We start from the raw sequence: 65,574 nt of genomic DNA on the forward strand, positions 1-65,574 counted from the left end.
GGCTTTTGAGTTCCTCTTCACTTTCTGCCATAAGGGTGGTGTCATCTGCATATCTGAGGTTATTGATATTTCTCCCGGCAATCTTGATTCCAGTTTGTGTTTCTTCCAGTCCAGCGTTTCTCATGATGTACTCTGCATATAAGTTAAATAAACAGGGTGACAATATACAGCCTTGACGTACTCCTTCTCCTATTTGGAACCAGTCTGTTGTTCCATGTCCAGTTCTAACTGTTGCTTCCTGACCTGCATACAAATTTCTCAAGAGGCAGATCAGGTGTTCTGGTATTCTCATCTCTTTCAGAATTGTCCACAGTTTATTGTGATCCACACAGTCAAAGGCTTGGGCATAGTCAATAAAGTAGAAATATATGTTTTTCTGGAACTCTCTTGCTTTTTCCATGATCCAGCAGATGTTGGCAATTTGATCTCTGGTTCCTCTGCCTTTTCTAAAACCAGCTTGAACATCAGGAAGTTCACGGTTCATGTATTGCTGAAGCCTGGCTTGGAGAATTTTGAGCATTACTTTACTAGTGTGTGAGATGAATGCAATTGTGCGGTAGTTTGAGTATTCTTTGCCATTGCCTTTCTTTGGGATTGGAATGAAAACTGTAAGGACAAGTTAATGTATTTACGTACATTATCTTTTGATCCTCATAACAACACTAGGAGATAAGTACTGTTATCTCTATTCTACCATTGAAGATACTGTAGTTTGGAGAGGTTGAATAATTTGCCCCAAGTCCACAACTAGTAAGTAATTGAGCAAAAAGCAAAGCAAAAGCAAAGTGTTAGTTGCTCAGTCATGTCTGACGCTTTGCGACCCCTGGACTGTAGCCCGCCAGGCTCCTCTGTCCATGGGATTTTCCAGACAAGAATACTAGAGTGGGTTGTCATTGCCTCCTCCAGGGGATCTTCCTTCCTCCAGTTTGATCTTCCAGGGATCGAACCCAGGTTTCTCTCATTCATTGCAGATGGATTCTTTACCCTCTAAGCCACCAGAGAAGCTCTTAGACCATGAGACTGTTTGCCAAAGAAAACTCTTCAGGGACTCCATGGTGGTCCAGTGGCTAAGACTCCACACTCCCAATGCAGTCTTCCAAGTTCTAGAGAAACCATCTTACAGTTTTTGCTCATCTGAACACTTACAAATCTGTAGGTCTTGGGCAAGCCATGGGAACAATCAGGGTTTCATCATTTCTCCTCTCGAGACTCTTTGGGGACCAATTTCCCCTGCAGCCCTCAGGACTTCATTTCAATGGTTTATCACCCTAATTATATATCAATACTTATTTTTATATTAAATTAAAATGTTTTAACTCAGAATATGATGTTTTAGAGTTGGAAAGGACCTCGGAGGTTATCCAGTTGGGCCTCACAAAGATTAGAGGACAGTTCTAGAGCAGCAGTCACAGAACTGGTGGCACAGAGCAAGGCCCCCGTTTCCAAGCCTGTGCTTTTGCCACCGTGCCACACAACCTGTCCATTTCCACCTCCGTGGCCTTCTTTCAGCTCCCTTATTTGCTTCTGTCTCTTTTGCTGTTTCTCTCTTGGAAAATAGAAACAAAACCCTGAAATCTTATCATTGTCTTGAACTCTTCTCACATGCTAAACTCTCCAAATCAAATTAGTAACTAAATCCTGTGAATTTCACCTTTTAAGTCAATTTTTTTTTCCCCACCAGCCCCCTAACTGATCCAGCTTCAGTTGTCTTCTCCAGTCCCTCCTCAAAACTTTGGGTGGATCAAAATTGCTTGGGATATTTATTAAATATCCCAATTCGGGTCTGGAGTGGAGTCATAAGCTACAGGTCTTATTTTGAGAAACATCTCTAACACAACTCTTTTTAAAAATAATTGTTTATTTTTGGCTGCACTGGGTCTTCATTGCTGTGTAGGCTTTCTCTAGTTGTGGAGAGTGGGGCTGCTCTTTAGTTGTGGTGCATGGGCTTCACGTGATGGTGGCCTCTCTTGTGGAGCACAGGTTCTGGGTGTGTGGGCTTCAGCTGTTGTGGCTTGTGGGCCCTAGAGCTCAGGCTCAGCTGTTGTGGCGCACAGGCTTAGTCACCTGCTCTGTGGCATGTGGAATCTTCCAGGACCAGGGATTGAATCTGTGTCCCCTGAATTGGCAGGCACTGTGTTATTCACCAGGGAAGTCCTAAACACAGTACTTAAGTACTGCCTCTTAATCTGCCTGAAATCCTTTGTTGGCTCAAACCAAAGTCTGAACTCTCCCTTCCTGTCTTCCTTGCAGTATAAGTTCCTGTCTCCTCCACACCACCCTTCACATCCCCCCAGGTTACAGCCAGCCCAACTACTCAAAGATCCAACCTCTTCTGAGCCCAGGGTCTTCACTCAGGCTGTTCCATGTTTCTTTATTCTTCGCCTCCACTGTAGCCAGGCAAAATCCTATCCAATCCATCCTTGAAGGCCACTCTAGAATTCTCCCAGGCAGAATTCATCTCTTCCTTCTTTATGCTCCCTCAGCAATCCAGTCCACACTTAAATTTATTGTAGAACATATTTTAGTTGGTTTGTGACAGTGGTTGTCAGAGTATGGTCCCTAGACCAGCAGGATCAGTGTAACAAGTGTAGGAACTTGTTAGAAATGCAACTTCTGAGGCCCCACCCCAGAGCTACTAAATAAAAAATGGGATAGATCCCAGCAATTTAACAAGGTACTAAAATCTCCAATTGGTTTGGTATCTCCTTTGCTAAATCTTATTCCTTGAAGGCAGAGAGAGGTAAGTCTTGAGCGCCTGGCCTGGCCCAAGCAGTTGGTGTGTGGTCAGTAGTGAATGAATGAAGGCAGAGCACTTTGGGAATCTTTAACACCTTGCAGATCATACCACGGACCCTGCATTTTCACTGGATACATATCCATGGCTCCTTTTCATTTTGATGTTGCATAGCCTTAGACCTGGGCTGACAGTTGTTCCTCTCCTCCTTCATCCTGTCTGCCTCACTCCAAGCCATGTAGAGACCTCTGTCCTCAGTTATATTACAAATGTTACCAGTGACTAGATGTGTGATGGCTGGCATGCTTGTCTCTGTCTCTACACGTCTGTAAGTTTCATGAAGCACTTGGCACAACAATGGCTGTCCATCTCCCTACAGTCTAGTCATTTGGCAGCTGAAATTTCTGGCAGATATATGGAAAATACCTTGTCATCCCCAAAGTGATGGTGAAGTGATGGGTGGATAAAGGAGAGAGAGGAACAAAAGATTTCTAAGCAGCCTGATGCAATGAGGTAACATAACAGTATAAAGATGATAGGATTTGGATTTGGGCAACTTGAGTCCAAATCCCAGCTCTTCCAACATGTAAATGGGGACAAAATATTTAACCCTATCTGCAGAAAGTTTTCCTCAACTACAAAAATGGGGATAATATTGTCCTGCCTTACAAGTAGTGAGAATTAAATTAGGAAGACACACACACAAAATGCTTCTCATGATGCTAGCATAAAAGCCTGCATACCAGTTAAGTTTTTGTGAGGATTATACTGGGGTGGCTATAGCACTTATCACCCACCCTAAACAAAGTTATGGTTTTTCTAGTAGTCACGAATGGATGGACTGTAAAGAAAACTAAGCACCAAAGATTTGATGCTTTTGAACTATGGTGCTGGAGAAGACTCTTGAAGAGTCCCTGGGACTGCAAGGAGATCAAGCCAGTCAATCCTAAAGAAAATCAGTCCTGAATATTCATTGGAAGGACTGATGCTGAAGCTCCAATACTTTGGCCACCTGATGCAAAGGTGTGCTGGGAAAGATTGAAGGCAGGAGGAGAAAGGGACGATAGAGGATGAGATGATTGGATGGCATCACTGACTTGATGGACCTGAGTTTGAGCAAGCTCTGGGAGTTGGTGATGGACAGGGAGACCTGGCGTGCTGCAGTCCAGACACGACTAAGCGACTGAACTGACTGACTGACTGAATTGGTATCCAGATGAGAGATTTTTTAAATATGATTTTATTTTTAGTTTTGGTTGTAGTGCGTCTTCCTTGCTGCATGGGTGTTTGCTCTAGTTGTGGAGCACAGTTCTCAGTGTAGTGTTCTCTTGTAGAACATGGGCTCTAGGGCACACAGGCTCCAACAGTTGCAGTACGTGGGCTGAGTAGTTCCAGCTCCTGTGCTTTGGAGCACAGCCTCGATAGTCGTGTGCACAGGCTTAGCTGCTCCGAGTATGTGAGGTCTTCCCGGACAGGGATTGAACCCGTGTTTCCTGTGTTAGCAGGTGGATTGTTTACCACTGAGCCACCAGAGAAGCCCCAGACAAATGAATTTAGAATTGCCAAATGGGGGACTTCCTGGTGGTCCAGTGAAGACTCTGAGCTCCTAATGCAGGGGGACCTGGGTTCAATCCCAGGAACTAGATCCCACATGCTCCGACTAAGACCTGGCAAAACCAAAAAAAGAAAAGAAAAAGTGCCAAATCCCAAAGTGGTATGTGTTGTTAGATTTGCTGTGTTGTTCAGGACTGTAGGCCTGAACAGAATGAGATGAAAATGGCAAGGGCAGTTTTTCGTGAATTTTTCAAGGGGTAGGGGCAATACCACCAAAGCTGAGTTGATCCAGGGCAGAGGGCAGAGAAGAGGCAGAAAGGCTAGGAGCCAGACGTTACTCAAGGAAATACTGATCTGGATCAGATGGGCTGACAGCACTCAGACTTATAAACCACAGCCAATGGTCTCTAAGGTCTTTGCAGAGAAGCTACACAAAATACTATGATTTTATTAGCAATCACAGGTATCATTTTCCACAATATTTTACACTTTCCTGTTTCACATGAGGGAAGACTCATTCTAATGAATTACCAAGCATAGATCTTAAATAATATTTTACCCCCCAGATTAAGTTAAAATGCACCACATAACAGTGCAGACACAAAGTGCAGCTGGCGATTTAATACATGAAATGATGCTGAGTCACTAGTGTTGGGGAACCTATTTGGCTTTCCAGAAGGTGATACACTTTGCTCATCTTTGGTCAGTCCCAGAGCAGTATGCAAGCTGAATAGCAGATATGAACTAAAAAGGCTAAAACAGACCAAATATGACCAATCTAGAGTCAGTTTTACAAAGAAATGCTCAGCCCGCTCTCCATCGCCAGTGATCAGCCACAGTTCCCACCCCTGCTGTAGTACTATCATGAGGTCAGACCTCCTCCCCCAAGCAGCCTCCAGGACTCATGGAGCACAACCTTGAACACCTTGAACACATTTCCTTCTTGGGAGCTGGCAGGTGCACAGAGGAAAGGTTACTTGCCAGGGGACATGGTACCAGATGGTGGTTGTCTTTGTAAACCAGCTCCAAAACTAAAAGACCATCACCTGGGCCATGACTACCTCCTCAGGGACAGAATTCAGTTCTTACCTCTACGTGAAAAAGGGCTCATATTAGAATCAACCATGGGGATTGCCTGGCAGTCCAGTGGTTAAGATGTGGCACTTTCACCACTATAGGCCTGGATTCAATCCCTGGTCAGGGAACTAAGATCTCACAAGCTTTATGGCACCACCAAACAAAACAAAACAAAACAAAACAAACCAATTGTGGTTAATACCCTTAGAAATACTGTTCTCGGATACTTCCACTCCCAGTTTTAGAGGAAGCTATGGAACAGACATGGCCTCCCCTGATCCTGGGCTCAGGAAGACAGAGCCATTGGTATTCACAAAAGGAATTTAAATTCTGACCCAGGACTCTCACAAACCTGCTTCAAGTGAAGGAAAATGACTCCTCAAGTTAAATCTCTTCCAGGACCAACAACTCACTCACCACTGTGAAGAGAATGCTTACAGCAACCTGGATTTTCTAAAACTCAGGTGTGGCATGGTGAAGGTATACCCACGACTGACTTCTTTTCCACAGGCTCAAGTACATGTGCTCATATGTACACACACACCAGGGCTGAACCTTTTAACAAGAGGGTCTCCAGCATATCTTTCTGAGATGCTAAGTTGATGGGGAAAAGACTTTGTATTATCTTGCTGATGAAAATGTCTTTAGCCCCTCCTCCTAATTCTTGCTTTTACTCTTGAAGACGAGTATCTATCTGAGCCACCCACTGAGCTAGGTGCTGGTCTGGGGCCAGGGCACTCTCATCAAAAGGCGTCTTTGATGTTCTTGAGCTGGCGCACAGCCAGGTCTACAGGGAGGCTGAACTTGAGGCTGCTGAGGCGGCTGAGCAGGTTGAGGGCGCTCTCAAAGCCTGTGTGTGCCATGTAGCTCCAGGGCTGGTAGTGGGGCTCGATGAGCGACCCCGACTTGCAGATGAGGTTCATCCAGGACACGAGACGCTGCTCGTTCAGCGCCATGCACACCAAGGCTTTCAGCTCCGAGTCTGCACTGCGCTTGAAAGGGTCGTGCTCTGTCAGCACCATGTGGATGGCTGTCAGCAGGCTCTGCTTGGGCGTTACCACAGTGCCTCCTGTGACAGGCAGGGCAAAAGACTGCGAGAGCTTTCGGGCTGGGGATTCCACGAACGCGCGGCCGTTCTTAGCGTGGTAGTACTTTACAAAGAGCTCCCAAGGGTGCATGGCCTCAGGGGCCGAGGAGAAGGCAGGCAGAAGACAGGCGATGGGGGCCATGACAAGGCTCATCCCCGGTGAGGGGGCGTACAGTCCGTGGGCCAGCAGGTCCCTCACAGCCACTGTCAGCTCCTTCCGCACAGCCACAGTCAGCTCATCCTTGCCTCCCAGAGAGAGGTCCTGGAGGCTGGCGGAGCTGATGACGTGGTCGTGCGCCTGGTGCCTCAGGGCAAGCAGCTTCACTCTGTCGACTGACACCTCCAGCCTCTTTAGCAAGGGAGAGTAGTCCCTGTCGCCGTGGCCCCTCGGCCACAGGGGCTGTGGGATCTGGCCCGTGGCACACCCGAACTGGCTGACGGCAAAGATCTGCAGCACTGCCAGCGCTCGCCGCATCAGGTGCAGCCCTGTTTCCCGAACTCTCTTCACATCTTCTGCCTTGGCTGTGTAGGAAACACAGTAACTCAACAGTGAGAGGCTGTAGTGGTCAGAGGCACCACCTATAGCTTAGAAGCTGAGATTCAGTCTGGCTTCTGACCTACAGTACAGGTCCTGCATGAAGCCAAGAGCCACCCAGGATGGCACCAGACTTACTTATTTTGGTTAATAACAACTATTTTGAGATATAACTCACATAACATTCAATGACCCATTAAAAGTGTATGATTCAGTTTTGTTTTTTTTTTTTAATATTCAGAGTTGTGCAGCCATCCTCTCCCAAAGAAACCGTGTAGCACTGGCATTTTCCATTCCCCATTTCTCCCCAATCCCCAGACCTAGGCAACTGCTAGTCCACTTTCTGTCTCTCTAGATTTGTCCATTTTGGAACCTGTACTTACTTTTGCTGTTTCCTGGAGGCAGTCTGCTGCTGCCAGTTCTGCTGGAGTCACTTCCTGTCTTCCCACTGGCCTTGCACTCACAGTGTCCACTCCCTGTCTGTAATGGGCTTCCTACTTCATCTGCAATCAGAGTTTATGAAGAGAAGACCCTTGTTTAGCCTCACTTTGGCAGGTTTTTAAAGGAGAAATACTATTTACTAGTGCCTACCATGTGACAAGACTTTTACAGATAGTATTTCATTCTGTGGAACAGTGACTAGCAATATACTAGCTGGCTCAATACCTATTTGCTGAGTGCAGGAAGCATGAATCATAATTTTATGGAGGAGGAGAGCCAGACTAAAGAGGTTAGGAAACTGCCTACCCTCTTTAGTCCATGAAGGTGGTGAACAACAGGGCTGAGATTTTAACTCTATGGTTCTAAAATCCATGTCCTTTCCACACCACTGTGTTGGCTCCCTTACCAAATGATCAAACCTCTTTAACAGTTCATCAAGGACTGACCCTATTATGTTAGTACTCAAAAATACATATAATTATGATGACGTCCATCCATCTGCTCTGACCTTGGATGAAGCTGATGAACATCTCGAGGTCTCGGATCTGAGTTTTCAGCTGCTCAACCAGCTGTTCTTTCACTCGGGCTGGGTTGACGATTTGAGCCACAGCGGCATCCACACGCTGCCGAAGCTCCTCAGTGGACAGTGAGCTGAGGTCTTCATTCAGATTCATGTCCAGTTTCTTTATTAACTCATCAATGATCACCTACCAAGACCAAAGCCATGAGTACACCCTTTGGAATTTTCAGGGAGAGGGTTAGGGAGAAGGAGAATCTTGACTAGTTGCCCCCCTCCTACCTTTAAATGGAAATCAAATTTGTGGAAAAAACGGTGCAACTGCTGATTAAGGTGAGGGCACAGGCCCTTTACTTCTCTTATAGACATAAGGACACTTGGTTCCAACAGAATGGCTCTTCTTGCTGCAAACTGTCTACCTGGCCAGGTAACCTTCACTCAGGAGAACAACAGTGTGAATGATCCAAAGTGGCTGATGATTCCAAAAGCCCCATAAGTAGATTCCCTCATGGCCTCCAAGAGAATAAATACTGATTTCCCCTAGTCTCTAGTCCTCATCCCCCACTGCGCTATTCTAGGCAACTAAAGGAAAAGCTCTGCAAAATACTCAGGCATGTTACAGCCAAAATATCCCAGTGACAATATGAGGAACAATGTGAAAACCATATAACTCTAGCTGTGCCAGAAAAACAGCCACATCACAGCTCCAGGAAGACAAACACAGGGGAGGCTGTTTTCCGACCAGGAGATTTACCTGTCTGCCCAGGTGTTGCTTTAATATATGCAGCATTAAAATCAGGAGTCCTGGAATATTTCTTACCGGGTGCTGGGGGAAAACTAGTTTATAAAACTATGATGAAGTGCCCAAGTAGAATGGTTTTAATGATCAAATGAAAGAAATTATTGTTATTATTATATGACTATTAATAATAACCACCACCACTTAAAAAAAAAAGGCTCCATCATCATATTAGAAAGCTTTGGCACTTGTGTTTCCACGAGTGAATGAAGACTGGTCCCAGGTAGTAGCAACACTTCCCTTTGATTTGGGCCAGTGGTGAGGCCGAGGGTGAGCAAGCTGGGAAGGGCTATCCTGTGAATGCTGGAAGGGACAAAGGAACCCGAGGCAGTAAAGGAGGAACCTCAGGGTCTGCTCACCCGCTGTCTTTCCAAGACCACGGACTGTGGAAGGGAATCATAACTGCCCTCTTGATAGGCAAACGTTTCCAGGTCATCGAGCTGGGTTTTGAGCTGCAGGATCAGTTCCTTTTGCTTCTCCCTTTGGGTTTCCAGACGTTCCCGTTTCTCCTGCTCACTCTAAGAAAGGAAAAGATTTAGGTCGATTTCACAGGAAAAGAAAAAGTCAGGACATATTAAGAATCCTCTTAAGCCAATAATGACTAGTAAAATGTAAAATGCTCCCAGGTAACCCAAATGAAATACAGAATTCATGAGACAGACTCAAAAAGAATTATTTCATCCGGGAGAATATATTAAATGTGTGTTTTCTTTAAGAATTTCTCCTTCACTGGAAATAGGATATGAATACAGTGGGGCCTTTTGTTAACACTGCTTCCCCCTCCCACCCCACAAAATTCTAGTTAAGATTGACACAATTTATTTCATCCAGGAAGCCTTCCAGGAATTAAACATGCCATCCTCCATAGCCAATTCTCCTGAACAGTTGTGGCAGCCAAATTGTACAAGAGAATCTGGAGGTAAGGGTGTAGAGAAAGGCTTGGTAACTCATAACTAGTTTTTTAAGGTCAAAGCTCCTCCAATATATTGCAAAATCAAATGAATAAATGCAAGTGCCTAAGGCAGCGAAAAAAAATCTAAAGCCAAATAATAGGAATGGGAAGGTAATAAGTTTTCTTAAAAAAAAAAAAAAAAAAGGCTGGTAAGGTTCCCTAAACAGTGACTCCTTTTCTCATTTCTGCATTTAAATGCTTGAAAATCCTTTGGAGAGGTTCTTCCCTGGTGGTCCAGTAGTTAGGAATCTGTGCTTCCACTGCAGGGGATGTGGGTTCAATCTCTGGTGGGAGAACTATGATCCCAGATGCAGTACTGTATAGCAAGAAAATAAAAACTCTTTAGAGGGATAAAGTCTTGCCAATATGTTCTCAAAAACTGGTCTTCCTCGCCTTACTTTTTTTTTTGGCTGCACTGAGCAGCGTGAGGGATCCCTAGTTCCTGGACCAGGGATTGAACCCACACTCCCTGCAATGGCATTGCAGTGTCCCAGTCACTGGACTGCCCAGGAAGCCCCTCCCTTGTCTTTCTTGAGTATAAAAAGCAAAAGCAGCAAATTATTTGCAGGTGTAACCCTGCATTTTAAACTACATATTAAATTTAATCTTAAAATGGTACTTACCAAGGCCTCCAGAAGTAAGGTATGAGAGAGAACAAATGAAAAATAACATTAACTTTTGTTTAGCTACTTTAAAAAGCAAGCCTCTTGCTTTAGTTTTGTCCAATAGAAAAGCCAGCCTTTTCTTGGGGGATACCGCTCTCCAATCCTTTCCCAAAGTCGTAGTTTTTTCCTTAGAATCCTGTTCTCTCCCACTGAGTGAAGGCCTATATCCTCTAAGAGGTTTCCTCGATTTCCCCAGGCAGAACCAAACACATCCTCTGTATTTTATACACACTTTTACACTAGCTCATGTTACATTATAAAGATCCGTGTAGGAGTCTGTCTCCCCAGTTCTATGAACCCCTTAAGGGCAAAGGCCTTGATTGTACCCCCAGGGCCAAGCTCAGTGTCTGGCACAGGGTAAGTTCTCAGTATACATTTGCTGTGTGTTACTGAACTCAATCATGTTCAGAAGGACACATAACTAAATACTGAACTCTTATGGTGAAAGTTGTTTAACTGGCCCAAAGGGAAAGAAGTAGCGAAATTTTGTTTTCATTGTAAGCCTTCCCAAGCTATAAAACCCAGGAAGAAAGAAACCAGTCATAGATACTGGTTCCACCTGTATGAGTGTACCAGCTGAACGCTTCACCAGCAACGGTAATTACTGAGTACGCTATCAATGGGAGTACGGGCAAACAAGTTTACTAGGTGAGGACAATGAGCTCTGGTGCAAGACAGGAAGTTAACAAATAATTTCCAGTATGAAGTGAGATAAAATACTGGTTAAAAAACCTGAAAAACTGAAACCGACACATACTAAATCATTTGGTTCAAACACATCCCCACTTTGGTGCCACTCGTTCACGTGTCAACACATGCACACAAGACTGCAGCTGCACACCAGCTGTTTTGATCTCAAAACTTTTGTTTTCAGTTTTACTGTGTCTCCAAAAGTAAAAATGAACAGCCAAACATCCACAGAAAACCTCTGGTGCTCCTCACTCCTGAACAGAGCCCAACCACAGTAATTCTATCCTATTTGCTCCTTAAAAGCCTGGCAATTTGGGGACTTGTGCAAGGAGCTGCGGGTATGTGGAGAGAAGGGTGGTACAGAAAACACAGGATTGTACTGGAAACATTCAGATTAAACTAAGCAAGTCAATATCTGCTACTGATAAGTCTTCTTGGCTAAAACCAATTTTAGTGGGAAGAAAGCCACATGTGGATTGTAACCTAAACAATAAAAAGGTGGGGAAAAGAGAGCCCAACAAGCTACAAGCTATCTACAATTATGCACTTACAGAGGTTCAAAAACTGTAAAGAAATGTTGGCTGTGGATGTCATAACAAATTCTCAGTACTTAGTGTCAGCTAACTGAATGAATCGTCACAGCTGCCAAAGGTGCTTCCTTCAGAATATCTAGTTATTAAGTAGGATGGGAAGGAGTTGTAAAATACCAGCATTAGTAAATTTGTATAATCAGGAGTTGTGTTTCTTTCAATTACTGAGAACTTACTGTTTACCAAAACTCTCATACAGGAGAATCTAAAGATAAAAGACATTCTCTAGATTCTAGGAAAGAACAGATAAGGAGTCGATCTAAATTTCCATGGATTTTAATTCGCTTGCTCTTCGCTAACCAATTTTCTCAATCCCCGGGGTCGGGGTACTCTTATCAGCAAACGTGCTCAAGACTTAGATACTGCAAACGATGACAAGGTGAGTGGGAGCAGTATTGTTTCAGCTGGTTGTTCTACTGTCTGAATACTCTCCTCATTCATCCCTCTTTTGCTTTTTATGTCACCACATCTGCATCTCTTTCCACACCTTTGGTGAACACCTCTCATCATCAGCTTCCCAGGCCTCTCAGTCTGGTCTCTTCTGGGACACACATACCCACCTAGACGAGCCGGTTCCTCACCAGTGCTACCTGCTTTCGAGTTACCATCCCTACCCACCCAGCCTTCTATTTCCATATCCCCCGGGGCCCGGCCCCAGCTGTTCACCTGGTCCTCGCCCCGTAACTGTGGTCGGTCCCCCGGCAGCCCGTCGCCATCATCGCTGGCGCGGTCCTCCAAGCCCCCGTAACCCAGGACGTGAGGGCAGCCGCGGAAGGCGAAGTCCTCGAGCTCGCGCAGGAGGCGCTGCTGCTCCGCCGGCGCCCCGCGCACCACCTGCCGCAAGCGGAACTGCACCTGCGCGAAATGCGAGGACAGCGCAAGCAGCGCTGAATCCAGCCGCCGCCTCTCGGCCCGCAGCCGCCTCAGCGTCCGGCCGGGGGAGTCCGGCGGGGAGCCGGGGACCACTCCGGGCTCCTCGGCCGCCGCCTCTTCGGAGAACGCCGCCGCCCCGGGCCCGGCCTCCGCCACGGCCCCCACTGGCGCCCAGCGCACTGCCTCGCACGGCGGCAGCGACTCCTCTTCCTCCTCCTCTTCGTCCTTCGCCTTTGGTCCAGAGCCCGCCAGCCCCGTTACCGGCTCCGCAGCCGCTTCGACAGCCGCCATGTTTCAGGAAACGCCGCCGCACGTCAGCCGCGCCCCCCTGCTGCCATGGCAACGGCGCGCCAGCTGGGAAACCCGGGGAGCTGGTGGGCGGGGCTCAGAGGTCACCGAGTTCAGACGTCACCCGGGGCCCGACTTCCCTCGGTATTTAATTCTGCCCAATAGTTTTTTAAATTGAGTGCCTGGTTTGTGTCGGGCACTGAGTATACTGAGCATTGGAGAAACAGGTGAATGAAGCCAGGACAAGTCCTTCCGTGTGTATCGACCTCTAGCCCTTCCTCTGGTTCCGGCTGGCGGGTCGTCTGTTCCTAACGTGTATATTTCTGGAGACCCCGGAGATGTGAAGGTCTGCAGGGACTGTGCTGTCCCAGAGACCCTTTAGAATGCGAATCCCTTGGCTTAGGCCACGTTTCCCGTTCCTCTAAATCCTTTCCCCGACCATATAAGGAGAGGCAGCTGCTGGGGGCGTCCCTAGGATCTAAAGATAGCAGCCCCTGTCTCGGACTCCAAACGCCACAGGGCAGCGGGAGCAGCCATGGCACGGTAAGTGCTTCTGGCCGCCTCTTTCACTAGAGAGTCGCTTCTCTGTTTTCTGGGCGCTCCAGGTTCTGTGAGGTCCCAAGGGAGCCCTGGACTTCAGGTCTGTACCCTTGGGGTGGTGAAGAGAAATGTGACCTGAATATTCTCCATGTCTCCCTTACCTCTCTACTCTCTCACTTCTCCACTTCTTCTCAGGTTCCCCCTCACCGCACACCCCAATCCTGTCAGCCCCGCTTCCACTCCCTTCAGCCTCATTTGGCCCCGCTTTGACCGTGCTGTAGCATAAAACGTCACTGTGTTTTCCCTCCACCTTTCCCAAATTCCCTGTCTTCCCTCTCACACGGCTATGAAGCCCCACCTCAACTCCTCTTCAGGCAGCATGCCCGGACCCTGTGGTACGACAGGCCCAAGTATGTGTTCATGGAGTTTTGTGTTGAGGACAGCACGGATGTCCACGTGCTCATCGAAGACCACCGCATTGTGTTCAGGTAACCCCCACCCCCCACCCCCTCCCACTTCCTGCGAATCTTTCCTTTCTCTGCTGCCCCCCACTCTCAGCCTTCCTCATCTCTTTAGCAGTATTGTCTCCTCAGCTGCAAGAATCCTGATGGAGTGGAGTTTTACAATGAGATTGAGTTCTATGCCAAGGTGAACTGCAAGGTAAGGGTGGGGTGGAACAGTAAGGACTGGATGGGAAAGCTGTTTGGGAAATTGGAGATTCATTCTAAACCACGGACCCTAAAAGTGAGGCTCTTTACCTGGCAGGACTCCCAAGATAAGCGCTCTGGCCGCTCCATTACTTGCTTTGTGAGGAAATGGAAGGAGAAGGTGGCCTGGCCCAGGCTCACCAAGGAGGATATCAAGGTGGGTGTGTGGGAAGTGGCTGCTTTTTCTCCTATGTGCTCTGTGTACCCAGGTACCCAAGTTAGGTCTGGGAATCAGCCTTGGCTACTTTCCCACAAACATTCTGTTACTCACCAGGTCTTGCCTATTTGACCTCCTACATAATGCATTAAAAAATTATTTGTCTGCATCAGGTCTTACTTGCTGCAGGCAGGATCTTTCATTGGGGTGCATGAACTCTAGTTATGCAAGGGCTTAGTTGCTCTGAAGCATGTGTGATCTTAGTTCCACAACCAAAGATGGAACCCAGGTCTTCTGCATTGCAAGTCAGATTCTTAACCACTAGATCCCCAGGGAAGTCCTCTCCTAAATAGTCTTGAATCCATGATTTCACGTCTTCCTAATTCAGGCCCTATCCATTACTGGGTGAGGTTTGTTGCATATTTTCAGCCCCTCTGCATTCAACATGGTCTGTCCAAAACACACATTTGACCCTGTCACTCTTCCTCTTAAGACCCTCCAGTGGCTTCTTTTTCCCTAAAAGTTGAAAATTGGCTGCCTGCTGGCTAGATCTGGCTCTCAGATTTGTTTTAGCCGTCTTCTCAGTGTTGAAAATTATTTTGAAGGGTTACTTACATTTAAAAATGTGGAGATTTCACCTCTTGGTCAGAACCACCATCTTCCAGTAATTCACCAAAAAGACCAACAGGGAAAGAGGAGGGGCACCCACTACATGTTTCTAGGCCTTTTAGAAAACATGGAGTTGTTCCTTTGGCCACATTCATGTGAATCTACAAGAAAGGTGATGTTGTAGATATAAAGGGAAGGGGCACTGTTCAAAAATGAATACCCCACAAATGTTATAATTAGAACATAGCAACACTGGAAGAGTCTACAGTGTTACCCAGCATGCTGTTGGCATCTTTGTAAACAAACAAGTTAAGGGCAGGATTCTTGCCAAAAACATATTAAGCATTCTAAGAGCTGAGGTAGCTTCCTGAAATGTGTGAAGAAATATGGAAGGAAGCCAGAAAAAGAAAGGAAGCCAAAGAGAAACATCCTTGAGTTCAGCTGAAGGACCCACCTGCCCTGCCTAGAGAAGGACACTTCATGAGAACCAATGGAAGGGAGCCTGAACTGTTGCAACCTATCAAGTTAGGTGTAAAGAAAATAAAAGACCTGGATTTTTTTTTTTAAGTAGAGATTATGAAAAAAAGAGATTTCACCTAAAAATCCAGATTCTCAACTTCTCTCGGAAACTGAAGACTCTGACCACATTGGTCTAAATTCTCAAATGCCTAGAGTTTGAGCTTTAAATAGGGCATGTGCTCCACTTCACTCCTTTTCATTGTCTCTCTGACATGCTTAGGCATTTGAATGTGTAGCTTCTGCCGTTTGGGTTGAAGTCTCAGCACCACAGCGCAGTGTGATATATAAGCTTGTGATTTTGCTATTCCTGCCTTCTGCAGCCTCACACCACTTTACTCTCTGCCTTGGACTTCACATTTCAGCCACAGCAAACTGTTTGCAACTCTTTTTCATGCACCAGGCTATTGTTTACCTCTTACTGTGCCTTCTTCCTGGAAACTCTCCATTATCACTACCTTTGCCCACCTAACCCCTGCTCATCCTTCAAGGCAGAGCCCTGAAACCCCAAGAAGCCTGGTTTCCCATGCTAACCCCTACCTAAGCCACTGTCACTCTTTCCACACTGTATTATAATTTATTTACATTTCTCTTCCCTACTTCTTTTTATAAGTTTATTTTTCTTATTTATTTGGCTGTGTTGGATCTAGTTGTGGCATGTGGGATCTTCATTGTGGCATCATGCAGGATCTTTGGTTGTGGTGCCTGGACACTCTAGTTGAGGCGGGTGGGCTCCAGAGCATTCAGGATTCAGTAGTTGTAGCTGGTGGGCTTAGTTGCTCCGTGGCATGTGGGATCTCAGTTCCTCAGTCAGAGATCAAATCTGCATCCCTTGCATTGCAAGGTGGATTCTTAACCACTGGACTACCAGGGAAGTCCCCTTACTTGTTTCTTGATGGCTGGGACTCAGTATTAAATGTTTTAATAATCCTAGTGCCAACCTCAGAATCACATAGTATGTGTTCAGTAAACACCTGTTAAATGAATGAGTGAACAACTTCTTTCCCTGTCTAAGCATGGGAACTTAGAATATTGGTGTCCAAGAGTTGTCTCTGATTCCAGGGAATGCAGCTTTGTTGACTCCTAGGATGCTTTATGATACAGCTATTTTTCTAGATGTGTTATCTCTCTAGTCAGTCTGCTCCTGGAGGGCAGAGTTTATGCTTTTCCATCCTCTACAGTGCCTGGCATTGTGCTTGGCACTTAATAAGTTCTTGGTCAACCTTTGCTGTAGCTGCTGCTGACGTGGCAGCCCAGAGTGGGGGTTAGTCAAAGGGGAAAGATGATACCCCCAATGACTCTTTCCCCCAAACATGCTCCCACACACATCTCCACACTCATCTATGCGCCTCTGCTGCTGCCTTCCTGACCTGGGGCTCTGTGTGCTTTTCTTCTGCAGCCAGTGTGGTTGTCTGTGGACTTTGATAACTGGAGAGACTGGGAAGGGGAAGAAGAAGTGGAGCTGGCTCAGGTGGAGCATTATGCAGAGGTAATTCCATTTTCTGCCCATCTCAGTCATTTCTGGTGGCCCTCTGCACACACTCAAGGATTGTCATCAACTGTGCTGTGCTCTGCTTAGTCACTCAGTCGTGTCTGACTCTTTGCAGCCCTGTAGACGATCCCATAGACTGTAACCTGCCAGGCTCCTCTCTCCATGGGGATTTTCCAAGAATACTGGAGTGGGTTGTCATGCCCTCCTCCAGGGTCATCAGGCTAGGCAGAAGTATGTGAGCTCCCCGGCAGGCTGCTTATTGGTGTGGTAGTCTTTATATGTTTTGTGCATTGTTTAGTAGGGATGCAAGAAATAAATATTCTGTCCATGAAACTATAAACAGATTCATTCACTGTTTAGAGTAGAGCCTGTATTCTGAAGAAGTTTGGCAAAACCTTTTCCTACTTTTCTGTAATTCTTGTTCTCTCTCTCTTCTGTTTTCTTTACATACGTGTGTGTGTTTTTCATGACCCAGACAGCTTCAGGGGAAACTCAAACTATGCAATCTAAAAATTCACATCACAGAATGAATCACTGTTTCCCAATAAATTGTACCTTGCATAAGATATTTGGTTTTGGAATTTCAGCTACTATTTATTCAAGTTGCAAAAACACTAATAGACACTAACCCAGATTTGTTAGGGTGTGTGTGTGTGTTTAAATTTCCTTTTAAAAAGGGGCTCAATGTACTTTTCTCCAGTTATTCCAGTGTTATATTAGGGGCTTTAAAACTGGGGCAACTGTTTGCCTGGGACCATTTTCCGGTGGTTCATCGATATGCAGGTTGCTCTTCCCTCATTCCTCTTATCTTTTGTGACTCCTCTTCTCTTCTACCAGCTTTTGAAAAAGGTCAGCACCAAAGGACCACCTCCTGCAATGGATGATTTGGATGTAAGTAAAGCCTGTTCCTTAACCCTTCACTTTCCTTTCTGTCCTTAAAAATAAAGATACTAGAAAGGTCCCAGTCTCTAGCAGATCATGCTTCTCAGTGCACATTAGCCAAATCTGAATTTGACACAGGAGGTCAAATGTCCTTCTTTAATGCTTTAGAAAACCCCAGAAAGCCCTTCCTCCTTTCCATCTCTTCCCTTCTGCTTCTCCATTTTAGAGCAGGCCTGACCATGTTTATTATCTTTACAGCTGTAAGGACCAGTATAGCATTTGTTGAAATTCTCACATTAAATGATTCATGGCACAGTGTTGTTTATTGAGTACCAGTGGCTTATTTTATCATCCAAAATTTAAATCCTTCTGTGTTAGGCTCCCTAGAAGTTGTGTGATTTAGAAAATCACCAAAGAAGACTTTGGAGGGAGTTAGAGGGAGTGAGCAGCTTTCGTGAACACAGATGTCCACTGCAGACTGTACAGGTGTTTCTGTCTTCTTTTTTCTCTAGGACGATTCTGACAGTGCCGATGCAACAAGTAATTAACTTTCTGTGACAGCAGAGCTGAAGAGGAAGCTGCGGCTATCGTCTAGTCACTCTAACAAGCCAGGACCTGCGTCTTTGTCAGCTCCTTGATGGTGCACCAGCGTCCTCTGAGATCTCTGAACTTTCCTAGAAGCTTTTTATTAAGGGTCTTCATGTTTTTTAAAAAAGTTTCTTCCATTGCTTTCATTTTATTTATTATTATTATTTGCCGTGCTGTGCAGCATGTAGGGTCCTAGTTCCTTGACCAGAAATTGAACCTGCACCCCCTGCGTTGGAAGTGCACAGTCTTAACCACTGGACTGCCAGGGAATTCCCTCCTTCATGTTTTTGTTTTTGTTTTTTTTCCTTAGGCACTTGATATGGCTGCTGTATCAGATGGCAGGATAGGAGAGGAGCAGACAGATGGGGCCTTTGACTTCCTATGGATTGGCCATAATCTTTATATTTGTACTCATCAAGGCTTTCTTGAGTATTTGAGCCTGTGTGTGTGTATGTTTTAAAGCAAAACCCACAGAAGCAACATATAGATTATAATAAATCTCTAGGAAGTGTTCTCTGTCTCTTTCTTTCTGGTACTTCTTCCTCCTGGAGGCAAGCCTCTTCCCCCTCTATAGCTCCTTTGCAGTGGAGAGGTGGGTGTCAGATATCCTGGCCCTTACTGTCGAGATGTCAAGAAGAAAGATGTTGGGAACAGACTTGTAACCAAGCTGAGAAACTTTTCCATGCCCAGACCTATGCTCTGATCTTCAGAGCAGGATCCAGTCTTTCATTGTATGGCTAACACTGCCACCTCTAGCATCAGCCAGAAACCCACTTCAGCTTCCTGCATACTCCAGAAATTTTACACTTTTAAAGGTAATTGTTACATTAGTTAATGCCTATGTCTCTTTACTCCTCCATTCATCAGCTACCTCATTCATCCATAAACATTTTTTGATTGCCTAATGTGTATTTAAACTGTGACTTAAACAAAATTCAATACCCAGACCTTGCCCTTGAACTCAGGGTAAAGGACTGAGATTTGTTTAAAGAAACTCTAAAATTTATATCAGTAATTTATGGACATAGTTTAAAAAATTAAATGTATAGAAAGGTGTACAGTGTAAAGTAGGATTTGTATTCTCTTAATAGCTGTAACCACTGTTAATAGTTTCCTCAATAAACATATATCCATATACAATATTATAAATTATATAATACCTATAATTTATATAATTATATATATAAAACAATATACAACATATCTGGAACATAAACATATACAGTATCCTGTATTGTGTATATACAGTACAATATATATTAAAATTTAACACATGCATGGGCAAATGCAGTTGTGTGCATGTGTAGTGGGACTCACACTATTATATACATCTTGCACCCTGCTTTTTTTCACTTAATATATATTGGAGTTCTTTCCAAGTCAGTGTACATAGATCTGACTCTTCTTTATGGCTCCATGTTATTCAGTTGAACATATTTTCCATAATTTAACTGGTTCCTTATCAATTTGGTCTTTTTCAGTTTTCACGAAGGTGAAAATTGAAATTTCCTTGCATTAAAAAGTACATCTTTACATGTTTGGCAAGAACACTTGTAGGGTAAATCCACACCACCCTTCACCTCTACCCCCTGCCAGAACCAGGTGGGATCCTGTTTCTCCCACCAGGAATTGAACCTGGGCCCTGGCAGTGGAACCACTGAGTCCTAACTACTGGACCGCCAAGGAGTACATATAGTGTAAATTCCAGAAGTGAAATTGCTAGGTCAAAGAACAGATACATGTAAATATTTTGAAAGCTGTTGCTAAGTTGTTCTTAGATGAAATACTGATTTTCACTTCCATCACCAAGAGTGCTCCATTCTCCAAACCCTTTTAGGTATTTGCCAAGATAAAATTATACTTGGCTTGATTTGCTTGATTTATTTATTTCCAGCTGTCCTGCAAGGCTTGCAGGATCTTAGTACCTGGACCAGGGATTGAACCCAGGCCTTCAGCAATGAAAGTGCAGTATCCTAACCACTGGACCACCAGGGAATTCCCTGGTTTCATTTGCTTTAAATTATGAGATGGCTTATTGTTCTTCAGTGACTAATGTTTCTTTTTAGAACCTCCCTCAGTAAAGAATTTGCCTGCAATTCATGAGACCTGGCTTCGATTCCTGGGTTGGGAAGATCCACTGGAGAAGGAGATGGCAACCCACTCCAGTATTCTTGCTTCGGAAATCCCATGGACAGAGGAGCCTAGCACGCTACAGTCCATGGGGTTGCAAGAGTTAGACACAACTGAGTGACTCAGCACAAGTATTTATATATTATCTAAGTAAACTTTATGTCTTATTTGAACTTCATATCAACCTTATAAAATAATTAAGTCTTTTCTTAATAGTGCTCAAACAGGTTACAGTAAGTGGCAAAGCTGGGACCTGAACTTGTATAGCATCTCTCTCTTCGCCTACAATTCTGAAAACTGAAAAGTTCTAAAATATGAGTTTAAAAAAATTAACAACAAAACTCATCTGGCATCAAAACATGACCTAAAATGATGTTAGGATATTTATGCTCCTGCTGCTAAGTTGCTTCAGTCGTGTCCAACTTCAGTCGTGTCCGACTCTGTGCGACCCCATAGACGGCAGCCCACCAGGCTCTCCTGTCCCTGGGATTCTCCAGGCAAGAACACTGGAGTAGGTTGCCATTTCCTTCTCCAATGCATGAAAGTAAAAAGTGAAAGTGAAGTTGCTCTTTATAGTCTTTGTTTATTCGGTTTAGTGCATTTATTTCTCAGCATAAATATATTCATACATTTGATCACAGGGGGTTGCTCCAGAGTTCCAAATGGAACACATTAAGTAACATATAGGTATGGTCTGCATTACTGCCTAAAATCAGGAAAATCCTAAATTCTGAAGCATCTGGAGACTTCAAGCTTTTTATTAGTTAATTTAAAAGAACAGAACCTGGAGGAGGAAATGGCAATCCACTCCAGTATTCCTGCCTGGAAAAATCCCATGGACAGAGGAGCCTGGTGGGCTACAGTCCATGGGGTTCTAGAGTGCGACACGATTGAGCACTTAGCAGCAAAATAGCAGAAAGAAAGTTAATCTAAACTTTTAACTCGTTTAACGTTTTAAGACACTGATTGCAGTTTAGCTTATTTTAATCTTTTTATTTGCACTGTCCAATCAGGTAGCAATGGTCACACATGGTTACTGAGTACTTGAAATATTGATAGCCCCAACTGAGAAGTGCTGTAAGTGTAAAATACACATCACGTTTCGAAAATTTTGTACGGGGTGGGGGAGAAACTCTTATTTTAAAATAACTCATTACATGATGAAAAAATTTAGATATGGTCATTTAAATAAAAATATTATGAACATATGTGGCTTGCATTATAATTCCATTGGGCGGCGCTGCTGTGTATTCTCAAACCAGTACCATCCACGTTTCTGTCGATCGGGCTTCTGCGGGTCCGAATTATGTCCCTCCCTGAGGTCCAAAGGGGCCAAACGAAGTGCTTCGACAAGTTCATACCGCAGTTTTGTCTTTTTTTTTTTCTGGTCCTTTTCACAAACAGTCGCCAAACAATTCCGAGCGCCTGTAAGTCGCGTTTTGAATAAATTTGACCAAACCGCATCCCGTTCTTTGCCCTGCTGCGCCTGCGCAGAGACGCTGCCGGAGTGAAGATTGTCCCGCTTTGCTCTCCGTCCGCCGCCGGGTGTTTCAGTGAGCGCGCATCCCCGCGGCCTGGGAGACAGCAGCGATGGCGTTTCGGTGTCAGCGGGACAGCTACGCCAGAGAGGTGCGGCCAGCGGGGCGGGGAACTTGCTGCTCCGAGCGGGTGCGGGGCGAGGGGGCGCCGCGTGGAAGGGGCACCGAGCTGGATTCAGTCAGGTGCGCTGAGGGTTGGGGTCGGGGCTTACTTTGGCATCCCTCTCCACCCAGTTCACCACCACCGTGGTCTCCTGCCGTCCCGCGGAGCTGCACACCGGAGAAAGCAACGGCAAGAAGGAAGTGCTGAGCGGTTTCCAAGTGGTACTGGAAGACACGCTGCTTTTCCCCGAGGGCGGGGGACAGGTACCAGGCCCATCTCGCTCCCCTCCCCTCCCTTCCCTTCCCAGGAAGCCCTCAATTCCTTTCTCACCCAGTGGGAAGTGTCTTTTTTCTCTCAGTCTCAGCTGTAATGAATACAGTTGGAAATTAGCTCAGTGCAGCTCATTTGTTCACTCAACAGATACTTACCAACAGATACTTACCCAGCCCTAACATATCCTCTTTGGTACTGTTCCAGGCTCTGAGGATAAAGGTTGAACGAGCAAGTGTCTCTGCCTACATAGTGTATTTGTTGGAGGAAACAGACAAAACGGTTACTAGATAAATAGTATACCAGCTCGGATAAGTTCTATGAAGAAAACTAAAGTTTGAGGGAAAGAGAGTGATGGGATGATCTCCTAGGTAGGGGACAAGTTATTTTAGTCAAGAACTAAGGGAAGTGGGGGGTAAGCCGTTCCTGTCATCTGGTGGTGCTGGTGGGGCAGGGGAAGTATTTCCAGGGAGGGAGAGTTAAGTGCAAAGGACCTGAGGTCGGAATTCCATTAGCATGTTTAGCACAGAGGAAAAAGTTTCCTCTGAAGAAGCACAAGAGAGGTCAGGCTTATCAGTACTGTGATGGGGTAGGGACAAGATCCACTGAGAACTTGAGAAAGGAGGATACTCACCTCAAAGGTGGGCATTGTGGGAGAGGCTTTCCCAGCAGAGAGAGTAGCACAGTGGAAGGCAGGGAAGCCTGAAAGAATCTGACAAGTCTGATTAACTTCAAATAGTCCCATATAGTTGGAGCTTATGATACGTGTTGATGACAGGCTGGAGATAGCTTTGGAAAGCTAAGTGAGGGCCATTTCAGAGGGCCTTGAAGAATGTGTTAAGGTGTGTGGACTTCATTCAGGAAGCTGTGGTGAGCTATGGAAGTACTTAGGCAAATAAATTATGTGAGAGAATGTACTCAGTAAACTGCCCAGCGTAGAGGTTTTCTGATCTGCTGAAGGAAAACCTGTGACATCCGGTATCCATAGTGGGTCTCATTTTATATACCACCTCTTCCAGGAAGTCTTCCCTGATTTCCCAAGATTGTTAGGTCCTTTTCCTTTGAGCTTCCCTAGAGCAATGTACTTTTTTGAACTATAGCAGGCTGTAGGTCCGGAGAAGGCAATGGCACCCCACTCCAGTACTCTTGCCTGGAAAATCCCATGGACGGGGGAGCCTGGTGGGCTGTAGTCCATGGGGTCGCTAAGAGTCCGACACGACTGAGCGACTTCACTCTCACTTTTCACTTTTATGCATTGGAGAAGGAAACGGCAACCCACTCCAGTGTTCTTGCCTGGAGAATCCCAGGGACGGGGAGCCTGGTGGGCTGCCGTCTATGGGGTCGCACAGAGTCGGACACGACTGAAGTGACTTAGCAGCAGCAGTAGCAGCAGGCTGTAGGTCATTTTGCAGTTGTCTGTTGGCATGTCTGTCTTTTCCAGACTTCATTTGCATGAGGGACCATGTCTTATTTACATTGTATTTTTGGGCAGGCACAGTGTCTTGTAAGCAGTTGTATTTTGTAATACTTCATATTTTTATAGTTTAATTTTAGTAGCAGTGAAGAAGATAGAATGGAAGGAAAGAAAAAAATTCTGATCATTTTAGAAACTATTGAAAGAGAAGAATCTAAGCCAAACAGTGAAAGTGAGGATTAAGTTCTTTGGGTTTTACTAAAAGTTTCCTTGCTATAGTTACAGTGTTTAATTCTGTTATTCTGTTCTGAAGACCAAAATATACAGGTGTTCAGAGTGAAGAGGACAGAGACAGTCCCCTCCTGGAACAAAATGGACCACCTCACTTCGCGTTGCCTTTCTCCCTTAGGGAATCTCAAGTTCTGGGTGTGTTTCTCACGTACTTGCCCTGGAGAGTCTTTGATTCCAGGAGTTAGGTGAGCCCTGCCTGCCACCACTGATTATCTTTACTTCTTTACTCAGCCTGATGACCGTGGTACAATCAATGACATCTCTGTGCTGAGAGTGACTCGCCGGGGCACCCAGGCTGATCATTTCACCCAGACGCCCCTGACCCCTGGGACTGAGGTTCAAGTCCGGGTGGACTGGGAACGGAGGTTTGACCACATGCAGCAGCATTCAGGTAGATGGGCGGGATGGGACACCTCTAGCAGGGGCAGTTGCTGTTTGGGAATGTCAAGATGATTGAGATATGGTGTGGGTTCTCCAGGAGTTCACCTTTTAGAAGAGACAGACATATTCAGAACCAGGATTCTGGCAAGATGTGATAAATGTTATAAACGCAAAATGAGCAGGACTTCCCTCGTGGTTCCGTAGTTAAGAGTGCCTGACAGTGTGGGGGAAATAGGTTCAATCCTTGGTCCGGGAAGATTCCACATGCGCCACAGCTACTGAGCCCATGAGCTGCAACTGCTGAAGCTCACATACGTTAGATCCTATGCTCTGCAACAGGAGAAGCTGTCGCAGTGAATAAGCCTGGGCACCACAACGGGGAAGTGGCCCCTGCTCATGACAACTAGAGAAAGCACACACAGAGCAACGAAAACCCAGCACACCAAAGAAAAGAAACCTCCAAAATGAGCAGTTAAAGTATTAGAATAACTGCTGGATTTAAGTTACTAACTCCCGCTGGATATTTTCATCTGGATATGTCTCATAGCCTCCTTATACTCAAAATGTCCAAAATGGAATTAAAAAGCCACCCCCTCCCCCACATCTGGTTTTTCGTTTGCCTTCTCTGTTCAGTGCATAGCATCAGCATCTACCCAGCTGCTTGAATCCTCGGAGTCTGCTCGGACCCCTCTTTAGGGACAGCCAGTCAGTCTGCGTCCTGTCGCTTTACTTTCTCAATACTTCTCTGCCCACTTCCACTGGCAACGCCGTTGTCCTTGTCCCACCTCTCGCCATCTCTCCCCCGCCCTCTGTAATAGCCACTTGGCTGCTCTCCCCACATTCAGTCTTGCTACTTTGCAGCCCATTCTCCATAGAGCAGCCAGAATAATCTAAAACTGAAAATCCAATCGAGCCGCTTCCAGCTCTCAAGCTTTTCAAAGGCTGCCTGTAGCTCATGCTAAAGCCAGACATCTTGTCATGGGCTGTAAGACCAGCCTGGGCTGGTGCTTATCTACTCCAGCCTCATCCAGTACCCCTGTTTCCCGCTCTCTGCATCCTGGCCTTCTCTTGATTTCTTCAATATACCCGGCTTGTTTCCTCCTTCATAGCCTTTGGCTGTCTTGTTCCCTTTGCTTTCACAGTTGGCCCTCCTCTTCCTCTTGCTTTTTTTCCTCCTCCTCACTGTCATCGATCCGGGATAGCACCATATCTCTAGTACCAAGCCCTGTTCCTTGTATGTGTAGGCACTTGATAAGTTTCTGTCAAATGAGTTCCCTGGTGGCCTACTGGTGAGGGTTCCAGGTTTACGGCTGTGACCCAGGTTCAGTTCCTGGTTGGGGAACTGAGAGGTCTTGTAAGTTGTGCGGTGAGGCCAGGAAAAAACAAAAATTCAAAACAAAAAAAATGCCTAAAAAATTTTCTTTTTGTCAAATGAATGGATGTGGCTCAATGAGAACTTGAGTTCAAATCCTGCCTCTGACGAAGTACATTGCCTTGGCAAGTCATGTATTTGATCTCTCTAGGCCTCGATTTCCTCATTTATGAAATGGCGTCATAAAGCTTGCAGAATTCTCCTGAGGATTTTCAGTAAAGTATCTCTCGAGAGTATTACCTAATGTCCAGCAGGTCTTCAGCAGAATTTCTGGGATGACATTGACATGGGGATTGTGTGACTGCCTGGGCTCCTTACTCTTCTCCTGTCTCCACTCTCTGTTCAGGGCAGCATCTCATCACCGCAGTTGCTGATGATCTTTTTGGGCTGAAGACAACATCATGGTGAGCAGGGGACTGTCCAGCATGGGTTCCTGACTGCCAGCTCCTCATGGGTTGGGGCAGGAAGATAAAATCTGCTGTGCTCACCTGGTCCCCGTGAAGATGGGGTGGTGGATGACTTTGTATTTTCCCCTGAGAAACATCTGCCTTTGCTTAGGGGTGAACATAGAATTTGGAGCCCAGTGACCTAGAGGGTGAATCCCAGCTGCATGACCTTGATCATGTTCCTTAATATTAACCCCCTCACCTGTAAAATGGAAGTGACAGTCCCTGCCTTGCGACATTTTTGTGAGGATTCAATAACAGCATTTATATGAACATGCTCTGTAAACGATAACCTTCCTTACACTGTTCGTCGTCCCCATCAGCATCCTGTGACTACTCTACTTCTGGCAGGGAGTTGGGGCGACTCCGGAGTGTCATTGAGCTGGACAGCCCCACTGTGACTGCAGAGCAAGTAGCTGCCATCGAGCGGAGTGTCAATGAGAAAATCCGAGACCGGCTGCCAGTGAATGTGCGAGAACTGAGCCTGGATGATCCAGAGGTGGAGCAGGTGAGGGGGTAGCCAGCGGGATGGCTTCTGGAGAGTGCCCACCCAAGGGCTCCTCATCAAAATTCAGACAGCCTTCCTCCTCTCCTCGCGTTCCAGGTGAGGGGCCGGGGTTTGCCGGATGATCACGCTGGGCCTATTCGAGTTGTTACCATCCAGAGCGTTGATTCCAACATGTGTTGCGGGACCCATGTGAGCAATCTCAGTGACCTTCAGGTAGGTGAGAAAGGGCTCTTGAATGGATGGGAGAGAGGGTGTCAGGGGTGGGGGATCACAGCAGGGCTGGGAGTGATGGAGGGGATACCCGAGGGGTCCTGAGTGAAGTCACTCCATTATTACTCCTGAGCTGTTTGGGGAGATCTTGGTCTCTTTTATCCTTAGGTCCAGCACCTGCTGTGGCTTATCCATGTATATGTGTGTATGTTAACGTTCTTGCCTCATGTAGGTCATTAAAATTCTGGGCACTGAGAAGGGGAAAAAGAACAAAACCAACCTGATCTTCCTGGCTGGGAACCGGGTGCTGAAGTGGATGGAGAGGAGTCATGGCATTGAGAAGGCGCTCACAGCTCTGCTGAAGTACGTACGCCCCCTTCCCAGGCTCGACTCTCAGCTCCTGGGCAGCCAGAGTGTAGCCTGCCCACCCATACGGGAGACAGAATACTCTTATCTCTGGGAGGTGAGATGCAGTCATAAATGCTGCAGCGCTTTGGGTAGTTAGCCGGATGCACACAGAATGGTTTCTTCTTTTATATCCTCTCCCCCCAACCTCCTGAGGCCCCCTCGAAATGTCCCCGGGTCCCATCTGGAGGGAGACATACCATCAAGAGGGGCATTGTTGATTTATGCCCAACACCAGAAGCAGTTGGGAAATTGGGGAGGCCTCCATTAACCTTTCTCTTGCAGGTGTGGAGCAGAGGACCACGTGGAAGCAGTGAAGAAGCTGCAGAACTCCAGCAAGCTCCTGCAGAAGGTGATTTATCCATGGAGGGTGGAAAGGGCGTGGGCTCTGCCTGAACAGGCTCCCAGACTCAGCCCCTCACCTGACCGGATGTGCAGTGTGTCAGCAGTGAGGGGCAGGGGGAGGAGACAGTGCTCCCTCTGGTTACCCCTTCCCCGCCAGATGACTGAGTGACAGCATCCATTTCAGAACAACCTGAATCTGCTCAGAGACCTGGCTGTGCACATTGCCCACAGCCTTAGGAACAGCCCGGACTGGGGAGGTGTGATCACATTACACAGGTGAGACAGGCCGGGGGTGCTGGGCTTTGGGCTCAGCCTCTTCCCTGCATGGAGTGAGGAGTGGGAGGCGGGTCACCCCCATGGTATTCTCAAGACTGAGAAAACCCTAAGTAATGTGTTACCTTCCAGGTTTCCTGGGTTTGATACAAACATCTTCACTGTAACTTTCTTAGCACTTTGCCTCAGGTCCTTCACCATCTAACAATTCTCCGCTTACCCGGGAGAATCCTGTTTAAAGGAAGTAGAAACAACGTAAAGCAAAGCTTATTGTAACCTGCTCAGACCAAGAAGGACCTCGGGCTGGCCCTCCGTTTGCCCTCTTTCTTTGGCACTTTGCAGGAAAGGCGGCGGGGAGGCCAGTTGGAGGAGCTGGGCTGCCTGCAATTTCCCAGCCCCATTTGCAGCCTGGTCTCAGGTCTGTGCCCTTTGTTTTAGGAAGGACGGCGATTCTGAGTTCATGAATATCATCGCCAATGAGATTGGGTCAGAGGTAAGAGGAGTGTGAGGTTCTGTGTCCACCCTAGTTGGAGACCTTACAAGGTGTTCTCCTCATGAACATGTGAAGAATAGGAAACAAATTCATTCAGTGACATTTTCTCAACACTGACCGTGAGCCAGGCTCTGTTTTAGGTGTCAGACTTGGTCAGTAGTATTGACCTTTCTGGGACTGTGACATTTACCAGCTTCGGAGCTCCTTTTATCAGAACTGTAATTCCTCCTTACCACACAGATTTATGTGTGCCAAGGGCCTGATTTCAGAAATATGGGGCTTGGCTTGGTCCTTAGAAGGCCATCCCTTCTGTTTACCTTTGCCTCAGGCAGGCGTTCCTCCCGGTCCTGACTGTCTAGAGTTTAGTGGTTTCCAGGTCTCTCTTTTGCCTTTACTCCAAAAATACTCTTTGAAATATTCACTCTTGGCCAAGCAGTGTGTACATCTCTCTTCATAATTCTGTGTAGAGAGTAAAGATTCTCAAGGAGCTCACTTTTATTTGGGAAGATAGCTATGTATGCTGATCTTTGTAATTTAGGGTGGTCGATGCTTGAGTGAGAGGAGTGCATTCTCTCTCGGGCTGAGGAGGCTTCAGGGCAGGAGCCTAGAAGACTGCTTAGGAGTCGGCAGACACAGGAGCCAGGGTGGCCAGGCTGAGGGAAACATGGAGGTTTAGGCAGTGGCAGGCACAGTGTAGGAGGGCAGTGGGGTGGCCAGGCTCCAGAGGTTGGCAGGAGTCAGATCATGAAAGGCATTTTATCCTTGATCATAGTCAGCAGCCTTCTGCCCCCTACTTAATGTTCAACCTGAGTTCCTAAAGCCACTGTCAAAAGTTTCTTGTCCCTTATGGGCCCCAGAATGAAGGGGCTGTCTTATCATTCATCAGGAACATCACTTGTGGTTTAGGGGGAAAAGCTGTTTTTCTTTAAAGTACAATCAACATATCACATTGTCTAAGATGTCCAGTGTGTTAATATATATATTGCAGTATGATAAAAATGTGTTTATGAGGCTGAAAAGAGGGCAGTTTAGAGGTGGTTGACTGCGTGTCTTTAAGTATCAGGGCTGATCTTCTTGTCTTGCGTCCTAGGAGACCCTCCTCTTCTTAACTGTGGGCGATGAGAAAGGTGCGGGACTCTTCTTACTGGCAGGACCAGCTGAGGCCGTGGAGACCCTGGGGCCCAGGTAGTTTTCTCTGGACAGCTGTGTGCGGGTGGGAGAGCCTGTACGCCTAACCTGCTAACACAGCCCTTGGTGAACGCAAAGGGCCACTGCATCTTATGTTGGTCACATCACAGCCGTGTGAGGCTGGCTGAGCAGAAATAACAATCACCACCATCATTCCCACTTTTCCGTATGAGGGACCACACGTCCTGTGCCTCAGGTCTCACTGTTAAAGTGAGAGAACTGAGGCTCAAGCCCAGGACTTTTTGTCTCCAAATCTAATGTACTTTGTGTTTTTTCTTTTAGAAATTGAGATTCGTAAGTGATGCGTGAATATAGGTTTTGGATTCTCCAAAACCTATATTTGTGGTGTTTAAGGCATCCACAAAATAGAGCCACAGACAAACTTGGGGGAAAAAATTAGGATTTTGACACTGAATCAAAAAAGGCATTGATGTAGTTATTATAGAAAAATTAGAATTGTGTTGGACTTTCACTTTTTGTATTTTCTTATTTTAAATTAGCTATGGAGGTGGAGTACGTCATATTCCTTGTGGCATTTAGGGTTTTTGAAGTCCTTGATTGGCTCTGATGAGTACATGTTCATTGTAAAACATTAAAGGAAAACAGAAGTATTTAGAGCAGAGGTTCCTGACAGATGGCCAGATGAGGCCTGTCTGTCTCCTGACAGTTAGCCAGATGAGGCTTATCAGATAGACTGCTTTAGCCTGTGTACTCTTTTAAATTTTCAAAATTAGTTGCTACCTTTTAAAATTAGATTTTTACTTAAAAACGTATAGAGTTCTAGCTTTTTTCAAAAATGGTGGGGTGGGAAAAGGCATGCTCTGGCATTTCTGTGTCCACATGCCTGCGGGTAGCGTCTGTGAGGAAGTAGGCGCCGGCCGCCTCTTCAGACACCATAGGCTCGGCCAGTGCCGCGGGCCCTCCCTTCTCACCCAGCCCCAGTTGCTTCACTCACTGCTGTTCCCACAGGCCTTTGTGTCTACAGCTCTTTACCCCTAATTATACTCGCCGTGCTCCCTGGAGGTTGCCATAATTTAGTCCATTTCTAGGCACTTCCATTGTTTCTAGTTATTCACTCTTGAAATCAACACGGTACGTATATCTTTGTGCCCACGTACAACTATTTCCAGGAGCCTACTTTTTCTCTCCCTCCCCCCTCAGCCCATGAGGAAAGCTTCAGGGCTGGCCTTGTTTTTCCTGTGACTTTTCCCTAAGAGACACCCCTCCCTGACCGTCTCTCTGCTCCCCAGAGTGTCTGAGGTGCTGGAAGGCAAGGGAGCTGGGAAGAAAGGCCGCTTTCAGGGCAAGGCCACCAAGATGAGCCGGCGGGCAGAGGTGCAGGCGCTTCTCCAGGACTACATCAGCACGCAGAGCGCAGAGGAGTGAGGACTCGGGTGCCTCGCTGGTCCTCCGTTGACAACGGGCCTCCTGAGACCACGGAAGGAGTCTCTTGGACAATAAAATAGTTTGACTTGAAACGATGGTGGTACCATGTATATTTATATGACAAGTGCCGAGTTTATGCAGTGTGTTCCAGTGTGCTTATGCAGTCAGTATCTTTGTGAATAAACAGCTTTCTTCCTTTTTTAAAAAAATTTTATTCAAGTATAGTTGATTTTCAGTGTTGTGTTAATTTCTGCTATATAGCAGAGTGATCAGTTATACAAACTATACATTCTTTTTCATAGTCTTTTCCATTATGGTTTGTCACAGAACAGAGAATATAGTTCTCTATGCTACACAGTAGGACCTTGCTCTTTATCAGTTCTATATATAATAGTTTGCATCTGCTAATCCCAACCTCCCAATCCTCCGCCTCCCTCCACCCCCGTGGCAACCACAAGTCTGTTAAGTCTGTGAGTCTTAAACAGCTTTTTTATTCGGCTCCTGTTAGGCATACCCTACCCATGAATGTTATGTAGATGAACTGTATGAATTTATCTAAACCCAGCTGCAGTCTTTCCTTGTATAGAAATGCAGCTGCCCAAAGAGATATGAGTCAGGCTGGAGGTTTGGCTTAAGGACTTAGACTCACATCTCCTTGTTTTCTCTTACTTTTTTCCTAGTCTTTTGTTTCAGAATTAAAAACTATCAATGACTGTAAATAGGTTAAGAATCCACAAAAATATTTGTAGATGTTCTAAGTCTGCTACTGAGGCAGGAAAAGGATAGAAAGAGATACCAGGCAAAACTAACCAGGAGAAAGCTGGGGTCATTGTTAATATGAGACAAATGAGACTTTAAGGCTCTAAGACTTTAAGGATCATTATTGAAGCATTATCTTGAGGTTAAGAGCATAGACTTTGGATTTGCACAGACCTGAGTAGAAATGCTAGGTTTGTGCAGCTGCTGCTGCTGCTAAGTCACTTCAGTCGTGTCCGACTCTGTGCGACCCCATAGACGGCAGCCCACCAGGCTCCCCCGTCCCTGGGATTCTCCAGGCAAGAACACTGGAGTGAGTTGCCATTTCCTTCTCCAGTGCATGAAAGTGAAAAGTGAAAGTGAAGTCACTCAGTTGTGTCCAACTCTTAGCGACCTCGTGGACTGCAGCCTACCAGGCTCCTATACGTGGTTAAATTATAAAGAAAAGCAAGGAAAATGACAGTCGGGACAGCATTTACCTCTGGGGAGGGAGTGAAGCAGGACGGAGCAGAGACCCAAGGCGGGGGTGGGTGGGAGAGTGGTTTCTTGAATGCTGGCAACATTCTGTTTTTTGACTTGGGTGACATTTACATAGGCTTTTGCTTATTAATGGTGGCTCAGCTGGTAAAGAATCTGCCTGCAATGCAGAAGACCTGGGTTCAGTCCCTGAATTGGGAAGACCCCCGGAGACAGGAAAGGCTACCCACTGCAGTATTCTGGCCTGGAGAATTCCATGGACAATACATTCACAGAGTCAGACTTGACTGAGCAATTTACACTTCACTTGCTTAATAATTTTGCATTGTGGGCTGCCTTTATGTTTTATTCCATGGGGTTATTTCACAATTTAAGAATACAACTTAAAAAATCTGATTCTGTCATTTACTCACTTAGGAAAGTTACCTTGCCTTTTCAACCTTCACTTTCCTCATCGGTAACATGGCCGTACGTGCTCAAGAAAGCACTTTGTGGGACTTCCCTGGTGGTCCAGTGGTTAAGAATCCACCTGCCAATGCACGGCACATGGCTTTGATCCCTGGTTCGGGAAGATTCTACATGGCGAGGGGCAACTAAGCCCATGAGCACAACTTCTCAGCCATGCACTTGAGCCCATGCTCTGCAATAAGAGAAGCCAATACAGTGAGAAGCCCACTTACTGCGACTAGAGAAAGCCTGAGTGTAGCAATGAAGATCCAGCATAGCCAAAAATGTTTTTAAAACACTTTATGGATTCCCAGAGATGATCTAGCAACAGGTCATTTTTGATCACCTAATGTTCTGTTCCTCTTTACCTGCAAATTGAGAATTGATTGTAACAGTAGGAGCAGTTGGCCTTCTGCCACCCCCAGGTGAGCCGCATTCCTGGGTGGGGCTGCTGTGGATGGATTTGGATGCAGGCACCTCATGTGCTTCCCTAGTTATATCAGAGCTATGATTGAGCCCAAGGGAAGCTTCCTCTGAACCCAGCGTGCATGTGTGCATGCTAAGTCGCTTCAGTCATGTCCAACTCTTTGCCACCATGGACTGTAGCCCACCAGGCTCCTCTGTCTTTGGGAATTCTCTAGGCAAGAATACTGGAGTGGATTGCCATGCTCTCCTCCAGGGGATCTTCCCTCGAACCCAGCAACTATCAGCAAATAGCTTTAGATTAGATGTCCATCTTCTTGTTCACACCAGGAGTTTATTCAGGTGAAATTCCCACATGAAGAAGTTCTGCTACTGTTTTGCTAGAGATACGGAGGCAAGGAGCACAGCGTCATCAAATTTGGCTGGAAGGAACTGAGTGGTTGCCTGGTGCAGTGGCTTCTAGACTTTTGTCTTTAGTTTAAATGAAGCTTTTCTTCATGAGCCTTACATATAGAAGCCCAGTTCAGAAATGGACGAAAGCTGTATTGATCTGGTTGGAAGTGGAGGCATGGAGTTTTGAAGGCACTCAGGAGGTCCCTGAGGGGTTCCTATGGAGCCACGGCACCATTTGGAAACTATTAATTGAGTGTGCATGCTACGTCGCTTCAGTCCTGTCTGACTCTTCGGGACCCTATGGACTGTAACCTGCCAGGTTCCTCTGTCCATGGGAATTCTTCAGGCAAGAATACTTCCTCTAGGGGATCTTCCTGACTCAGGGATCAAACGTGCATCTCCTGTGGCTCTTACATTGCAGGTGGATTCTTTACCACTGAGCTTAGTTCCCTAACTAGGGATCAAACCTGTGCTTCCTGCCTTGGAAGTACAAGAGTTTTATCCACGGGACCGCTAAGGAAGTCCAACAATAAAGTTTTTGATGTGCCATTCCGTTTCAAAGCGTAAACAAATCCCTCCCCCCACCACCTGTGTTTTTCCATCACAGGCACTCAGTTATGGTATCTGTGCTGGTCCTTCAAATCAACTTATGATTCAATCCTGAGTCTCCTGATGAGGTTCTGTGCTTACATGTGTGTGTGATAACACCTCTAGAAAGTTCAGGGTAGATTCAGCTCTGGTGGGGAATAACATTTTCCCATGTTTTAAGATCCCCTAAGTAGAGGACGATATCCAGTTAGTTTTCTCCCCAAACGAAAGAAGTTAAAACAGTTTGGTAAGACTGAAAGCCTCAAGGCAGCCTACTTGTCAGGGACCAGAGTCTGGAGCCTGAGACTTCAGCCGGAGCCAGGAGGCAGAGGAGTGGGAGAGGTAGGCTGCAGGGAGGTGGCCAGAAGAAAGAGGAGTTTGATTCCTGAGGCAAAATCTGGGCATTGATGTTACATCAGTAGGCTGCTGAGGGGCATGAAAGGCATTAAAAAAACTTCTTTTTCACTTCACTGTGTATCATGTGGGGTCTTAGTTCCCTGACCAGGGGTTGAACCCATGTACCCTGCATGGGAAATGCAGAGCCTTAACCACTGGATCACGAGGAAAGCCCTCAAAATGTATTTTTAAAAAGTCTTTTTCCAACCCTGCCCCTGCCCAATTTTCCATGCTAGAGACAACCATTAATTTCTTATCTATCATCTGGTAGTATTTTTTTAATAGATGGATATAAATCTTCCTTTTTTTGAAACAGACTGTACACCCCTCTGCATCTTGCTTTTCTCAGCTAAATGAGTGTCATGTTAAAAAAAAAAAAGTAGTGTTAAAGTTATGCAGTACAAAATGGAATCTTTGATGAGAGATGGGGGAATATTATTTGCTTCACAGAAGGCTCCTTACTTTTAGAAGGACTCAGGCAGGATTCCCTTGAGCAGAGACCCAAGTGGAACCATTTTGTCTTATTTTGCTTGGCTCTGTGGATTGTTGGAATCCTAGTTCCCTGACCAGGGATCGAACCCAGGGCCCCTGCAATGGAAGTGCAGAGTCCTCACCATTGCACCACAGGGAATTCCCAAGTGAATTCATTTTCTTGTGTGTGTCATCTCCCTCCACCCCTTTATATTTCTCTTTCCTCGGGGCATACTAAAAAGAGCAGTGGACTGGGACTACCTCTGCCTGCCACCACTCAGGTGAGTTCTGATCATGTAGACTAGACCATATCATTGACTATCCATATTTTAAGGAATTTTTAAAAATTATTTATTTATTTGACTGTGCTGGGCCTTGGTTGTGTCATGGGGCCTCTTTAGTTTTGGCATTCGAACCCTTAGTTGCCACATGTGGGATCTAGTTCCCTGACCAGGGATTGAACCTGGGCCCCCTTCACTGGGAGCACAGAGCCTTAGCCACTGGACCACCAGGAAAGTCCCCAAACTTTCGTATTTCTAAGAGTGAAAGTGTTGCTCTACACATCTCTCCAGAGCCACAGTCACCAAGCAGGATACGTGTCTGCATGCTAAGTCACTAAGTTATTTGTAACCCCATGAACCGTAATTTGCCAATCTCCTCTGCCCATGGGATTCTACAGGCATGAATACTGGAGCGGGTTGCCATTTCCTACTCCAGGGGATCTCCCCAACCCAGGGATCAAACCCGCATCTCTGGCATCTCCTGCATTGGCAGGTGGGTTCTTTACCACTAGTGCCACCTGGGAAGCCCCCACAAACCAGGGTGGTCTCCAGCAAAACCCAGCATGTCTGGTTTCCCTGCTGAGACTCTCTTTGACCTTCAATTTCTTGACCTGCAAGTGGGGATATAAACACTATGTCCTCAGAAAGAAATAACTCAATTAGGAAAGTGCATCAACATTTGAGCAAATGAAAACACTAACTAGTTGTATGAAGGAAGGGAAAATAAAGCAGCAGTTTTGGAACCAGTGATGTCATTCATGCCTGTCAGAGGGGCCCTAATCCAACGCCCCAGGGAGAGGAACAGTTTGTATTCAAGGGAAGGGATGGATTATCTTTTGTGAGGTTCACCAGAAAATCAAGCAGAGTGAGTTTAAACATTTATTAGAGTAACATTAAAAGAGGACCAAGAGAATAATAGGTATTAATTAGCATAAAATATGGTAGAGTTTTAGGTACCCATACATACACATAGATCGTATATTCTGGAACATTGTTAGAATCCACTTTTTTTTTTTTCCATGTGGACCATTTTTAAAGTCTTATTAAATTCATTACAATATTGTTTCTGTTCTATGTTTTGTTTTTTTTGGCCATGAGGCCCGTGGAATTAGCTCCCTGACCAGGGATCGAACCCAATCTGCACCCCCTGCATTGGAAGGCGAAGTCTTAACCACTGGACCATCAGGGAAGTCCCTAGAATCCACTTTTACAGCATAGAAATAGTGAGAAGGGGCTCTGGGCTCAGAAGGTTTTATGACTCAAGTACCCATAAATTGCTGAAGACACAGATGTTGTAGCTCACACCCAGGTGAGGGTCGCCTTTGTAATTCTGTGTGCCTGTTTAGGTGCTGGATCAGATTTTAGTATGAAAGACAAAAGACATCAGATGAAAGCCAGACATGGAGCAGGAGACAGCCTAAATGTCCTATAGCTGCACCCCACCCTTTAGTCTTGAGTGGAAACCAGAGAGTCGGCCAAGCTATGCTAGAATGCCAGGTCTTTCCCTTCATAAGAACTTAAATAAACTTCAAGGCCCTGCTGGGAAACAGGCAGCTCAACATACCCTAATGAAACACTCATGCAGAAACCTTCTATGTCGCCCATTCTTTTCCTGAATTGGATCCAAGCTATGACTAAAGAGCCCTTGATGGAGGGCAACTAGGGTTATTTGGGAACGAGTGATAGAGACATTTTCTTCTTCTTCTTTTTTTTTTCCCAGAAAGGACTGTACCTTCTGTGCAGACTACTGCTGGCAGAGCGCCTGGCTCTCAAGGTCAAGGAACAAGAGCGGATCTTGGTAAACTGACCTGAGCCTGGGTCCAGGGCAGAAGAGGCACTAACAGTGAGAGCCTTCTCTGTCTTCTGCTGAGCCCTTCCATGAACTCCCTGCAGAAGCGACCTGCAGCCAAGACCTCCTGTAAACATTCCTGCTCATCCTCAAACACCAACCTCAAAGCCAAGTGTTTCAGAATCAAACCTTCCCTCTGAGAAAATAAAATTCCCTCTTTCTTCCATGTCGCCTGACTTGTTTTTGTTGTTGTTGTTTGAAAGTGAAAGTCGCTCAGTCATGTCCGACTCTTTGCAACCCCATGGATTATACAGTCCGTGAAATTCTCCAGGCCAAAATACTGGAGTGGGTAAGCCATTCCCTTCTTCAGGGGATTTTCCCAACCCAGTAATCAAAACCGGGGTCCCGCATTGCAGGATTCTTTACCAACTGAGTCACCAGGGAAGCCCAAGAATACTGGAGTTGGTAGCCTATCCCCTCTCCAGGGGATCTTCCCAACCCAGGAATCCAACTGGGTTCTCCTTCATTGAAGGCAGATTCTTTACCAGCTGAGCTACCAGGGAAGCCCAAATCATTTTTTTTTGTTGTTGCTTAATATTTATTTATTTGGTCATGCTGGGTCCTAGTTGTGGCACTCAGGATCTTTGACCTTCATTGCAGCATCTAGGATCTTTCACTTGTGACATGAGAGCTCTTGGTTGCAGCATGCGGATCTAGTTCCCTGACCAGGGGTCGAACCCAGGCCCCCTGTATTGGGAGCATGGAATCCTAGCTACTGGACCCCCAAGAAAGTTCCTTGTTGTTATTGTTAGTTTGGACAGATAATAAACAATCCCAGAATTCATTTGTTCAGGTATTCAATAGATACTTACTGAGAGTGTAGCGAGTGCCAGACACTGCTAAGAACTGGGCCACACTAGTGGATAATACAGCTGTGATCACTGTTCTCAATGGCGTTTTAAAGGAGAGAAGCAAATAAATGTAAAATTATACATTCTATTAAGACAAAGAGGAAAAGAGTAGGGTGAAGAAGAGAGAAAAGTGGTGGGGAGGGAAGCCAGGAGGGCTGTAGCAGTGAAAACAGAGGCTGGGGGGAGAATGGAGTCTCTCCTGGGCACCAGCATCCTGGCCATTTCAACACAGCAGAGCGCTTAGTAGGCAAAGAAAACTAGTTTCTTTTGGTTTTGGGGGGGCTGTGCTGTGTGTTTTGTGGGATCTTAGTTCCCTGACCAGGGATTGAACCCAGGCCCTTGGCAGTGAAAGCACCTGAGCCCTAACCACTAGACCACCAGGGAATTCCCCAAGCTGGTTTGTTCTAAGACAACTCAGCTGGTTTCCCTTGCAACCAGATGGTCACTGCTAAGCTCCTTCTTTATATGAAATTCTGGACTTCAAACTGTCCTCAGCCCCAGAAGACCAGGGTCTTAAAGAGGCTGATGGATTCATCAGAGTCACACATACTTTGGTACCTTTTTTGTGGCTGTTACAAGAAGGAGGCAAAGAATAAGACATGAAGCTTGTGTTGCTCTTCATCCAAATGAGTCTCTCTCATCACTTCTAGGCCTCTTCTGGTCCCCAGAGGCTCCCCTCCCTCCCCACTAACAGAAGGTAAATGCTTTGTTACACCCCAGCAAAAAGACAGTGATAAAAACATAGTCTGAAAAAGATCTCATGAATACAAGGAATTTACACTTGATAAAACCCCCTGCTAATTGCAATTCCAAATAGTGAAAGGCCAGGGACTTCCTGGTGGTCCAGTAACTAAGACTCAGTGCTCTCAAGGGAGTGGTCTGGGGTTCAATTCCTGGTCAGGGAACTAGATCCCATACGCTGCAACTAAAGATCCTGCCTACCTCAGTGAAGATCGAAGATCCCACGCAACAAAATTTTAAAAAATACATAAATATTTTAAAAATAGTGAAAGGCAGACTTCAGTGCCGTTGCCTAATTTTTATTTTATTATTGTTTAGTATTGCTTAATTACCAGTTGGTATTAAATGTATATGGTTCTGCCAGACATGGTTCTAAGCACTTTATAAATATTACTTGTTTAATTCTCAAATCAACTCCATGAGATGATCGCATTGTCATCCTCTTTAGAGATGAGGATACGAAGACTATACTTTCAGGGATCATTTCTACAGTTTGTTACTAGAGATGAGGATACAGAGGCACAGAGAGATAAAGAGCTTGCCTGAGGTCACACAGCTAGTAACTGGCATGGCACAAAGCTGAACCAGCAATCTGGCTCTTGAATCCATCTACCGACCCACCATGTGGTATGGCCTCTCAGCAGCATACCTAGTATATTAGCAAGTAGTTATATAAGTACTAGTGGTAAAGAACCCACCTGCCAATGCAGGAGATATAAGAGACTCAGGTTCAATCCCTGGGTTGGGAAGATCCCCTGGAGGAAACATGGCAACCCACTCCAGTATTCTTGCTTGGAGAATCCTACGGACAGAGGAGCCTGTAGCTCCTCTGTCCATGGAGTTACACAGAGTCAGACATGACTAAAGGGACTTAGCACGCATGCCTATAAGTACTAGTAATATATTTTAAAAGAGCACGCAAATTATATATATATATTTATATATAGGGTTTCCTAGGTGGCTCGTGGTAAAGAAACTGCCTGCCAGTGTAGGAGATGTAAGAGACACAGGTTCAATCCCTGGGTAGGGAAGATCCCCTGGAGGAGGGGACAGAAACCCAGTCCAGTATTTCTTACTTGGGAAATCCCAGGGACAGAGGAGCCTGGAGGGCTATGGTCCATAAGGTCACAAAGAGTCAGACACAACTGAAGCGACTTAGCACGTATACATATATATCCAATATCTTTTATAAACTAGCATCTCTCTTATGGTTAAATAAGTGATTTCAGGACAGGGGCATTTAAGGATCTTAAGGCTGTCTGGTGCTTTTGGCAAGGAAAAAGGATCAAATAAACAAGCTATAAATAGAGGTGAAAACCTTCCATTACAATGTTGCCACGTAGCCTTTAATTTTACCTCTGTTAGGGCAGGTACGTACATTATCATGCTGAAAGCCAGGAGTTTATTCTTACAGAGTCCAAGAGAGAAGCCCCTAATTCCCTCCATTTAATACTAAGCTTGTCTGTCTCCTCCTTTCTGTTACTCTGGGCTCGATTTCTCTGAAGACAACATTCTATGTGTTTTACAAATGGTGCTCGAAAAAGTGTACTTGGCCTCTTTTGGCTCCTGGTGTGGGTGAGTCCAGGATTTCCATTCAGCTTTGGAAAAGACTGAAAAGCCGTCTTGCTGGAAAAGTTCCGCTGTCCCATTTTCTTTGGCTGTGTCTTTGCTGCCTGTTACCACCAAGATTAACTCATCCTGAAGTTTTGCATGAAAACTAATTTTGAATTTCTGCTCTTGTCATTTGCTTCTTCGCCCCAGACCAGAATCCTCTAGCAGTCTTGGTCTCAACACCAAGGCACCGTTTCTGGAATTTGACAGCAGAGGGTGCTGTGAGCCTAGGGTTGCCCAGGCCTCTGCCAGGAAAAAGGTAAAGGAGGCCCCGGCTGATTTAGCCAGACTGCTCCACGTCTTGGCCCCTTGTGGCTTCTGACGATCTTGTGTGTGGACATGGGGCAGTCAGTTCTCAAGAGGCCAACAGGGAATCAAGAGACAAGGTGTGGCCTTCTGGAAAGGATTTGTCATTTGTGTTTTGGGGAGTTTTAACCCTTCTCTGGGCTTCCCCTGTGGCTCACCTGGTAAAGAATCTGCCTGCAATACGGGAGAACTGGGTTCGATCCCTGGGTTGGGAAGATCCCATGGAGGAGGGCATGGCAACCCACTCCAGTATTCTTGCCTGGAAAATCCCCATGGACAGAGGAGCCTGGTGGGCTGCAGTCCATGGGGTTGCAAAAAGTCAGACACAACTGAACGACTAAGCACAGCACTGCCCTGGTCAAGTTGATGCTTGATATTTTAGGCCCTTGATTCTGCCAAGACCAGAGATTCTGAATAGTGCTGAATCCTAACTTAATTCAGCATCCGGCTCTCTGGGCTCAGCCTTAGTTGGCAATGACGAGGCTAAAGACACTAAGAAGTTCAGAGTCATCGGTAAATATGGGACTCGTTTTGATGCCTCTCTGGGAAGAATGGTGAAGAAAATCACCATCAGCCAGCACACCAAGCACACTCACTCTTTCTGGAGAGGAAACTAAATGAAGAGCTGAGTTGTGGCGATGTGGCACTGTGGTTCCTGTATGAAAATGGTAGCTGTTGGTGCCTCTAAGCCCACATATGCAGTCACAGTCATGTCTGCCATGAGACGACTGGAGGCATATACCAATGCCAGTAGAAGTTTCGCCATCTGAAACATGGCTAGCCAATAATAAATGACTTAATTTATGTAACAAACACACAAAAAAAGAAAACAGCATTTGTTATTCCCATTTCCCAGGTCCCCCCTCCCACTTCTGAATTCCTCTATATTGATGCTATTAAGGGCTACCGCAAGACAACAAGGAATATTTTTTCTTTTTTTCATCTTTTTAAAAGCTGAGGCTTGAATGTTACCTCCAGGTTATCTCTCAAATTTTCTCAGTCTTCCTGAAACTCTGTATCTTTAACTCATTTTTTTTCAGCTTCTTGACTCCCTAAAGCCCTTTTCATGTCTTTTTAAAAAAAATTTATTTATATTTATTTAGTTGCGCTGGGTCTTAGTTGTGGCATGTGGGATCTAGTTCCCCAACCAGGGATCAGACAAGGGTCCACCTCGGGCCCTCTGCATTGGGAGTGCAGAGTCTTAGCCACTGGACTACCAAGGAAGTCCCCTTAACATCCTGATTATTGACAAAAAACAACAGCAACATTTTGCATTTCTGGCTATTTCAGTTACCTTTGCTCTAAGCTAATTTGTTTTGTAAGACCAATTTTTATAAAATCCTTTACAGCAGGCTTTTATGGCAAGATAGGCTAATGAACTCATAATATAATATAACGTAATGGACACACTTGCTCACTACTTCTGACAAGTGTAGAATATATCCATCTTGGAGAGCTGGCTTCAACAATTTCGATGTGATTTCGCAGCCACTGTGAGAAAGGAGCCTCTGAGAATACAGAGGGAGCTTGGGTAACGTGTGCAGAAAGTTGTGGCTGCAGACTGGCCTCTGATGGCGTCAGTAACCACCTGGAATATAAACTTGTCAAGATTCTAGACCTGAACAAAACGGGGATACTGTTCGACAGACAAGAACTCAGAAAAGTTACCGCTTGTGTTCCCTTTCTGGAACAAACAAACAATATTTGCTTTGGTGTATTGGATCAACTCCAGCCAAACAAGAGAAGAATCCAAGAAAGAGAAAAACGTAGGATGTAAGAAATTGAAACTGAGAACTGCAAGGAAAGAAAAGCTGCTTTACGTGACAATGAACCATGAAATCTTCCAAGAGCTGATTCGAAACATTAAAAAAAAAAAAATGTCACAGAGACACACTGTTCAAGAAAGTCATGGACTGAAAATAAAGCAGGATATAGTTTATAAATGATCCCGAGAACCGAAGTAGCAGAAGGAGCAGTATTTTCTAGACCACGAAGGCCATGCCTCCTTCAGCCAGGTAATTTGGGGTGGGAGTGGGGATAGGGGGACTGACGGATGCTCTAATTTTGTGAACCATCATTTTGGATTTATAATAGTTGCTAACCACAAGTGTTTCCCCTGATGCACTTTGCTGTTTCTTTTTCCTTTGACTGCTTTTTATAGGCTAGTTTCACGGGATCTTTTTAGGTGATATATTCAAATTATTTACCAGTTGCTATGGTGTGAGTCCTAAGCATTTTCAACAAGTATTTATTGAGTGCCTTTGTGTGCCAGGCATTATTTTAGGTGCTTGGGATATACCAGTGAACAAAACAGTTCCTGCCCTAGTAGAGATTATCTTTTAGTAATGCAGATGCATCAGAAACAATGAATCTAATCAGTAAGAGAAAATGAAAGAAAGGGAGCAGGAAAGAGGAGGATTGGGAATGCAGAGGGTGAGAATGGGGAGAGAAAAACATGGAATGGAAATTTTAAATCGGGTAGTCATGGAAGGCTTTGTTGAGAAAATGAGATTCAAGCAAAGATTCAACAGAGATGAGAGCATCAGGCAGGCAGGTATCTGAGGGTAGGGCATGGGGGCAGGGGAGGAGCTGTTGCCAAGCCCTCAGGCTGAAGTGCGCCTGATCTGCTCCAGGGACCTCAAGGAGCCACGGAGGCAGGAGTGGGGGCTGTAGGGGAAGCAGAGGAACAAGATGAGTGTCCTTTGTCCCCCAACGCCTCCCCAACCCCCCCACAGCCCCGCCCCGACTGCCACCAACCCAGAAGGAGTGCAGTTCTTACTCTGAATGACATCCCACCCACTGAAGCATCTTAAGCACAAAGGCCCAGAGTCTGACTTTCAACTTAAAATAATCACTATCGGGGCTGCCCTGGTGGTCCAGTGGTTAAGAATCCACCTTCCAATGCAGGGGACTCAGGTTCCATCCCTGGTCAGGGAACTGTTAGTAAGATCCTACATGCTGCAAGGCAACTAAGCCTGTGCACCTCAACTAGACAAAAGTCAGAGCACCGAAACTACAGAGAAGCCCCTGTAGGCCACAGTGAAGACCCTGTGCAGCTCCCGCTCCCGCCAAAATCGCTATGGCTGTTCTGATGAAAAAAGACTGCAGGAGGAATGGGAAGAAGCAAGAGGGTCTGTCAGGGGGCTGATGCTATCTTCTCTGACCTGGATGACAACATCAGCCCCCTGACAGACCCCCTTGCTTCTTCCCATTCCTCCTGCAGATGGAAAGATGTGGGTTCTGGATACACTTCGAAAGTTAGAGAGCCCTTGGGATTTCCCGACCCGCTGACTGTGGGAGTGAGGGAGAGACAGGGATAAAGGGCCACTCCTGGCCTTGAAGGATGGTGTCGAGCCAAGAGGGGCAGGAGCAGAATCCTGGGGGGCCCTTGCTGTGAGCTTCAGTGCTGTGGCTGAGTTAGGGGGTTCCCCAAGGAGGCGTCAAGACAGCAGGGGCACTTGGGGAGCTCTGGCGCTAGTGTAAAGCACCCACCTGCTATTTAGAGCCTGCTGTTGCAGGACACCTAAGAGATGCAGGTTCGATCCCTGGGTCGGGGAGATCCCCTGGAGAAGGGCATGGCAACCCACTCCACTGCTCTTGCCTGGAGAATCCCATGGACAGAGAAACCTGGTGGGCTACGGTTCATAGGGTCACAAAGAGTTGGACAGGACTGAAGTGACACAGCGCACACGGAAGCAAGCACAGTGTGTCTGTTCCCATGCTTCCCTGCTGACCGCAGTCCTGGACATCGTGCCTAGAGTTCAGCTTCCCCCAATCTTTTCTCTTGGAAAATGAACCTAAGTAAGCTTAGATCTTAAAGTTTTATTCATGTATTTGTTTGGCCACACCTCAAGGCATGTGGAATCTTGTTTCCCTGACCAGGGGTTGAACCTGTGTCCCCTGCAGTGAAAGCTCACAATCTTAATCATTGGAATGCCAGGGAAGTCCCTTAAACTTTTTATTTTTTTAATTAAAAAATAGGTTTGTAATTATCCAGCTAGACATCAGAGAGGTCTTCTGATTTTTATGGGACAGTTGACTAAGTTTAACTACCTGAAAACAAATGTTACTCATTAAGAGATACTAGTTAATTTAAAGATACCTAAAGTATACTAAACAAAAAAGAAAAAAATTAGGGAAATTCTGAGACCTTTGGACCCCCACAGTTTTTGTTCTGCTGTTTTTATTGGAAGGGCATTTTTAACTCAGGAGATGTTTTCTCATGAAAGGACAAACTTTTTCTATTTTGAATTTTCCTTTAAGGTCTATTGATCCGTTTTGTTGTTTAGTCGCTAAGTCGTGTCCCAACTCCTGTGATCCTGTGGACTGTAGCCCACCAGGCTCCTCTGTCCGTGGGATTTCCTAGGCAAGAATACTGGAGTACAAACTTTTAAATCAGAATGATGACTTTTCATTACAACTCTGTAAGTTGAAGATAATAATAATAATAAAAAAAGCATAACAACCCAACTGGCTCTTAATATTTCTCACATTAAAAAAAGAAGTTTTAGAGAAATCTCTAATGAATCTGATGAAATATTTGTCCAAAGTTCAGCAGCTCTTTCAGTTTCATTCCATACTTCTTATTTCAAAATGTTAGCAGGAGTTATTTCTGGGTAATGAGGTTGGAGTGACCCTTATTGTCATCTTTATAATTTCCATAGTTGTCAACACTTCTTAGGGAAGTGTCTTCTTTGTAATCCCTATGTGTGATACTTTTATAATCAGGAAGAGCCAAAACTATGATTTTTTAAGGTTGAATTAAAATACCCTTTGAGAACAAATGGCAGCTTCTCAAATGTTGACTCAGCAAAAAAGAATATTAACTAAACATTCTCTGAAACTCTCTTATGATTTTACTCCAGAAGGAGTCATTGTCTTAAATGGCTGGCTGGCTTCGGGAGGCTGCTTCCAAGAAGAATGCTGGCCCTGGCCAGTGAGTCTGGGTGCATGTGTGTGGGTGTGTATTTCCTGCTGTTTGTGGAAAAAGGACAGGTTGGTCAACAAGAACAAAGAGACCAACCCAATGGACGTGATTATCAATAAAGAGATGGCATGATTCATAGTTGCCAAGGAATATGAGGAACAAAAAAAGAGAAGGAAGTACGATCATATTGTGGGTGAAAGAATCAAACTTTAAGCAGAAATATTATAGGTAAAATAAAAGATTTTGCATTAGAAAAAATGTAATTTTAATTGGAAAAATCATTGTGAACTCATAAATATGTTTTTCTGACTGCAGTCCATTAAGAGGTGCACTTCTGCCAACCCCTGACTCTCACTGAAATGACCTGAGACTTCTTGAAGGATGCATCTGCATCTTGGAGTAAGGAAAATTTAGGATAGGGATAGAAAACAAAGGTTTCAGACAGGTAATGGTAGAAGGATAAGGAAGCCATTGACTAAAATGCAACAGTTTTGACATCAAAAAAGAAAAACACAATTATGATTGACTGAAATGAGTTGAATGTGTGAAAATCTCAAGACAAAGAAGTTGGCATATAATTTCTTAAAAGGATAAATATACCAGAATATGTTAGCTTTAATTAATAGAGGAGTGTCAACAAATACAGATTTTTAAAATTAAATTAGTAGGCTTATACATTTTTTTACTGTGTAGTTAGCAAAGTGTGACCACAAGAAATTAATGGGAGACGGATAGTTCTGGAAAAAGGTAGAAATTGTACCAAGAACAGGAAAGATGGATCAAGATCAGTGGTCACACACAATAAATAGAAATTATATATGTGGAGATCTCAGAGTAGATCAACCCCAGAGTTTTCTAAGATGAAGAATTACCCAAATATTCTGCAGGGGGAACCTCCAAAGCTCATTGTTAGTCATAATGAGATGTGATAAAGCACACATACATTTTTAATACTTGAAACAGACCCGGTCAATACTACTCATACATTCATATGATGAGACAGTAGGATTTGGCTCAGACGTAGGATGCACTATTATGGTGAGAGACACCAGACTCCAAGGGATGAATTTGTACAATCTATTGATGTAGCAAGTCAAGTTTAAATAGAAAAGAGGAGCTTGGGTTGGATAGAACACCCATGGATATATATATCCTGATAATATCCTGGTCCAGAATCAAGTGATTTACAATGCAGAAACCTAATATTGGCTGGTCAGAGATAGAAGTATTTTTTCTCTTGGTTCTGAAAATTACTGTAACCTTGCGAAGACATAGGGGGGAAAACTGCTGTGAACCTAGGAGAGTGTCAGATAATCCTGGAAAGGGAACACAAGGAAGTAATAAAAATATATACAGCCACGAGGAAGGTGAACATCGACATCCATAGTATTAAGACATGTAACCACTGAAGTGCAACTATCTAATAATGAGTTCTGTTATCACTGGGTGTTTGTGGACGTTTTTTCTGCTTTTATGATGTTCAAAGCATCCTAAAGGGGACAGGGAACTGGAATGTCACAGAGGCTGAGGCAAGAGGTCACCACCAAGAAGTCTGTGACCTTCAACAAAAAGATCAAGTCCTACCTGAAAGCCCCAGGGTTAAATAGGATTCAGTTCACACACTGTCTCACCCTGGGATCTTTGGGAATCAGTCTATCTTGAAAAATAGCAGCAAGTCTCTTAATCATGCCTTCCTTGTCATCAGCTGCTTCAAGAGTTTGTTCTCCACTTACTGGGAAGAAAACCCCTCCTGGGAACCCAGAGGCCGAAGTTTCTCCATCGTCTAACCCATCCTTTGGGTTTTCAGCCTCTTTCTAATTTTCAGTTGGGAGCCTAAGAATGTCTTCTTTGTTGAGTCATTTGTGGCACTTGAAGCTACATAAATCTATAATTTGTTAGCTGTTTTTTTCCAACTATTTTCTCAGCAAATAGCTGTCTATTTTTCATGTATCAGTCAACAGACTGTCAGAGGCCTTCTCCTGAAGTCACTTACTGTGGTGTTCCGAGCAGGTGCAAACTGCCCTCATGGGGGTTAGAGTCTAGTGGAGAAGACAGATGTGGCTCAATAAGCCACACACTGACACTAGCTAGAGAGGAAGGGTAAAAGGGGGCTAGGCATGGGATTAACAGGGGCTCTTGATCTAGGCTTGGGGTGAGGGGTGCTTTCCCTGAGAAAGTGATATAGAAGGGGAGGAATTTTCTGTGTGAAGTGGAGGAAGAGTGTTTTGAGAAGAATGCTATGCAAAAGCCAGGAAGAACCAGGCTGCAGTGCACAGACCCGGAGGAAGGTGGGTTCTGGACCCAGTTTCAATGTGTGTATGTGGGTGTTTCCCCAAACATCCAACAAGCAATTATTGGGACACAGCCTGGGTGTCCTACAACTCAACTCAATTCTGACACCATCTACCTGGAGTTTGAGGTTTAAGGGCTCAGTTCTACGACATTGTCCTCCCCTTAACCCTCCATTCAGAGGCCAGTTTTCTCTTGGGGAGTGGGGAGGGAGGCTGAGCTTCGTGGCTTCCCCAGAGGCCAGTATGTATATATATTTTTTAATATTTATTTATTCATTTTGGCTGCTCCAGGTCTTATTTGCAGCTGATGCTGCTGCTAAGTCACTTCAGTCGTGTCCAACTCTGTGTGACCCCATAGACGGCAGCCCACCAGGCTCCCCCGTCCCTGGGATTCTCCAGGCAAGAACACTGGAGTGGGTTGCCATTTCCTTCTCCAATGCATGAAAGTGAAAAGTGAAAGGGAAGTAGCTCAGTTGTGTCCAACAGTGGTGTCCGACCCTTCGCGACCCCATGGACTGCAGCCTACCAGGCTCCTCCATCAGGGATCAAACCCATGTGCCTTGCATTGGAAGGTGGATTCTTAACCACTGAATGACCAGGGAAGTCCCCAGAGGGCAGTCTTAAACCCAAGTTTTCACCTGTGCTTCTGACCCACTGGGTACAGATCAGAGGTTCCACCAACCCCTTCCTTAGGTTCTATTAATTTGCTAAAGTGGCTCAGAGAACTCAGAGAAACACTTTACTTACTAAATTACCGGTTTATTATAATAGGATATATACTCAGAAACAGGCAGAAGAGATGCCAAGGGCAGGGGATGGGGAAAAGTCATGGAACTTTCATGCTCTTTCCACACACCCGACTCTTCCCAGATCTCTTTGCGTTCACCAACCCAGAAGTTCTCCAAAGACCATCCTTTTGGGTTTTTAGGGAGGCTTCATTACATAGGCATGAATGATTACATCATTGCCTGTTGGCAGTTGATCCAACCTCCAGTCCCTTTTACTTCCTGGGAGGTCAGGAGGGCGGGACTGAAAGTTCCAACCTTCTAATCAAGTGGTTGGTTCCCCTAGCAGGCAGACCCCATCCTTACCAACAGTCACCTCATTAACATAAACTAGGGTGTGGTTGAAAGGGATTTGTTATGAATATCAAGACAATTTTATTGCTCTTATCACTTGGAAATTCCAAGGGTTTTAGGAACTCTGCCAAAACCAGGGACAAAGACCACGTATATTTTTTATCACACGATACCAGGCTTGGGTGTTTTGAGTGTGAGGCACTGTGAGAAATTTAAGTGAGTAGTTGAATAGAAAGCAGTGGAGATTATTCTGGAAGGAGATAATTAATTTGACAGTCACTGGGAGATAAGCAGAGGTCCGGCAGGAAGCAGATGTATGCTCCAATTGTTTACTTTGAGGAGGGTTTAATAAAAGTGCTGTTTATAAAATTGTGAGTCAGGTTGAAGGAAATCTATTACAAAAGAGAGTAGTGTTCTGGGGCTTGCAAATAGGGAGCCATTAACCCTTCCAGCCCTGAAATGTTACTGAAAGTCAGAGAGAACTGTGTGCAGAGGGGAGGAGCCTAACAGTAGCTGTGGACTTTGGCATAGGGACACTGCCTTCAGAAATAGATCTCCTGGCTCATCTCCTGCCCTCTGGTCTCTTGTTTACACCTCCCACCTGAAACATCCGAATGGGGACTCCCTGATGGTCCAGGGGACAGGCATCTGCCAATGCAGGGGACATGGGTTTGATCTCTGGTCCAGGAGGATTCCACATGCTGCAGAGCGGCTGAGCCCAGGCACCACAACTACTGAAGCAAGGGGAGCCGCCACAGTGAGAAGCCCCTTCGCCGCGACAAAGGGTAGTCCCTGCTCTCTGCAGCTAGAGAAAGCCTGCGAGCAGCAATGAAGACCCAGTGCAGCCGAAAAGAAATTAAAAATCAAAACAAAACAACCCAAACAGAAGCACAGGGAAAGGGAGCCTGAGGCAGTCCATCCAGGGTCCCCTCCAGAGCCCACAGTGGGAGGAGAAAGGGCAGAGATGGCATCTGGAGGGGTAAACAGAAGATGGCACAGGTGGTAATTTAAACCTTGGACCAGACAGGAGGCCAAAAGAGGCCTGAGACAGTTTTGAGTACTTGAAACGTTGGACACTGGGCTGAAGGAGGATGAGCAAACCACCCCAGGAGACAGAGGAGGAGCGGCCAGAAGGAGCAGAATCACCAAGACTATCCTAGAAGCTAATTTAAGGCCAAGACAATTGTCAGTTTTTACAGAAATAATTACCCACTCCCAGAGGCATACTTTTCTTGCTTTTATCTATTTTCTCTGCTAGAGCCCAGAAGCTGGGAAAATGGAATTGGCTTTGGGTCCCTCTCTTGACCCCAACCGACCCTATCTAAGGCAAGGACCCCTTTAAGGCACCCCCAGCAGTATTGCCTGGTGCCTCTTCTAGACAGAAGGTGAATGTTTAGGTCTGAATTCTAGTGAGCTATAGGACCTTGAGCAAATTACTTAATTTCCCAGTTTACCTGTCTGGAAAATGGGAATGGTAATTGTTGTGAGAATTAATTCAGGTATTAATTGAAGTTTCAGGGCCATAATAAATGCTCCAAAGTGCTAGGTATTAATAGTTTAGGTCCATTAATGCCTGGGATATGGTGGATGTTCAATAAATACTTGTTAAATGAATAAATTGTTCTAGTTGAAAAAATATTATCACTCTGCCAATGCAAGTTATCCCTGGCCTGGGAATTAAGATCCCACATGCCATCCAATGTGGCCAATAGATAAATAAATACATAAACATAATATCAATTTAAAAAAAGGATGGACACTTCTTACCTGACTGGCAACCATAAGACATTTTATGGAAAAAATAATTGAAAATCTTTAGAGTTTTAACATTTCTATTATAGTAACAAAATAAAAATATTAACTTTAATAGTAATCTAAGTATTATGTTAATTGAATAATCAAACTTTTGACTTTCAGAGAAGGAAGTGCATAGATTGATACCAAGATTGATACCATTGTTACTCAGAACACTGAAAGGAAACTTGGACTCACAGATGTCCGGAAGTCAAAAGTGTTCTGGAAGTTTCCCAGGCAGGGATGGGGCATGGTTGGGCATGAGGATAAGGATAAGGATAAGGCAGGGCAGGTGAGCTTCTGAGAGTAAGGAAAGGTCTTATAACAGGGAGTGCAAGGTACTGACACAGAAAATGTTTAGTTTGCCTTAGTTTATTTATAATTATTTGTTTTTGTTAAACTGAAGTTCTTCAGATGAAAAAGGAATGCATATGACTATGGTTGTGTAAGAGAATGTCCTTGTTCTTGCTGCTGCTGTTGCTAAGTCACTTCAGTCGTGTCCGACTCTGTGGGACCCCATAGACGGTAGCCCACCAGGCTCCCCCGTCCCTGGGATTCTCCAGGCAAGAATACTGGAGTGGGTTGCCATTTCCTACTCCAATGCAGGAAAGTGAAAAGTGAAAGTGAAGTCGCTTAGTCCTGTCCGACTCTTAGCGACCCCATGGACTGCAGCCTACCAGGCTCCTCTGTCCATGGGATTTTCCAGGCAAGAGTACTGGAGTGGGGTGCCATTGCCTTCTCCATCCTCGTTCTTATGCGCTATGTAAAGTACTTAAAAGCAAAGGAATTCTGAGGTCTGCAAATTACCCTTAAATAAATGATTAAAAAAATAAGAAATGTGTCTATCTATACCTATAACTATCTAGTGAGAGAGAGTGATAGGCAAATAAGACAAAATGTGAAAAGTTGATGATTTAGATGAAGTGTATATTGAAATTCATTGCACTTTACTTTTTATTTAAAATTTTTTTCAAAATAAAGAGTGGGGGAAAATGGTAACACATGTTTATTATAGAACAATTGAGAAAAAAATAGAAACATTGAAAGAAGAAAAAATACCCATAATTCCACCATCTAAAGACAGTCAATGTTGATGTTTTGGTGTATTTTCTTTCATTTTTCTTAGGCACTTAAATGATATTGCTATATATACACACAGACCCACTGATAGTTTAAATATAAACAAGACATGTTTGAATAGCACATTGTTTCAATTTAGATGAGTAGACAGGAACCAGAAATAATTTTAACATTCCAAAGTTTTCTGAATACTCTAAAGTTGGATATTCTATTGCATGTATCCTACTGCATAGCCATACACGAGCTATTTTTCTATTGTAGTACCTAGGGCAGTATGGTACAGTGGTCAGAGCCCAGGTATGGTGGTCAGTTGCTTGGGTTTGAATCTGGCTTACTCACTTGGTGACCTTGAGGAAGTGTCCTAGCTTTCTGATTCTGCCTCCTCCTCTGTAAAGTGGGGATCACAAAGGGTATTGGGAGGATGAAACAAGTTAAATGTGTAAAGTCTTCAGAAAAGTGATAGGCGCCTCACCGTCACCACCATTATCATCACCACCACCACATTTATCATATCATTATTACCATCACTACCACCACCATCATCACTATTATTTGCTTGAGGAACCAGATGATAAGGATGACTCAGTAGGTTATTTTTGTTTTGTTTTATTTTGGTTTTGATTCTTAAACCAAGGCGACCAAGGTCCTCAAGCATTCACAATCCTTAGAAGTCACCTGCAGATGGTGATTAATCTGAATCTCAAAGGCACAAAATCAGCTTATTTCTCTCTCTGCTGGTGCCATCACCACAAAAGCAGCAATGACAAGAGAGCACCATTCTTTCTTTTTACTTTCTACCTTTCTCCCCACCCTCCTTACCAAGTCTTCCTGATCTTGCCACTTGCCAGCCTTAATTTCTCGCTGAAACTATCTCAGCCTCAGATATCCTCAGCTGACATGCCTTCCCAGAACCTTAATGTCATTTTCTATTCTGCCTGGAATACAGCTGTTTCACTCCAGCACTTGTGGGGTAGCATTGTATCAAGTTAGCTTAAAAGAGCTCATCTCTGGCTATACAGAGTTCTTCCATCCTTACTTTTGTTTTGTTTTGAAATTTTGTAACTCCCTCTCCTACTGAAGATTATGGAAGAACAAGAGAAGATAAAAGGTAACCTTATTGTATTTCATGGGAAACATTAAACATCTGAAAAACCTAAATATACCACAGTCTGCCTAGAGAATATTCTGGCAGTGAGTAACAACAGCCATGAAACTTTTCAAACCTTTAACCCGGTATTACCAGTTTGGGGAATATACCCCAAGGAAATAACCCAAAAGGGAAAAAAAATGTGATTCATGCAAAGATGTTCATGTGCTGCTATTTATAAGAGTGAAGAATTGGAAATAAGCCAAACGCCAAATAAGGGAATGGCTCGGCAAATTATGGTATAGTGACATGAGGAAATACCAGGCAAGGATTTTCAAGGATGGGAATGTAGCCTCTGCTGGCTCTAGGGAATGCGTAGATTATTTTAAGTGACAAAGAATACCAAATGGAAAATTTGCAACTGTGTAAAATGTGTGTTGGGCAAAAAAGTTGGGAGGCGGATCTTGAGGAAAGGAAAATGTTGTTCAGAGTTGAGGGTGGTACGACTGCTGTCAAGATGCTTGTGAATTACTGGCAAGTTGTATCTGCTGTAAAGTTGTAATGGTAATATCTTCTGGGGCCTGACCCTTTCAAGAGCTATTTGAGCACAGAAAGTGGATAATTATAAATCAACCAGTGGGCTTGGTTTTGCAGCCAAACATCTTCACAGTTAGGTGCCAAAGCCTGGGAAAATATGAACTCTGGCATCAGAAGTCTTTGCTCTAGAATCTAGAGACACTAACAGTTGCAGAAAAGACATTTGTTGTGTAGTCGCTAAGTCATTGTCTGACTCTTTGTGACCCTGTGGAGTGCAGCATGCCAGGCTTCCCTGTCCTTCACTATCTCCCGGAGTTTGCTCAAAAGACATGCTGGGTTTTAAAACCTGTTTGGAGGAACTTCCCTGATGGTCCTGTAGTTAGCACTCTGTGCTTCCACTGCAGGGGGCTTGGGTTTCAGCCTAAGATGCCTCATGCTGCATGGCATGGCAAAAAAAAAAAAACTTGTTTGGAATCAGACCCCTGGCACATGAATCCTCAGATCGTGCTAAGAGCTCACCAATAACCAGCCAAGTGGTGGGGATATATTTTTTTTAATGGGGAGGGAGAAAGAAATTAGATTTCAGAGGCCAGAATATTTCAGAGATGCCAAATAAATATTTACCAAAATAACATTACTTCTTCAATTACTTTCACAAAGTCAGGCCTACAGTAGACGCACACTTTAAAAAAAAAAAAAAACTAGGAATGCAAGAGTTCAGAATGGGAAACTGGAGAGTCATAGCAAGAAACTAACAGCATGGAGCTGTGAGAAAACAGGAAAGGGAAAAAAATACGAAGGAGATGGATAGATATTTGTGGCAAGTTCAGGGGTATATCAAGTATTTTTAAAAATAATATTATCTTGAGTATGAATTAATTTTTAACAACTAGTAAACAAGGAAACACATCCGCTGGAATGAACTATTATTAAAGTTTACACATCATTTTAAAAGTCATTTTTTTTCTAGTGAATTCTTACCTTATCATCTGAAGGCTATTTGGCCTGGAATGAGAATTTTTTCCTTTCTCAGTCTTAACTTGGGCAGTAAGACACAATCAAATTCGGATTCTTTTTTTTCACCAACAGTTCACAGGAATTACAACAGGAGCCTGCACCAATAGTATGGGACACTGAATTTTGTAGTGATGAGACATCAAAGACGAATCTCATTTCTTCCGTTTTCTCCAAAGAAGTCAAGTCCTAGTTCAAGGGAGTTAAGCACCAGTGTTATGCCGTGTGTCTTAACTACATTCTTTCTTTGTTCATCGAAGAATGTGTTTTGTTTTACTCATTCCTCTCCCTGGTGATTTAACAACATGTTAAGTACATCTAGAACCTTTGGGTGGAGGGGGGCAGTTTTTCTCCCATACTCTTACAATTGGTGGCTCCTTGTCAGCCCCCGCCTCTGCCAGACCCCGACCCTGTTACCCTCAACCCGTCTACACATTTTATCCTGTGTTTAATCATGTCCACATCTGTGGATCCCTAGAAAAACATTCAGCTTCAGGGTCTCTAGAAAAGTCCTGGAGTCGAGAGTGGTTTTACTTGCAGGAACCCGGATGCCACAACTCCTGTTACTTTCACAAGTTGACCTTATTGGAGGGAAAGGTCTTAGAATTTAGAATGATAAATCTCTCACCTCAGAGAGAACTGAAAGAGGGGCTGCCTGGTACACCACAATGATGCCTTGGCACAGCGGTGCCCTGACATTGAGTTGAAAAACATCTGCTGGAGGAAAGTTCTCTCGAATAAACTGATTGAGCCACCCCTTTTCTAGTTTGTCAAAGGTTTCTCAATCCTGGTGTGCTATTAACATTTGAGGCAAGTTAATTATTTGTTGGGGGGAGAGGGGGTTGTGTTTACAGTTTATGTGACTTCTACCCACTAGAAACTAGTAGCGACCCCTCCAGTTTCTCCCCACCTCCTCCAGTTTTGATTACCAGAAATGTCCCCAGGCACCATCAAATGTTACCTGGGAGGCAAAATGGCGCCCAGTGGAGAAGAGTGTTGGTTGATTAGATATTTTGTGTGGACATGATCGTATTTGAGCAACAATATGAAACTCTCCCCATCTCTGTAAAGAATGGAACGTTCCAACTTCATCTGCTCTGCCCTTGGCTTCCCAGCTGGCTCAGCCCAAAATAAAACTTGTTTTCATTCCTGACTCTTCCTTTTATTAAGCTCTTCTCCAACACTTTCTTATTCATCCTCAAATCTCTTCCCCCAGTTAATCTTCCTCAAGGATTGATTATTATTGGAATTCCCCAAAGAAAACCTGTAACAACTTGGAGCTTGGAAACCTTGAGCCCTTTCAGGTGAGAGAGCCCTAAGTGGCAGAATCCTCCTCAGGTTTTTTCTTTTTTGTGGCTGTGGACCACCAGGGGGTCCGTGCTTCCTGTAGAGGAAGCTCATAACTTCAACCACTGGACCACCAGGGAAGTCCCCTTTTATTTTTCTTAGAAATGAGTTGAGTTCAGCCAACCCTCAACTTGAGAAATTAACTCACTGGTCTGACAGTTATTATGTTTGGGGTCACCTGCCCTTTGGAATTTCTTAGAAGCATATCATGCAGCTGTGTGGAGCTTTGTAGGTAGGAAATGAGAAAGGGCAGAGTTCTGGAGATAACAGTTTGGCGGCCCCTGTGAGTAGCGAGCCTACTGACAAAACTTGGAGAGCAAATCAAAGCCTGGAGCTGCTGCATCAGCTTTTCCTGAATCAGCTCTGATGCCTGTCAACAGTGAGGGCCCCCCCGAGGCTCTTCCAGAGCAAAGGAGCCCTTTGGAGTCTCTGACATGGTGTCCATGGTGGTTTCTCTGTGGTCTGGAGGGAGACATGATGCCTCTGTCATTTCACTGCAGTCATTGTATGGAGGGCAAGATGGACTGGTAAGGAGGGCATTGGTAGTCTAATGACATTGAGACAGGGTTTCCCTGGTGGCTCAGTGGTGAAGAATCTGCCTGCCAATGCCAGAGAAACAGGTTCGATCCCTGGTCTGGGAAGATCCCACATGTGGAGGAGCAAGCGGGCCCATGTGCCACAACTACTGTGACTGTGCTCTGGAGCCTGTGAAGCACCGCTGCTGAGCCCACGCATTGCAGCTACTGAAGCCTGTGAACCCCAGAACCCGTGCTCTGCAACAAGAGAAGCCACCACAGTGAGAAGCCCGTGCACCGCAAGTAGAGAGTGGCCCCTGCTCACTCATAGCCAAAGCAGCAACGAAGACCCAGCACAGCCATAAATAAACAAAATTATATAAACAAATAAAGACATGGAGACAGGCTGAGACCTGGGGCCCTTTGTTGCAGTGCTACAGTGCTTGCACCTGGACAAACGTCTCTCTGAGTGATAAAATACAAGGAAACTTTAAGGGAACAAAAATAGCTGCATGACTGTGTAGTTGGGGCAAATTCTGAACAACAAGATAAAAAGACACAGAAAGGAACTTCCCTGGTTATCCAATGGTTAAGAATACACCTTCCAATGCAGGGGACGCAGGTTCAATTCCTAGTCGGGGAACTGAGATTCCACATGCCACAGGGCAACTAAGTCCATGTGCTGCCACTGCAGACCACATCTAGAGAGAAGCCCACTCACGGCACAAAGACCCAAAGCAGCCAAAAACAAATAAATAAAAGCTACAAAAAGACCAAAAACCCCAACTGCCAATTCTGAGAAGCTGGAAGCAAAAACAGGTTGTCAGGATCAAAAGCAGAGTACTGCACATGTCCCCTGCACTCAATATCACCAAAGGGGTGGGCACACCACCTAAGCCATCCTGCCAGCCCAACCCCTGGATGCACCCCTACCCTCACTTTATGTAAGGAACAAGCTCGCCCCTCCTTGGGAAACAAGGAAGGGAAACTGTTGCTTGTTTTTGCTGTCCCAGTGCTGCAGCAGGGGCCCCACTGTAGCCTTCCCTACATTTCTTGTCCAGCCTCTAGTCAATCTGTATTGATTGGGGAAGGTCAAGAACCCTGGTTGGTAACATAATTCATGCCACTTGGGCTATTAGTTAAGCCTATTTGTACTTGCCCAAAGGCTTCCTTGAATTCATTACTAGGGAGATCAAGTAGGAATCAGTGGCAGGGTTGCCAATGGGCTGGGGTTGAAGAAGGAGACTGGAGGGAAAGACAGAGGTGAAAAGATGGCATTCTTTTCAAGGTGGCATGCCACAGCCAGAGTCCAAAAAGTTTCATCATGGAAAAGAAGGAATCAGATTTTCATTCTTTTTGGTCTGGAGAGAAGAATTGCAGCTCTTAAAGACTGGAATTCCCTGGATGTCTCTGGTGGTCCAGTGGCTAAGACTCCATGCTCCTAATACAAGGGCTTGGGTTCAATCCCTCGTCAGGAAACTAAATTCCACAGGCTGCAACTATGATGAAGAGCCCTCATGCCGCAACTAAGACCTGGAGCAGCCAAATAAACAAAATAAAAATTAAAAAAACCCCAAACAATTGGAATCCCCAATTCTGTAATGGCACAGAATGAGAGAAATCCGGTTAGCCATCAAACGTTGAAGTGCAGTTGAGCTGAGCGGAAGTCAATAACCATGGAATGTGAATCAGAAGAAGAAGCCAGAAGACGGCAGAAAAGAAAGCACTGAAAAGCTGCTGACTGGAAAACTACCCTCATGCTAAAAAATCCCCATAAAAACATCAAGTCGTTTCTTGTTGTAGTTACACTCCTGCCCTGGAAAGATTTATGAAAGCAAAGGAAGACAGGAGCACATAACTTAATTAGGAACAGGCTACCTTGAACACAGTTATTCAATAGCTGTGGCTTAATTTGCTTAACAGACGCTGGTCCTGGTTCAAATATACTGGCTCTACTAGTCACTTATGTCTTTCACTTCTGTGGTAACTGCTGCTTGTTGACCTCACTGCTCAGGTAAATGCTGGAGTCAGGCAAAGAGATTGTTCTCTGCTAAGAGGCATGAGACTGAGGAGAGGTTACTCATGCTTAGGTTAGGTTACTCACTTAAAAGAGCTGTTTTACCTCTCTAGACCTTCATTTCTGTATCTATGAAATGAAAAAAATATTTTTTGAATAGAATTAATAGTGAACACCTTAAAAAAAAATAAGGGCCAATTCAGGAAAAAGAAAAATATTCTGAACTTTTTCTCTTTTTATTAAGAAGCCAGCAACCCAAAGGCAGCTTTTTTACCTTTTGCTCTACAATTAGGTCTTGGACTCTGGGTTGCCCATCATTGGACTATATGACTGCTGATTTCTCTTCCAGATGAATTAGGTTCTTGGTTCCCTAATGGAAGTGACTTATTGACTGCTTTGTCATATCATTTCTAGTCAGTTCTTTCCTTAATAACATCATCAGAAGGCTCTTTGGACAGAGTGTTTTTCATTCTCAAGAGGCTTTTGAAAATCTCCTGGATACAAATGATATTGTGGTATTTTATTTACACATATGTGCCTTAAAGGCATCTGTCTTAGTTTGGCAATTACTGCAGAGTCAAATCAATAAACCTTAATAATTCAACAGCTAAAGTAACGATTTTCAGAAAACAATTCAGCGAAGTTTGACAGTTTACAAACAACTAGTCGGTTGATTAGGACTGGAACTTCAAATATCCATGTGTGTCTTCGAATGAAATACTCTTGGAACAATAAATCATTACCAACAAAAGTGGGAAGTGCCCACTGATATTTCATCATGTAAATCTGATCACCTGATCAGTCTTGCTTTGAAACCCTCCCAAAGCAAAAAATTAGACAATGCAGCCATGAAATTAAAAGACTCTTACTCCTTGGAAGGAAAGTTATGACCAACCTAGATAGCATGTTCAAAAGCAGAGACATTACTTTGCCAACAAAGGTCCATCTAGTCAAGGCTATGGTTTTTCCTGTGGTCATGTATGGATGTGAGAGTTGGACTGTGAAGAAGGCTGAGTGCCAAAGAATTGATGCTTTTGAACTGTGGTGTTGGAGAAGACTCTTGAGAGTCCCTTGGACTGCAAGGAGATCCAACCAGTCCATTCTGAAGGAGATCAGCCCTGGGATTTCTCTGGAAGGAATGATGCTAAAGCTGAAACTCCAGTACTTTGGCCACCTCATGCAAAGAGTTGACTCATTGGAAAAGACTCTGATGCTGGGAGGGATTGGAGGCAGGAGGAGAAGGGGACGACAGAGGATGAGATGGCTGGATGGCATCACTGACTTGATGGATGTGAGTCTGGGTGAACTCCGGGAGTTGGTGATGGACAGGGAGGCCTGGTGTGCTGCGATTCATGGGGTTGCAAAGAGTTGGACACAACTGAGTGACTGATCTGATCTGATCTGATGTAGGGTATGATCCTAAGAAATCAAAAGAGATGGCAAAACCAAGAGCACTGTAAAACTTTTCCTTTCTAGACCTTTGGGAAAACAGTCAGACACGACTGAGCGACTTCACTTTCACTTTTCACTTTCATGCACTGGAGAAGGAAATGGCAACCCACTCCAGTGTTCTTGCCTGGAGAATCCCAGGGACGGGGGAGCCTGGTGGGCTGCCGTCTATGGGGTCGCACAGAGTCAGACACGAATGAAGCAACTTAGCAGCAGCAGCAGCAGTTCCTTAAAAGGTTAGATGTAGAGTTACCATTTGACCTGGAAGTTCCATTCCTAGGGATATACCCAAGAGAAATGAGATCATACATCTATACAAAAACCTGTACACAGATGTTCATAGGTTCATAGCAGTATTGCTCATAATATCCAAAAAAGTAGAATCAATCCAAATATCCATCAACTAAGGAATGGATAAACAAAATTTATCCACACAATGAAATATTCTTTGCCTATAAGAAGAAATGAAGTACTGATACATGTTATAACATAGATGAACCTTGAAAACATCATGCTAAATGAAAGAAGCCAGACCCCAAAGGTCACATGTTGTGTGATTCCATTCATATGAAATGGCTAGAATAGGCAGATTTGTGAGACAGACAGTAGATCAGTGGTGGCCGAGGGTGGAGCAGGTTGAGGTGAGATGGAGGTGACTTCTAATGGGTGTGGGGTTTCTTTTTTTTTAATTTTTTAAAATTACTTATTTTATTTTATTTTCGGCTGTGCTGAGTCTTCATCGCTACACGTGGGCTTTCTCTAGTTGCAGTGAGCATAGGCTGCTCTCTAATTGAGGGTGTGGACTTCTCATTGTGGTGGTTTCTCTGGTGGAGCCTGGGTTCCAGAAGTTTGGACTCAGTAGTTGTGGCACATAGGCTGACTTGCTCCGTGGAATGTGGAATCTTCCCAGACCAGGGATCAAACCTGTGTCCTCTGCATTGGCAGGTAGATTCTTATCCAGTGGACCATGAGGGAAGTCCCACTGTGGGGTTTCTTTATGGAGTGACAGAAAATGTTTTAAAATCGATTTGTGGTGATAGTTGTACAATTCTCTGAATATGCTAAAAACCCTAGAATAGTTCACTTTGTAATTGTACAGTATGTGAACTACATCTCAATAAAGTTGCTATAAATTTTTCAAATCTATTATAAATTTTGTTAAAAAACAGAAACAAAAACTTCAAGCCCTTGGTCTCTCCATGGTGAAGCAGGATTGGCTCAGGCAGCAGAATTTGCATTTTCTTAATGGGTCTGCTTTCCTAGGCCAAGAAGACAATTGTATGGTGTGTGTGTGTGTTTGTATCATCCTTAAACCCATCTCCTCAAAATGAAAAGACTGCTAGACCAATCTATCAAATTGTGTTATAACATAACATGGACCTTGGTCAAACTTGTGGATTATTTTCAAATATCTTTTGATATTGATTTAACATAATTCTAACATAATTAATAATAATTCTAACATAAATCTAGCATACTATAGATCTACAGTAATAAGAGAATAGACTCTGTATGATTTCAGTACCTTTAAACCATGAAATCTTTGCATCTTATTTTATGTCCCTGGATATGGTCCAATGTCTCTTAATTTACAGTCTATGGGAACTTGAATAGAATTTGTATCCTACTGTTGTGTGAAAATTATATAAATTTTAATTACGTTGAATTGGCTCATGGTGCTTTTCAAGCCTACTATATCCTTCTACTTTTCTGTATATTCATTCTATTAATTTTTGAGAGTTTTCTATTGAAACTCCAACTAAAAATCTTGATTTATTTACTTAAAAAATAATTGTAATATATAGCAGAATTATATGTAACTTTGTTCTGTTTTCCAAGTCTCCTGTAAATGTGTTATCATACTTTCATAATTTAAACAAAGAAAGAAATAAAAAGAATAAAATGGTTATTGGTCATTTAAACTTACTGTCATCCTGAGGATTCACAAGTCATGTCTAAAGTAAACATATATCTGTAACTTGAGGAGCAGATCTGTGATCAAAATGTGCTAATACATTGGTTATTTTACAAATTGATCATGGGCTGACACTCTTCTCAACTTTACCCATCACGAGTTCTTAGCCTTTGTGTTAGCTGCTCAGTCAGGTCCAACTCTTTGAGACCACATAGATTGTAGCCCACCAGGCTCCTCTGTCCATGGGACTCTCCAGGCAAGAATACTGGAGCGGGTTGCCATGCCCTCCTCCAGGGGATCTTCTCCACCCAGGAATTGAACCTGAATCTCCTGTACTACATGCAGATTCTTTACCATCTGAGCCACCAGGGAGGCCCTCTTAGCCTTTAGGGCTGTCCATTTCTAGCCTTTGCCTGTCCCAGTGAAAGATAGCAGTCCTGCACTGGTGGAATCTCTGATCTAAAAATCTTCCACAGGATTTCTTTACGTTCTACCCTTTTATATAGATCTATACCAAAACTTCTTTGTGGTAATTCTCTCTTCTTGTGCTATCTTGATTGTAGATAGTAAGTTAGTTTCTGACCCAGAGGCTCAACATGATTTTTAGGCCCTTGCTTTTTTTTTTTTTTGCCACGCTGCATGACTTGTGGGATTTCAGTTGCCTGACCAGGGATCGAACCCAAACCCTCAGCAGTGAGAGGGAGGAGTCCTAACCACTGGATTACCAGGGAATTGCCTTAAGCTCTTTCTTAGAAGAAAGAAAAGAAAGAGCTAAAGTTGTTTTAGACACTGCTGTTAACTAATATTGTTATGCCTGTTTCAATAGTGAGTTTATGAAATGAACTTTGAAAAATGGTATCTTCATACTTAGAAACCAGTACTAGCCCACTGGGAGGGTCAGTCTAAGTTTTATAATGTCCTTTGGCCACAAGAAATCAAAATCTCTGTGGTCTGTGTTATGAGCTGTGTCTGGTATCCGAAGGATGATTTGGTGCAGCCACTCGTCTTACTGGCATCCGTGGAGTAGAGGAGAGAGGATGAACTCTGGAGTCAGACTGCCTGGTTCTTAAACTGGCTCCTCCATTCTGGACCAGCTCCCTAACGCCTCTGTGCCTTTTCATGTGTAATGTGAGGATAAATTCTAACACCCACCTTACAGAGATATTGGGAGAATTAAGAGAGTTTACCGTATAAATAAAATGTATAAGTAAAAACAGAGCCTGGCATATATTAAGCACAAATTTCATCTTTTATTGTGCGTCTTTATCAACCTGACCAACTACTGGGGGCGGGGGCATTGTTTACTTTCTGCCAGAACTCTATTGCAAAGAATCTGGCTTTGGTCCTCGAGGGCAAATAAACCATCCAGGATGGGGACCATGCCCAAGCAGTGGGGTTCAATTCAAACTGAACAAGACCATTTCTCTTCTCCCCTGATGAGACCATTAGCATCTCAGAGGTGCCTGGTGCTAGCCCCCCCAACAATCCCAAAGAAATCAAATTCCGTAGGACTCAACTTTCCCTAAAGATTCACATCCCAAAGTTCTTTTTCTTTTTTTAAATTTCTGCTGCTGTGCTCAGGCTTTCTCTAGTTGAGGTGAGTGGGGACTACTCTCTAATTGCAGTGCTCAGGCTCAACAGTTGCAGCTCACAGGCTCTAGAGCATGGGCTCAGTAATTGTGGTACATCAGCTTGGTTGTCTCAAGGCATGTGGGATCTTCCCAAACCAGGGATTGAACCCATGTCCCCTGCATTGATGGGCAAACTCTTAACCACTGGACCACCAGGGAAGTCCCCAGCATTCTGACGTGAATGATCAGGTCTCACTCTCAGTAGATCCAGAGTTATGCTGGTGAGTCAAGGCTTTTGGAGGTTGGGACCCTGCACCCAGGATGAAATAAATCCTGGAGCGACACTTTCAGTATCTCTGAGCATCCTTTGCTGCTATAACTTGCTCTGTTCAGACTTCCTTTAACTGTAACCAAAAACCTTGCTGACACCAGGATATTGGATTCCATAGTCTGTTCAGACTTTTTTTTTTTTTTTAATCCTTTGGGCAACACTGCACAGGGTGTGGGATCTCAGTTTCCAGACCAGGGATGGAACCTGTGCCAGGGTCCTAACCACTGAGCAACCGGAGAACTCCCAAGTTGGCTCAGCCTTATTCTGCTAGTACAACTTACATTCCCTGATTGCTTAGTTCAGTAGTGATCCTGCCTGTCTGCTCTCAAGTTGCAGTTTGACCCCATAAAGCAACTCGTGCTGCACTGTGGTCTGGTAACTAACGTTCCATCTTGGCCAACGATATTGTGCCTATGTTGATATGCTCAACTCTGCCTGTGTCCTTGTTGACACTTTACAACTCTCTGAAGCCCTGTTGGGACTTCTGGCCCAACCCAAGACAAAACAGCTTCCTTTTTCAAAAAGAAAATGTAAGTACACAGAAACCAAATTATTTGTTTAGGGAAATAGAGAAAGAGCTAGAAATTTAGCTGAGCCAGAATTAGAAGCTTCAGATCACATTACCTCTAAAATATAGTAATCAACAAGACTTCATTCTTAAGTAAAATGTTGTTTTAATAAAATACTGCATGTATATATTTTTCTTTGCAAAGATGTTATGACCAGGATGGTTGGTGTGAATGATAATATATGGTGAGCTATATAATTAGTAGAAAAAACAAGTACTCTCAAATAAATAGGCTTCAACATTTTTTTTAAAAGAACATAGTCTGCAAATCAGTTGAGACTAGAGAACAGGCAAGGAGGAGGAGTTGGCTTTTCCTCCAAGAATGTGCTCTTGATTGGTTTCGGATATGGAAAGGAGTCATATTTATCCTCCAGGAATCAAATGTAACATTGGAGTGACCTTCTGGAGAGAGGAATCCTGGCCCTCTCCTTGCCATTTTGCCTAAAATTTAAGAGCTTAACTGAAACATACAAAAGCACCACTACAGAGTTGCCTTCAGGCATCTGAGGATTCAGCAGGATGGGTGTAAAATCAGTTGGAAATTCTGGGGAAAGCAGAGCTGGGCTAGTAAGGAGAAAGATTAAATGTTATGGAGGATAAGCTGACTTTGTACAAAGTTTCTGACCTAGTACAATATCCAGGTCACCACAGCCATCCAGAAATCTCAGTAAATACAATGACCATGGATATATAATAGAAAAATACAAGCAGAATTACTCCACTAACCACTGATTAATTATACTTGAAGTTGTCCCCCATTGTTGAGAGTCCTTTACCTAAAGATTCAAATATAATCAAAGTCATTAAGATATTGTTTGACATACAATTTTCAGGGTATGCAAGATATTAAAAAATCCTCCTTAATCAATCCTTTCCCTACCAAATCCACAGCTCCTTTCTCCTTTTCTGGGTAATGATGTGCATGAGTAGAAAATGCAGTTGTTAGCTAGAAGATTTAAGAAAGAACTGACTTTTTAGTGGTGTCTTACTCTTAGCATAAACATATTCCATATCTGCAAGGTAACTTTTATAAATTAAACATGTTGTCATTTAAAAAAAAAAAAGGGAAATTCACTTGTGATTCCCAGCCTAGCATTATGAGCTAGCTGATCCTACTCTCATAGTTCAGTTGGTCAAGAATCTGCCTGCAAGGCCGGAGACCAGGGTTCGATTCCTGGGTGGAGAAGATCCCCTGGAGAAGGAAATGGCAACCCACTCCAGTATTCTTGCCTGGAGAATCCCATGGACAGAGGAGCCTGGTGGGATACAGTCTATGAGGTTGCAAGAGCTGGACATGACTTAGAGACTAAACTACTACTACTACCAAGAAGTCTTGCCTTTGTACTGGACAGAAAAAAAAGCAGACCTTTGCAGGAACAATCCAGAACGATCCACCTTCCAATAAGGCTTTCTCAA

At 44.5% G+C, this 65,574-nt stretch overlaps 3 protein-coding genes across 5 annotated transcripts; 2 read left to right on the forward strand and 1 right to left on the reverse strand.

The window, feature by feature from the left end:
- Positions 1-4,701: 4,701 nt before the first annotated feature.
- On the reverse strand, positions 4,702-12,821 carry RUNDC1 (RUN domain containing 1). The gene is made up of 5 exons (XM_010842479.1): positions 12,308-12,821; positions 9,104-9,262; positions 7,937-8,135; positions 7,371-7,490; positions 4,702-6,974 (listed from the first exon to the last, which is right to left on the reverse strand). Exons 1-5 carry the CDS (start codon positions 12,803-12,805, stop codon positions 6,109-6,111), a joined length of 1,842 nt encoding a protein of 613 aa, XP_010840781.1. The 5' UTR covers positions 12,806-12,821; the 3' UTR covers positions 4,702-6,108.
- Positions 12,822-12,906: 85 nt separating this feature from the next.
- Positions 12,907-18,806, forward strand: PTGES3L (prostaglandin E synthase 3 (cytosolic)-like). 3 transcript variants are annotated; one of them, XM_010842481.1, is made up of 8 exons: positions 12,907-13,345; positions 13,717-13,830; positions 13,936-14,002; positions 14,108-14,206; positions 16,731-16,820; positions 17,661-17,714; positions 18,218-18,245; positions 18,604-18,794. In XM_010842481.1, the coding sequence occupies exons 1-8, from the start codon at positions 13,338-13,340 to the stop codon at positions 18,609-18,611; spliced, it is 468 nt and encodes a 155-aa protein (XP_010840783.1). In that variant the 5' UTR covers positions 12,907-13,337; the 3' UTR covers positions 18,612-18,794. The 3 variants fall into 3 exon arrangements, with proteins under 3 accessions (XP_010840783.1, XP_010840784.1, XP_010840782.1); XM_010842482.1 differs by having other exon boundaries at positions 13,695-13,830; positions 18,218-18,806; XM_010842480.1 differs by having other exon boundaries at positions 18,218-18,806.
- Positions 18,807-21,916: 3,110 nt separating this feature from the next.
- LOC104990411 (alanyl-tRNA editing protein Aarsd1) lies at positions 21,917-31,260 on the forward strand. The gene is made up of 12 exons (XM_010842483.1): positions 21,917-22,052; positions 22,196-22,327; positions 24,271-24,430; positions 26,139-26,196; positions 26,590-26,746; positions 26,843-26,959; positions 27,189-27,319; positions 27,647-27,713; positions 27,891-27,982; positions 28,418-28,472; positions 29,563-29,657; positions 30,911-31,260. The coding sequence occupies exons 1-12, from the start codon at positions 22,014-22,016 to the stop codon at positions 31,044-31,046; spliced, it is 1,239 nt and encodes a 412-aa protein (XP_010840785.1). The 5' UTR covers positions 21,917-22,013; the 3' UTR covers positions 31,047-31,260.
- The last annotated feature ends 34,314 nt before the right edge of the window (positions 31,261-65,574 follow it).

Source organism: Bison bison, unplaced genomic scaffold (genome assembly GCF_000754665.1).
Source record: "Bison bison bison isolate TAMUID 2011002044 unplaced genomic scaffold, Bison_UMD1.0 scf7180017864180, whole genome shotgun sequence".
Lineage (NCBI taxonomy): Eukaryota > Metazoa > Chordata > Mammalia > Artiodactyla > Bovidae > Bison > Bison bison.

What these genes read in the sequence shown, in the direction of transcription:
- LOC104990411 (XM_010842483.1), top strand. Translation starts at nt 22,014, where the DNA reads ATGGCGTTTCGGTGTCAGCGGGACAGCTACGCCAGAGAG. An exon ending in CCACATGCAGCAGCATTCAG is followed by an intron (nt 24,431 to 26,138) that starts GTAGATGGGCGG and finishes CTCTCTGTTCAG; the next exon opens with GGCAGCATCTCATCACCGCA. An exon ending in ATGATCCAGAGGTGGAGCAG is followed by an intron (nt 26,747 to 26,842) that starts GTGAGGGGGTAG and finishes CTCGCGTTCCAG; the next exon opens with GTGAGGGGCCGGGGTTTGCC.
- PTGES3L (XM_010842480.1), top strand. An exon ending in TCACCAAGGAGGATATCAAG is followed by an intron (nt 14,207 to 16,730) that starts GTGGGTGTGTGG and finishes TTTCTTCTGCAG; the next exon opens with CCAGTGTGGTTGTCTGTGGA. An exon ending in AGGTGGAGCATTATGCAGAG is followed by an intron (nt 16,821 to 17,660) that starts GTAATTCCATTT and finishes CTCTTCTACCAG; the next exon opens with CTTTTGAAAAAGGTCAGCAC.
- RUNDC1 (XM_010842479.1), bottom strand. Translation starts at nt 12,805, where the DNA reads ATGGCGGCTGTCGAAGCGGCTGCGGAGCCGGTAACGGGGCTGGCGGGC. An exon ending in TGGTCTTGGAAAGACAGCGG is followed by an intron (nt 8,136 to 9,103) that starts GTGAGCAGACCC and finishes TGGTCTTGGTAG; the next exon opens with GTGATCATTGATGAGTTAAT. An exon ending in GCCTCCAGGAAACAGCAAAA is followed by an intron (nt 6,975 to 7,370) that starts GTAAGTACAGGT and finishes TTTCCTACACAG; the next exon opens with CCAAGGCAGAAGATGTGAAG.